Source organism: Oncorhynchus nerka, linkage group LG12, assembly GCF_034236695.1.
Source record: "Oncorhynchus nerka isolate Pitt River linkage group LG12, Oner_Uvic_2.0, whole genome shotgun sequence".
Taxonomy (NCBI): Eukaryota; Metazoa; Chordata; class Actinopteri; order Salmoniformes; family Salmonidae; genus Oncorhynchus; species Oncorhynchus nerka.
Window position 1 is genome coordinate 50,840,705 of NC_088407.1, and position 67,025 is coordinate 50,907,729.

Below are 67,025 nucleotides of genomic sequence, written 5' to 3' on the forward strand. Positions count from 1 at the left end.
TTTCCACACAAAGCGCTTTCACCGTCTGCTCCAAAAATGCTTTTCCAAATTCAATTAGAGTACTACAGTCTTACGACCTCACTTCTCCACCCAGCGCGGACACATTACACACCGAGAGGTTGTTGTCTGTAGCGATGGAGAAATGCCAAACATGGTCTTGCCGCCTACTACTGATGCCGCTACTGCTACACACACGGCAGTGTAACAGCTGTCCTCACCTGTTGGATCTGAACACCGTATCCTGTGAACTCGTCATCCCAGGTTGTGTTCCTGTACATGTCGTCCACTCTGTCAATCAACTCAATCTAGAAGAAACACAACAGACCGTAATTAGTACTGTAGAATGATACTGTTCACAATGACAATAAGGGCCATTTGCCAGATCATGCCCGTTCTTGGACAGTGGCTCTTTGAGGCACTACATATTTCCAATGGACCCCAAGGCCCTACTTCCAGGCCCTTCATGAAGGCCTAAAAGGATGGAGTAGGTATTGGCATTATGAGAGCAGATAGCTCCTCCCTTTGATAGGCTAGGTACAATTCTGACCACAATACTGCTCAGATCTACAGTGCATTCAGAATGTATTCATACCCCAAGACTTGTCCCACATTTTGTTGTGTTACAATCTGAATTTAGTTGATTTTTTTCCCTTGTTGCCCAGCTATACACAATACCCCATAGTGACAAAGTGAAAACATGTTTTTAGACATTTTTGCAAGTCCATGCAACTTATTATGTGACTTGTTAAGCACATTTTTACTTCGGAAAGGGGTTGAATACTTTTTGACTCAAGACATTTCAGCTTTTAATTTTTAATAAAAAAGAATAAAAATCATAATTCCCCTTTGACATTACGGGGTGTGTGTAGGTGAGTGACACCAAATCTCAGTTTAATCCATTTAAAATTCAGGCTGTAACAACAATGTGGAAAAAGTGAAGGGGTCTGAACAGGGTTGTGGGCGCTCATAACATTTTGTCAGGCAGTGATTGTCAAGCAAATAACTGCCGGTCTCGCGGTAATTTACCGTTAATTAACAAAGACAAGCCACTGATGCAGACCTTTGAAACATCGACATTTTAAAAAGTCTAATAAATCCATGCAATATAGCCTACACCATCACAATAAATCCATGCAATATAGCCTACACCATCACAATAAATCCATGCAATATAGCCTACACCATCACAATAAATCCATGCAATATAGCCTACACCATCACAATAAATCCATTACTTATATTAGACAGGCTGAAAGAAACATGATATGAAATGTTTATTTCAGAAAAACAGAATAGCATACTCTGAGTTGTCCATATGTTAGGCCCTGATCTGGCTATGCCATATGGCTGTGGGCTACACTAGTTTGATTTTAGCAGACAAGATTTGCTTAGAATTCCATGCCATTATTTTATAGTATGAAGAATACAATTGAACATAGCTGAATGAAATAGGATATTTTCTCCAAATGATTTGAGGGAGTGCGCACATGTGTTGATCGGTAAACAAAGAAACAGGTCTTCCTATACGCTTCATTTAGAGTTATTTATGCAACTTTAGTTGTGATAAACGTTGGGCTATATGTTTTGATTTTTAATACATGCTAAGGCTGCATGATGTGACTAATGACGATTTGAAAAATGTTGCATAAAATGCATCATCTCTGCTTTGTTTTTGTCGCAGGCGGCTCACGGTAGTCTCTCATTCACAAGCACTTGATGATGCCTCTTTGCGGCCAGTGAATGGAGGACGCTTTTCCCCGTGGTTCATTTTTCATGCCAGCCAGGTAGGCTATACTCATGTTATAAAGAGAAGCAATGGAAAGTTGCAAAATAAATATAGTAGGCCTCACCTATAGGTCACCCAACAGCCCGAGGCGTGAATACTGTCTGAATGCACTTTACCAAACAATATAGTGCTAATAGGGTTGCTAAATTCTGGTCATTTCCCCAGAAATCACAGTTTATTCCCTCATAATTCCCAGAATCTTCCAACCAGGATTTCTGGAAAACCAGGGAACTTAAGGTTGAAAAATTCCAGTAACTTTCCCTAAGTGCCATTAGGTTAAGGGTCCTCTCACCAGGTAGTTGAGTGTGATGCTCTCCTCTCCACGGCCCATGTGTTTGAAGAAGCGGTAGTCGGCCACCAGGGCTAGAGGACAGGTGTTCTTCTTGTGGTTGTGGGCTGCTCTCTTCGCTCTGTGGAGGGAATCTATGGAGAGAGAGACGAGAAAGAAAGAAAGAGAGAGAGAGAGAGAGAAAGAAGAGAGAAATAAAACTACTGTAGGATGTCACAGATGGGAGAATGAATGAGGCCACTTCCTCAGTTTCCAACTATTAGATGCCCTTGTTCTCACATTTGATTACGTATGAACTCATTAGAAGCAGTTGTTTTCCTATGACTACAGTGAAAATGAAGGATATAGGTCTAGCTGACAAAGCCTTTAATATAAAATACTTTCCAGTGCCTCCAGATTTCCAACTTTGTGTGAAGTAAAATGAATCAACATCACTTAGTCTATGTTGGAAACTGGCTGTGGCTTGCATGATCCATCATGACATTAATCTATAGGGCTGAGCGATATGGCCAAAATATGATACCATGGTATTTTTCATGGTATCATGGTCATTTATTACAATGGGTGTTTCTCCATTCTGATTTATACTGTTCAATTCAACCTAAAATAACTTCCTGCATTCATTTGAGATAATGTTCACATTATCCACGATATGGGCAACAACAAAAAACGAGGCCTTATTTTTTTACCAAATTGCAATTTAGATCAAAACACTTGGGTGAACTTTTGGAATCATGGAAATGGAATGTTTATTCTAATTCTATAGTTGGAATAGAAATAATAGTGGGCACTTTGAATAGTGTTGTTTGACATGACAACGAATGAGAATGCCATGGACAGTTATTGTGACGGGGTAGGAAGCAAAGTGATGTTCAATGTTTCCCTGTAATCTTTGGCTACATGAAATCTTTATTCATGTAGCCAACATATTCATGCTTCGCCTATTCCTCTTTGATTTAGAAGATGCTGTTGCACAAACAACATGCTGATTTAAGCATCCACCCGTACTGGTATCAGTATTAGCTAGCTACGTTTGCTCTGACTCAGTACTTTTAATTAGATAGTTAGCTAGCCACCTAACTTATGAGGATTCTGTGTTATGCACTATAGCCCGTTACCATATATGTGATTTAATATTATCTGCTGTTAGGCTTGTGTGGATGCATGTATGTGTTACGCAACATAGCTGACTTGAAACATTGTTTACAGTTTCAGGGCCATGGGCCTTTCTCATGATGGAAAAATATAGAATAATATGAAGACAGGAACTGTGCAATGAGTTGGGGGGGGGCACATTCAGAACGTAGTGTTGCGAGAACAAACGGTCTTTTGTTAGATAACAGGAGCCAGGTGCGAGATAACGGTATCGAGCGCATAGATATTCTTCACAGCAACAGTTACATCTATCAACTGAAGCGCTTAGGGGGCTGGGACCAGCCTCTGCGCCAACAATCAACGATAGGCTGGGTGAGTTTAAACCACGCCCAGTCTCTACTCTGACAGGCCTGCTCGGAAGCAGGAACTATTTCTGTCAGGGTAGATTTATAATATCTTTGTCAAGAACAAGTCAGTTCTGTTTGCCCTGCGAGGTGGGACAGAGAGCCCGTATATACGAAAATTGCATTTACCACTTATTGCTTAGCTAATAAAAAATACTTAGTATACAATCTGTGACTCATATTTATCCTGATACCAGATTCGAATTGACACAAATCGAACAAACTAGCGATTAGCAGTAGTGGCTAACAACGAATTAGTTTAACTTGGTAAGAAAATACAAACTAGCTGTTTGCAGATGTAAGAAACAAACTAATATTGTAATTATAGAACGCTTGTGGATTGATATTAAGATCAAAGTGGAAACAACATCGTTGTCATCAACATTGTTGCATGTGCTGCATTGACCATGCAGACTGAACGGAAGTGTCTCGTGGTGTTACATGTGCTGCATTGACCATGCAGACTGAACGGAAGTGTCTCGTGGTGTTACATGTGCTGCATTGACCATGCAGACTGAACGGAAGTGTCTCGTGGTGTTGCATGTGCTGCATTGACCATGCAGACTGAACGGAAGTGTCTCGTGGTGTTGCATGTGCTGCATTGACCATGCAGACTGAACGGAAGTGTCTCGTGGTGTTGCATGTGCTGCATTGACCATGCAGACTGAACGGAAGTGTCTCGTGGTGTTACATGTGCTGCATTGACCATGCAGACTGAACGGAAGTGTCTCGTGGTGTTGCATGTGCTGCATTGACCATGCAGACTGAACGGAAGTGTCTCGTGGTGTTGCATGTGCTGCATTGACCATGCAGACTGAACGGAAGTGTCTCGTGGTGTTGCATGTGCTGCATTGACCATGCAGACTGAACGGAAGTGTCTCGTGGTGTTGCATGTGCTGCATTGACCATGCAGACTGAACGGAAGTGTCTCGTGGTGTTGCATGTGCTGCATTGACCATGCAGACTGAACGGAAGTGTCTCGTGGTGTTGCATGTGCTGCATTGACCATGCAGACTGAACGGAAGTGTCTCGTGGTGTTGCATGTGCTGCATTGACCATGCAGACTGAACGGAAGTGTCTCGTGGTGTTGCATGTGCTGCATTGACCATGCAGACTGAACGGAAGTGTCTCGTGGTGTTGCATGTGCTGCATTGACCATGCAGACTGAACGGAAGTGTCTCGTGGTGTTGCATGTGCTGCATTGACCATGCAGACTGAACGGAAGTGTCTCGTGGTGTTGCATGTGCTGCATTGACCATGCAGACTGAACGGAAGTGTCTCGTGGTGTTGCATGTGCTGCATTGACCATGCAGACTGAACGGAAGTGTCTCGTGGTGTTGCATGTGCTGCATTGACCATGCAGACTGAACGGAAGTGTCTCGTGGTGTTGCATGTGCTGCATTGACCATGCAGACTGAACGGAAGTGTCTCGTGGTGTTACATGTGCTGCATTGACCATGCAGACTGAACGGAAGTGTCTCGTGGTGTTACATGTGCTGCATTGACCATGCAGACTGAACGGAAGTGTCTCGTGGTGTTACATGTGCTGCATTGACCATGCAGACTGAACGGAAGTGTCTCGTGGTGTTGCATGTGCTGCATTGACCATGCAGACTGAACGGAAGTGTCTCGTGGTGTTGCATGTGCTGCATTGACCATGCAGACTGAACGGAAGTGTCTCGTGGTGTTGCATGTGCTGCATTGACCATGCAGACTGAACGGAAGTGTCTCGTGGTGTTGCATGTGCTGCATTGACCATGCAGACTGAACGGAAGTGTCTCGTGGTGTTGCATGTGCTGCATTGACCATGCAGACTGAACGGAAGTGTCTCGTGGTGTTGCATGTGCTGCATTGACCATGCAGACTGAACGGAAGTGTCTCGTGGTGTTACATGTGCTGCATTGACCATGCAGACTGAACGGAAGTGTCTCGTGGTGTTACATGTGCTGCATTGACCATGCAGACTGAACGGAAGTGTCTCGTGGTGTTACATGTGCTGCATTGACCATGCAGACTGAACGGAAGTGTCTCGTGGTGTTACATGTGCTGCATTGACCATGCAGACTGAACGGAAGTGTCTCGTGGTGTTACATGTGCTGCATTGACCATGCAGACTGAACGGAAGTGTCTCGTGGTGTTACATGTGCTGCATTGACCATGCAGACTGAACGGAAGTGTCTCGTGGTGTTACATGTGCTGCATTGACCATGCAGACTGAAGGGAAGTGTCTCGTGGTGTTACATGTGCTGCATTGACCATGCAGACTGAACGGAAGTGTCTCGTGGTGTTACATGTGCTGCATTGACCATGCAGACTGAACGGAAGTGTCTCGTGGTGTTACATGTGCTGCATTGACCATGCAGACTGAACGGAAGTGTCTCGTGGTGTTACATGTGCTGCATTGACCATGCAGACTGAACGGAAGTGTCTCGTGGTGTTACATGTGCTGCATTGACCATGCAGACTGAACGGAAGTGTCTCGTGGTGTTACATGTGCTGCATTGACCATGCAGACTGAACGGAAGTGTCTCGTGGTGTTACATGTGCTGCATTGACCATGCAGACTGATCGGAAGTGTCTCGTGGTGTTACATGTGCTGCATTGACCATTCAGACTGAACGGAAGTGTCTCGTGGTGTTACATGTGCTGCATTGACCATGCAGACTGAACGGAAGTGTCTCGTGGTGTTACATGTGCTGCATTGACCATGCAGACTGAACGGAAGTGTCTCGTGGTCAAGCAACAACAAATGTGCTCCTGTGACAGGAGGTGGGACGAGGTCTGTGTGGAAAACGGCAAGGAGAGAGAGAGAGAGCGGAGATGGGTGACTCAAGTAGCGGAGTAAACTATAAAAATGGATGTTACACACGGCGTATCACATTTAACAAACCAAACATTAAAATACCATTATGGAAGGTAAAGTCAAATCCAAAACCAGTCTGTGCAAAAAATAGCGGTATTTTGCCCAGCCCTACATTACTCCCAAATCAAAATAGCAAAGCACTTCTTTTGGAATATCATTTTAATAAACCTCCATTTCAATTTGCCTTTAGTTCACCGATTATTCTAGATTAGATTTGGCCCAGCTTAGAAGCCACATAGTATGCATCAATTCAGACTAACAATGTTATTCCTCTTTCCCTTATGACTAAATTCATTTTGTACCACCCAGTCAGCCCCCCACACACACACACACCAAGTCATGTGCTCTCCTCCTCTCTACAATATTAATAATTTGGTGGTTATGTGTTTTTTTTGCATATCCCAACTTCCCTTGAGACACACTCGGAGAGTGGGGTCACGGCCAGGGTCAACCATCAGCGTGCGAATTCGAACAAGCAATCTATCAGCTACTGGCCCAACGCTCTAACCACGAGGCTACCTGCCGCCCATAAGATTCTACTGTAGCGAACCACAGTGTGTGGGTGTACTCACTAGGTCTTTTTCTCCCTTTAGCCACAGCACCGAGAGACCGGCGACACACTGTAGTCCAGCCCACCCGCATTACGTACAAGAGCTCTCATTAATTTGAATGCTTCTTCTGTGGAGATCATTCACCTCCATTCATTTTCCACACAGTGTTTTGAATAGAGGACATTGTCTTGAGGTCCTTAAGATTTTCCCCGGGTCATTGTCATTCTAATGAGCTTCACATTTTACAGGCAGCACACAAAGGAATCCGAGCTTTAAATAATACCCTGTTGCCAGTCCATGTATGGAACACAGGTTTTACACATGAAAGGCTTTTATTCATTGTGAGGCTGTGCTGGGACAAGATAAAATGGCTGCCCCCCTACCTACCACCTTGTTCTACTCTCCTCCTCCAGGATTCACCCTCCTCCCTACCTCCTCACACTATAATGTTGTATAAGGTAGCCTCATATGTTTCTGACTGCTTGTGTAAGTGTACACACTTAAACAAGCAACCCGTATATACGCATGGAACATAAACAAATGGGGCATATACTGTCAAACACACACATATGCGTGCACATACACACTCTCTCTCTCTCACCCTCCTGTGCCTCTCCACCTCTAGCGGCCTCTGGCAGTAAGTCCTGGGCCCCAGCGTGGATGTATCCACACACCTTGGGCGAGGCCATGCGGCTGAGGTTCCTGATGTCCTCTGACCGGTACACCAATAGACGACCATCGGGGGACGACTCGGTGAACCTCCACAGGGGCTGAGGAGAGGGAGGAGGTGGGAGGGGAACGGGGTAAATAGATGGAGAGGATAGGGATGGAGAGAAGGAGGAAGAGGAATGAGAGGGAGGAGAGAGGAAGAAGTTGGTGGAAGAAGTAGGATTGGTTCGATAAAGTCTTCTACCATCACTAGGGCAAAAGCTGGTTTAAATAGCTGGTAGTTTTTACTCTCACACACAGTTTTGGCATCACTTTACCAACTGTTTTTAGACACTTTTTCTGGCCTACTTTAAAGCAGTGCTCCTATTTCGGGAGGGCATTTACCTCTACATTGTACTCCGTCTCATCTGTCAGAATGTGGGCCGAGAACTCGTCCCCGTCTATGTGTGCCTGCACACGGGAGTGCTCCTCTCCTACAAACACACACACACACACACACACACACACACACACACACACAAACAAAAGACAAGAGTTTAAGGGATTCTACTCACACACACCCATATGGTTATTCCATATGAAACCAACCAAATACCCTAATGACTTACCTACAAGATGTCCGGTAAAGTAGTTCTGCAGCTGAACATCATAGCTGTGCTCCTTCCCTTGCTGATCTACAAACACAGCTTTGAAGTCCTCAGTGAACAAGTCTGTGTTAGTTGTCAAGTAAAGCTTGAAATGTCTGCGGAAGAGAAATGTCAGAGTTTGGTGTTAAGAAACATGAGGAATGTACATATGTTGGTTTACTGGGGGATGTACATATGTTGGTTTATTGGGGAACGCATGTCTTTTGGTTTATTGAAGATACACATTTTTACTTTCTCAATGGTCGGTCCGTTTCAATTGCACAAAAGCACTGAAAACAGAATGAAGATAAATGCACTTAGTCATTAGGCAATGGGAAAAGCTATTCCAGTAACAATTTAACACACATATGACCCAGCAGGGAGGACTCGCACCCTAAATGTCATACAATATTTCCTAACATCCCAACTTGTTTGCTTGCGCCCGAATGTTACGTGAGTAGGTGAGAGCGCCCCATTGAGTAGCATGGAATCTTTGCTGTTTTGTCCCTTACATTTGAGTCATTTAGCAGGAGCTCTTATCCAGAGCTTTCAATGTGGAAGTCCCATATGGGAGACCTTGTTCCACCTTACCTCTTGAGGGCGCTGAAGCTGATCAGGCGCTCCAGGTGGGACTGAGTGTGGGCGTCCCTCTTCCTGACCGAGTGATGCTGGAGGCCAGACACGGGTAGCACCTCAAAGTCAGACAGTAACGAACTCAGAGCCTCTGAGAGAAAAGACAGGGTCACAGGGGAGTGAGAGGGACAAACAGGCATAATTGGACTCCCTCGTGTAACACCAATATATAGAAACTGGCAACACAACATCAATGGAATGGCATCAGACACCTGGAAACCTTATGTTTGATGTATTTAATACCATTCCACCCATTCTGCTCCAGCCACTACCACGAGCCTGTCCTCCCCAATTAAGGTGCCACCAACCCTGGTCCTGGAGAGCTTTAAATGTGCAGGCTTTGGTTCTAACCCAGCACTAACACACCTGATTCGTGTATCCATCATAGTCTTCTTAATTCGACTATGAAAAGAACTAGACAGTAACCAGGTTTCCTTACAACTTCTTTTATGCAGGTTAAGTACATCAGATTTTTTTTTAAACGTAATGACAGGCCTGATGGAAACAGAACATTTGTTGGTAAACTTTCCAAATGTCGACAACAACAAAAAATTCCACTAGACAAGGTAGAATCTTTTTATGTCTGTAAAACTAAATTATGCGAGAAGTGGCGGAGGAAACTATTTTATGAGCAAACATTGATATAATGACCATCATATCGAAGTAAACTTGGATACACGCAATGACACACGTGGTCCTCCCACTACGACTCATGGGGAAAGCATGCAGTTCATTAGGCTACGGATTAAATCAATTATGATGAACGTCACGGGGTGGTGAAAGTGCAAGGTGATGAGCTTGATGCTGCCAAAAAAATATTGAGGGTCTTAAAAATAATATCGCTCTTTTGTCCATAATAATCTCACCATGTAGGCTATACCCGCACTGTATATGCAAGCTGTTGGCTAGAGAGCACATGCCAATACTGGAGTGGGCACATTCGCTATACAACACATTTTTTGTGACAAAACCATCAGTAGAGCTGAAAATGCAATGGAAACCCATTTAACTTCCATTTTTTATTCAGCTAGCAGGATTTTAAGTGAAAAAACCTGCTATGCCCTGCGACGAACCATCAAACAGGCAAAGCGTCAATAGAGGGCTAAGATTGAATCATACTACACCGGCTCCGACGCTCGTCTTATGTGGCAGGGCTTGCAAACTATTACAGACTACAAAGGGAAGCACAGCCGCGAGCTGCCCAGTGACACGAGCCTACCAGGCGAGTTAAGTCACTTCTATGCTCGCTTCGAGGCAAGCAACACTGAGGCATGCATGAGAGCATTAGCTGTTCCGGGCGACTGTGGGAACCCCCTCTCCATAGCCGACGTGAGTAAGACCTTTAAAAACAGGTCAAGATACACAAGGCTGCGGGGCCAGACGGATTACAAGGACGTGTGCTCCGGGCATGTGCTGAACAACTGGCAGGTGTCTTCACTGACATTTTCAACATGTCCCTGATTTAGTCTGTAATACCAACATGTTTCAAGCAGACCACCATAGTCCCTGTGCCGAAGAACACAAAGGCAACCTGCCCAAATGACTACAGATCCGTAGCACTCACGTCCATAGCCATGAAGTACTTTGAAAAGCTGGTAATGGCTCACATTAACACCGTTATCCCAGAAACCCTAGACCCACTACCAATATTGGCCTGACCAACCAGTGCTTCCGCACATTGGCTAACCTGGCTATCTGCATTGTGTCCCACCACACGCCAACCCCTCTTTTTACACTTCTGCTACTCTCTGTTCTAGAGGTCGACCGATTATGATTTTTCAACGCCGAAACCGATTATTGGAGGACCAAAAAAAGCCGCTACCGATTAATTGGACGATTTTTAAAATGTATTTGTAATAATGACAATTACAACAATACTGAATTAACACTTATTTTAACTTAATATAATAAATCAATAAAATCAATTTAGTCGCAAATAAATAATGAAACATGTTCAATTTGGTTTAAATAATACAAAAACACAGTGTTGGAGAACAAAGTAAAACTGCAATATGTGCCATGTAAGAAAGCTAACGTTTCAGTTCCTTGCTGAGAACATGAGAACATATGAAAGCTGGTGGTTCCTTTTAACATGAGTCTTCAATATTCCCAGGTAAGAAGTTTTAGGTTGTAGTTATTATAGGAATTATAGGACTATTTCCCTCTATACCATTTGTATTTCATTAACCTTTGACTATTGGATGTTCTTATAGGCACTGTAGTATTGCAAGTGTAACAGTGTAACCTCGCTCCTCCCTGGGCTTGAACCAGGAACACAACGACAACAGCCATCCTCGAAGCAGCGTTATCCATGCAGAGCAAGGGGAACAACCACTCAAGTCTCAGAGCAAGTGACGTTTGAAACGCTATTAGCTCGCACCCCGCTAACTAGCTAGCCATTTCACATTGGTTACACCAGCCTCATCTCGGGAGTTGATAGGCTTGAAGTCATAAACAGCGCAATGCTTGACGCACAATGAAGAGCTGCTGGCAAAACGCACGAAAGTGCTGTTTGAATGAATGCTTACGAGCCTGCTGCTGCCTACCACCGCTCAGTCAGATACTTGTATATTCAGTCAGATTATATGCAACGCAGGACACGCTAGATAATATCTAGTAATATCATCAACCATGTGTAGTTAACTAGTGATTATGATTGATTGTTTTTTATAAGATTAGTTTATTGCTAGCTAGCAATTTACCTTGGCTTACTGCATTCGCGTAACAGGCACTCTCCTTGTGGAGTGCAACGAGAGGCAGGTGGTTATAGCGTTGGACTAGTTAACTGTAAGGTTGCAAGATTGGAACCCCTGAGCTGACAAGGTGAAAATCTGTCGTTCTGCCCCTGAACGAGGCAGTTAACCCACCGTTCTTAGGCCGTCATTGAAAATAAGAACTGACTTGCCTAGTTAAATAAAGGTAAAATAAAAGGTGTACATTTTTTATATTTTTTATAATAATAATAATCTGCCAAATCGGTGTTCAAAAATACCGATTTACGATTGTTATGAAATCAGCCCTAATTAAATTGGCCATTCCGATTAATCGGCCGACCTCTACTCTGTTCATCATATATGCATAGTCACTACCTACTACCTCAATAAGCCTGACTAACAGGTATCTGTATATAGCCTTGCTACCCTTTTTTCAAATGTCTTTTTACTGTTGTTTTATTTCTTTACTTACCTACACACACACACACCTTTTTTTTCTCCGCACCATTGGTTAGAGCCTGTAAGTAAGCATTTCACTGTAAGGTCTACCTACACCTGTTGTATTTGGCACAAGTGACAAAATAAACTTGGATTTGATTTGCATACCGCCCAAACAGATCCACAGATGATGAAATCTCTATTGCACTCCACACTGCCCTTTCTCACCTGGACAAAGGGAACACTTATGTGAGAATGCTATTCATTTACTACAGCTCAGCGTTCAACACCATAGGACCCTCAAAGCTCATCAATAAGCTGAGGATCCTGGGACTAAACACCTCCCTCTGCAACTGGATACTGGACTTCCTGACAGGCCGCCCCCAGGTGGCAAGGGTAGGTAGCAACACATCTGCCACGCTGATCCTCAACACTGGAGCGCCCCAGGGGTGCATGCTCAGTCCCCTCCTGTACTCCCTGTTCACCCACGACTGCATGGCCAGGCACACACAACAGTTGTAGGCCTGATCACCAACAACGACAAGACAGCCTATAGGGATGAGGTCAGAGACCTGGCCGGGTGGTGCCAGAATAACAACCTATCCCTCAACGTAACCAAGACTAAGGAGATGATTGTGGACTACAGGAAAAGAAGGACCGAGCACGCCCCCATTCTTATCGACGGGGCTGTAGTGGAGCAGGTTGAGAGGTTCAAGTTCCTTGGGTGTCAACATCAACAACAAACTAGAATGGTCCAAACACAACAAGATAGTTGTGAAGAGGGCACGACAAAGCCTATTCCCCCTCAGGAAACTAAAAAGATTTGGCATGGGTCCTGAGATCCTCAAAAGGTTATACAGCTGCAACATCGAGAGCATCACTGCCTGGTACGGCAGAGGGTAGTGCGTACGGCCCAGTACATCACTGCCTGCCATCCAGGACCTCCACACCAGACGGTGTCAAAGGAAGGCCCTAAAAATTGTCAAAGACCCCAGCCACAGACTGTTCTCTCTACTATCGCATGGCAAGTGGTACCGGAGTGCCAAGTCTAGGACAAAAAGGCTTCTCAACAGTTTTTACCTCCAAGCCATAAGACCAAACGGCTACCCGGACTATTTGCATTGTGTGCCCCCCAACCCCTCTTTTTACACTGCTGCCACTCCTTGTTTATCATATATGCATAGTCACTTTGGGCCGACCAACCAGTGCTCCCGCACATTGGCTAACCAGGCTATCTGCATTGTGTCTCGCCACCCACCAACCCCTCATTAACGCTACTGCTACTCTGTTCATCATATATGCATCGTCACTTTAACCATATCTACATGTACATACAACCTCAATCAGCCTGACTAACCGGTGTCTGTATGTAGCCTCGCTACTGTATATAGCCTGTCTTTTTACTGTTGTTTTATTTCTTTACTTACCTATTGTTCACCTAATACCTTTTTTGCACTACTGGTTAGAGCCTGTAAGTAAGCATTTTTCAGCGCAATTGACAAACTTTTGATTTGATGGAAATATCTCCGGTGGAAAAAGGCACATATTGTTTTATGCGGATTTTAGAATATTCGCATGAAAATCTGTTGCCAATTGGATGGAAACCTAGCTTATCAGGGAGAATCTAAAATGCCCCAGAAAACATGTTCTCTCTGCCCCATTGCAAAATGTGTAGAATTGCAGGAAACTAGCTATGAAACTGTGAAATGTTCTCTCTGCGCCATGGTAAAATGTGTTGAATTGCAGAAAATGTGCTTTAAAAACAGAAACATTTTGTCTGCGGCCAAGAGGTCCTCTTTTTTGGGCCACTGGCCTACACACAAAACCCCATAATGTCAAAGTGGAATTATGTTTTTCGGAATTGTTACAAATTAACTAAATGAAAAGCTGAAATGTCTTGAGTCAATAAGTATTAAACACCTTTGTTATGGCAAACCTAAATAAGTTCAGGAATAATGGCTGTGATAAAACATAACTGAGGATGGATCAACAACATTGTAGTTACTCCACAATAGTAACCTAATTGACAGAGTGAAAAGAAGGAAGCCTGTACAGAAAAATATTACAAAACTTGTCCTGTTTGCAACAAGGCACTAAAGTAAGCACTGCAAAAAACGTGGCAATTCAATTAACTTTTTGTCCTGAATACAAAGTGTTATATTGGGGGCAAATCCAATACATTACTGAATACCACTCTCTGTATTTAAGCATAATGGGTATGCTTGTAATCGTTAAGGACTGGGGAGTTTTTCAGGTTAAATAAATCAAACGTAACGGAGCTATGAACAGGCAAAATCCTAGAGGAAAACCTGGTTCCGCCTTCTTTCTACCAGACACTGGGTGATTATTTCTTCCTTTCAGCAACCCAATAACCTAAAAGACAAGGCCAAATCTAGTTGCTTACCAAGAAGACTGTGAATGTTCAGAGTGGGGACAGAGGGCTGCCTCGCTTCTAGTCCTTAACGAAATATCTGCTAACCATGTGTATGTGACCAAATTGGATTTATTTCTTACTGCAGCCAAGAGTCGCGCGTGGCGCCAGGGTGTCGTGTATTGGAAAAGTGATTCTTGCTTATATTCTTTATGGTGCAACAAACTAACATACAACAAAAAACAGTACTAAAGGCCCGATTTGCATACATTTGACTGACACCTTACCAGCAGCAACATGTCTGCTAGCTAAGTTAGGCGCTAGCGAACGGTACTCACCTAACTCCGGGTCATTTTCCCGTGTTTCTTCCTCAATGGCCCTTGGTTTAATCGCACAATTGACCCAACAAGGAGCCCAAAAGGCAACAAGGACCAAATACTTCATCGTGCGGTTAAAATAGCTTACTCCACCACTGGTGTCATTATCGCAAGTTGTTGATGAATAATGTCAACACTGGACAGCTTGATCAAAATGATTCCTTGACCGCGACTTTATTCGCAAGACTTATAGAGCGCAAAGGTTAAAATGTCTAAAAATGCATTGTAGATTAGACTGAATTTCAATTTCAGTTAGCTACGCCATTCGCTTTGATTTCCAAATGCTACTTCCGATACCGGAAGTTCATTGTTTGGAAAAAGAAAAAAAGGAACATCCGCTCAATGACGGTGTTCAGAGATACTTTTGAGGAGATGGGAAACTCCAGTGGATTCGCATTAAGGCCCACTGTGTACGTTTCCCGTAAATTGGCAATGGGCCGGGCCGCGTGGTGCATTCTGGGTACACCCGGCAAGGTGACGTCTCCTTCAAGGAGTAATTGGGCGCTAGCACAAAACCCCAACATGAGCACGAATTACGTGAACAAGAAGCTTAACATTACAAATATTTTCCAGGATTTGAGATAATTAACTTGTCCTATGTAATATCTTATAGCTTTGAAATAGTGACATTATGTTCTTTCAAGGAAAATAGGCAGGTTTCTCGACTCATAGCCATACCCTGACTCAGTGGAGGCTGCTGAGTGGAGGACGCTCATAATAATGGCATCAAACACATGGAAACCTTATGTTTGATGTATTTGATACCATTCCACCTATTGCGCTCCAGCCACTACCACGAGCCCGTTCTCCTCCAATTAAAGTGCCACCAACCTCATTTGCCTGACTTTGAAATAATTATAACATGTCCTCAGGGGTGTGTGCTTAGTCCCCTCTTGGTACTCCCTGTTCACCCACGACTGCATGGCCAAATACAACTCTAACACCATCATTAAGTTTGCTGACGACACAACAGTGGTAGGCCTGATCACCGACAATTACGAGACAGCCTATAGGGAGGAGGTCAGAGACCTGGCAGTGTGGTGCCAGGACAACAATCTCTCACTCAATTTGCAAGACAAAGGAGCTGATCGTGGACTACAGGAAAAGGCGGGCCGAACAGGCCCCCATTAACATTGACGGGGCTGTAGTGGAGCGGGTTGAGAGTTTCAAGTTCCTTGGTGTCCACATCACCAATGAACTCTCATGGTCCAAACACGTCAAGTCAGTCGTGAAGAGGGCACGACAACACCTTTTCCCCCTCAGGAGACTGAAAAGATTTGGCATGGGTCTCCAGATACTCAAACATTCTACAGTTGCACCATCAAGAGCATCCTGACCAGTTGCATGCCCGCCTGGTATGGCAACTGTTCAGCATCTGACCATAAGGCGCTACAGACGGTAGTGCGTATAAACCAGTACATCACTGGGGCCAAGCTTCCTGCCATCCTGGACCTATATACGAGGTCTAGGACCAAAAGACTTCTACCCCTAAGCCATAAAACTGCTGAGCAATTAATCAAATGACCATCAGACATATAGCCTCGTTATTGTTATTTTATTGTGTTACTTTTTATTATTTCTTCAGTTTATTTGGAAAATATTTTCTTAACTCTTTCTTGAACTGCACTGTTGGTTAAGGGCTTGTAAGTAAGCATTTCACGGTAAGGTCTACTCCATATGTTGTATTCGGCGTATGTGACAAATACAGTTTGATTTGAATTGTAGTGTCGCATAGCTTTGAAATCGTGTTTTCGACTCTTTGTCCCATTCACGTGCTAGTCGGAACAATTAAGGTTTCCTAGTTCCCACTAGCATCTGAAAGCGACAAGTCTTTCCCTGACTTTTAGAAGGGATAACGTGACAATTAGTTTAGAAACAGCTTGAAGCAGCATGACAACATGAACGCAATTGGTTGACATTCTGCTGGGCGGAGCATTATACGTTTCACCATTAATTTCCCTCAGGGATTCTTATGACGCTTTCACGACAACTGGGATCTCGGAAAAAACTAGGTCAAATCATGACGTCGGTGATCTTCAGGTCGGAACACCGGAACTTTAGAAAGTTGCCCCAGTTTCCGACTTGGCATTCCGAGTTGAATGGCCGTTCAAAACCATTTTCCCAGTATGAGGTCGTCTTTACGAGTTCCCAGTTGTCTTGAACGCACTGAAGTCGGATGTCAGAGATTTCCGAGTTGTTCTGAACACGTCGTTGTCTCCTCCTTTTCTAATATATCTGCGGCATTTCGCTCCAGATGCGTCAGAGCAAAGGGCAGATAAAAATATCCTCTTTTGACAAATAAAAATGTCTTCACAAAATGATGCTGAGGGAACATTTATGACAGGGAATGTGTATCATACTCATGATGCACCCGCAGCAGGTCTATGGTCTGGGCTAGTTATTATCAAAAGGTTGGGTCACATTGACTTAGTGTATTAGGGCTCCAATCATCACTCTTCTGAAAATTAATCTATCATGTATTTTGTCTGTATTTTATGATCCCCATTAGCGGTTGCAAAAGCAGCAGCTACTCTTCCTGGGGTCCACATGAAACATGAAATAATACAGAACATTAATAGACAAGGACAGCTCAAGGACAGAACTACATACATTTAACTGCACACAGCCTACATATCAATACATACACACAATATCTAGGTAGGTCAAAACAAGTTTGCTGTTCGTTTTTGCAACATGAGATGGAAAGTCCATGCAATAATGGCTCTATATACTACTCTACACTTTGAATTTGTTTTGGAGACTTTGAAAAGACCCCTGGTGGCATGACTGGTGGGTTAAGTGTGTGTGTCAGAGCGGTGTGTAAGTTGACTATGCAAACAACTCGGAATTAACATAGTTTCTTATACAAAGTAGTGATGCAGTAAGTCGCTCCTCAACTCTTAGCCAGAGACTGGCATGCATAGTATTTCTATTAGCCCTCTGATCACAATGAAGAGCAAGACATGCTGCTCTGTTCTGGACCAGCTCCAGCTTAACTAGGTCTTTCTTTGCAGCAAGATAACGAGGGCCTGCAGGACTTAATTTTGTGGCATTAAAATAAAGCAGAGCATCTCATGGCATTTGCCCCCCCCCCCCCCCCCCACACACACACACAATAGCATAGCTGTTGCAGATATGAACACTGGTCCAAAATGAGGTTAGATGACCTTACCAATTAACGTCAGTTGATCTTCTATAAAAATGTGTGAAATCAGGTTCAAAAACAGCACAGATGAAAGGATCAAACGGGATTCCTGCACAGTTAAAAACACGATTGGTTTAGAAAATGTAATTTTTATTAATGTTACATAGCTGATACATAGGGCATTAAACATTTCCACGAGGCTTTTGGGGACTACAATCGATGATTAGCAAAAAACCACAATAGTGGTCCAAATCTCTAATGACAATCTTTGGACTAACCAAACGCCCTCTTTAACATGTGCACACACCTGCATTGAAAAGTACTAAATTGGACTTGGTGTGTATACAGCATTGGTTTCCGTTCCAGTGCACTATTAAATTACATGCATGTAGGAGTATTTTTATTCCTTCCCATTATCAGATTGTTTTTATTTTGAGTTTGAGTTTTTAGAATGCCCCACTTCTGTATGGTCTTCAACCAGACATGATTTATACCGTAACCAGAGGGAGTGAGGAAAGAACTTGTCAGAACCAATGGAAAATCACCTGGCTGCGAAAGACTGGGTGTCCCTGCAGTATCGAACAATTGGACTTGTCCATGTCGGACGTCAGCAGCTGTAACCGTACCAGATAACCGCGTGGAGAAAGACTACGGAGGATGAGGGAACTATTCATCCTATCCTGCTTAGCAAACACCCCTGTTCAAAGAATACTTAACTGCCCTGGTGTTTGATGGGACTAACATTTTCTGTAGCGCAGCAAAAACCCTAGAACTTCTTGTTTTTTTTCCTCTATTTTAGACTAAAACGTTGATACAAAGAGGTGAAGCTATTCATAATGATCTAACATCAGAAACTAAACTGCACATATGGAAGGCCAGGATGAACACAAACCAAGGAATGGAGGTTTTTTTCCCCCTCTCCAGTCAATCTTTTTTGTTTTTTGTCCAAAAACTGCAATGTGAAAAGACAAATGACTTTGGAATTTCCATACGCAGTTTTTTCAGTAATGGGTTTCATCGCTAGAATCAGTTTGAAGTGGAGCAATAAAGGAATGGAGACGTGTAAAAAGGTTATTTTTTTGGAGAGATGTGACTCAGTTTCAGTTCTCGGTCTCTCCGGCCTCGCCGGCTTCTCCGCCTTCCCCTTCCTCGGGAGCGTTGTCGGATGTCCATAACTGGGAGAAAGAGACAAATGTGTTTTTAACGTCAATGTTTGCCAAAAGACAAAAACTTGTTCGTAGACAACTCGTTACCCATGCAGACAGTCTTCCAAATGAACTCTTATAAGTGAACATAATCATACCATCTCGACAATAAAAAATAAAAAAACATTAAAGTTTCATTTAACAGACCGTAAATATTGACTAGAATAAGGAACATGGCAGAGCAGATAGGGAAGGGGAACTCACTGTCAGGTTGTCTCTGAGCAGCTGCATGATGAGAGTGCTGTCTTTGTAGGACTCCTCGTTCAGTTTGTCCAGCTCTGCGATGGCGTCGTCAAATGCCTCGAGACACAAAAAAATATATACATTTATTACACGGCAAGCTTCAAAGTAGATTAACTGTGCAAAATCCAAGCTACTATAGATAGGAATAAACCCCCGGCAAAGTCCAGCACAGATATTAAGCCATCTACTTGGTATTGCTCATTGAAATACATTTTTCCAGAAGAGACATAACAGTCAACCCATTCACACACTTACCTACGAGTTAGCAATTCAAAAACACACCACTTTATCATTCATTCTGACAGAACAAGCAGATAACACATGGAACTTCTCTACATTTCAAACTAAGTCTCCAGATCTAAAGAAAACGGTACAAGAACAGAGGGGTGAGGCTGGACTGACCTGTTTGGCCAGTGAGCAGGCCTTCTCTGGGGAGTTGAGGATCTCGTAGAAGAAGACTGAGAAGTTGAGGGCCAGGCCCAGGCGGATGGGATGCGTGGGGTCCATCTCCTTCTTGCTGATGTCAAACGCCTGCTGATAAGCCTCCTGAGAGTTCTCTATGGTCGCTGGGGAGCACACAGATCAAAGTGGACGTTATTGGAGGAAAATGGTAGTGAGACACCCTACTGGACTCTTATTTCGACTAACACCAAGTTCGAGACTGACTGAAGCCTGATTCACTCAAATTCACTCTGTAGCGATTATGATATAGGCTAGTGGGTGTTAGGTTAAAAGACTACAAGTGTACTATTGGACAATTCTGTGTGACATGTTCTCAGCAATAAGCAACTGAACATAGCAGTCGAGTGGCACATTGATTTCCTTTTGTCCAAACCTCACTTGAAATGCACATGCTTATAACTGGGCATAGAGTTCTCTTTAGCGTGCGTCACACAATGGGTGCCAGCGGGAGTCTCAGAGGCCCCTACAGTAGGCTAGAACCCTCCCCTCTTCCTCGTCTCCTCCTATGAGACGGCTCCCTGCGGTCGTGCGAGTGTGTGCGACGCCTCACTTGACACCATTTCCAGCTCCGTTACAAAATGTGCCGTTCTATTTCGGCTGCTGCACGAGGGGCTCGGAGTTTAAAGCAGAGCCTCGTAAAGCCTCATTTTAACCTCCTCGCAGACTGTAGAACAACGGCACGCGCCAGAGTCCTAAAGGAAGTCTTGCAATAGTGCAGATCAAAGGAGTCTTTATTAGGACGTGACTCGGAGGGGAGATTCATATTGGGGCTGTTACGCAAGCAGAGGGAGGCGAATTCTATAGGGTTGCGAGGAACAATGTCTATACTTCACAGAACATTTACTTCATGCCCCACACAGTCATTTAAGCCTACTTAGATGTCATTCTGGGATTTAGAGAGAGAGAGAGAGAAAGGGGGATTTCAAAAGAAAAAAGTTGATATATTTTACATATCTGGCTCGAGTAGCACTTGGGCTAGAGAGATTATTACATTTTAGTCATTTAGCAGACGCTCCTATCTAGAGCGACTTACAGGAGCAATTAGGGTTAAGTGCCTTGCTCAAGGGCACTGGCAGATTTTTCACCTAGTCGTCTAGGGGATTCAAAATCAGCAACCTTTCAGTTACTGGCCCAAAGCTCGCTAGGCTACCTGCCACCCCATTCAGAGTAATTCACACATCTAAAATGTAGGTGTATTGCTTGCAAATACCAACATGGCAAAAAACTCATGCAGTAATCAGTTCGAGGGGCCATTTCAAGCTCACCTGTCTTGTCATCCCCGGAGGCGACTTCGGCAAGGTATCTATAGTAGTCCCCCTTCATCTTAAGATAGAAGACTTTGCTTTCGGCGTTTGTGGAGTTCTCAATTAAATATTTATTCAGAAGTTCCTGTGCAAAGGAAACAGGAATTAATTGTTTGTTCACACACACACAAACTTCCATCTATTTGACAGTCAATGTTCCTTTATTATTGAAATCCTGTTAACATACTCTGACTGGCTAAAGAAAGAAGGTTGATTCTGATTGGCTGAGGCCACATACACCCAAACATGACCATGTGAGTCTAGTTCCCAACCAAACCCTCCCATACCAGCGGTAGGCAAAGAAGCCTCAATCTTCCCGTTACAACTGTGATGTATCCAACAAAAACTGGGTGAGCAGCATTAGCGACAGTGCTGGACCAAGGAGGTGTAACAACAATGAACACACATTTCAAAATTCATATAGCAATTATCTGAAAAAAATGTGATTGAGCCTGTGACCCAATGTGATTGACCAGTTCAGTAGCCTCATGTGATGACATCATGCGAGTGATGTCCATGCAGGATTTGCACACACACGAGGGAGGCATACACTCGTAGGGCTGTGACAGTCAAGGAATTTTGGATGACGGTAATTGGCCAGCCAAATGACCGTGGTCACCGCTAAGTTTTTCTTTCTTCCCTCCGCACATTTTCTCCTCTCAGCTCCTGACTGAATCTGCTGCAATAGAATAACTGGAATGTGCGTCAACATTCAAGTCAATGATAGCATAATGGGCGACTGGCTGCCATTGCGAAGAGCAAAGCAGGAAGTAAAAGCAGGAAGTGTACCCATCGATGTGCTGTGATTTGTTTATTTAACTCAGACGTTAGAGAAAAAAAAAATGCATTCCATCGCATGAGCCACATCGGTTATCACTTCAATGAACATTTTACAGTACCATGAAAATGATCACAATACCAGGCAGCCATTGCTAGTGTACCCATGAGTATAGCACGAACGCCCAGACGTCCAATCTTCATTATGCTGCTCATTCTTAACCAACCCCCCCCCCCCCCCCCCAAATGTTTTTATTTTATTTTCATGACAGTCTTCATCCATAACTGACGACTACACGGTTATACAGTAACTTGTGCCAGCCCTAGTCCACCACGAGTCCAGTGGAGTAGACAGCAAGAGCCTAGCTGTGCATATGGGCAGGCAGCAGTGGTTTCAGCATAAGCAGGGTGGGAGCCAGCGTTTTGCACTGCGTCAAGTCATTCCAACTTGTCCATAATGAGGCCAGGCCTCCTGCGGGTTCCTGACCGGCTTTTGCCCCAGATTCTTCTGGGCTCCTTTCGTTCCAGCGCTCTGTCTTAGTGGAACAGATACAGCCATCGAATCAACGTGTCTCAGAAGCAAAAACCTGCGACTGAATGCACCGGCTAAAACTGGGAAAGAGCAGCACTGCTTGTATGCTACAGCTTACATAGCACTCCAAGGCACCCAACAGCATCTATATTTAAACCCACAGCAGCAGCAGAAACTCCAGCATCACTGCAGACCAGTTCATCTGCAACACACTAACTATACTGAAGAGGGTATAGGGAATACAGTAGGAGCTATGGCCTAGATTTCATCTGGGGTTCAATCCAAGGCAAGATTCCTTCTGTAAGAGAAATGTATCAGCTCCTGACACGGAGGTCTGGAATGCTCGATCGTCAGTTAGTTAGCGTGAAGGAGCCTAACCAGCCAGGGCCAACTCATCAGGATCAGTCTCCAAAAGTGCCTGACTGCTGCCTGATTACAGCAAATCTGTGTCAGTGAGACCAAGGGTTTAAGTCACATTAACTTGTTTTAAATATCAGATTAACGAGTTCACCGCAGAGGCTGACAGACCTAAAATGGCATCTACTGACACTGACAAGGCAGTGAGTCGAAGTGGGTGTGTCTCAGGGCTCATCCAGCCCTGCCCCCACTCTTACCCGAGCCACTCCCACCCAGTCTACTTACAGACGAGATTAGTCTAGATACACGGCACGCTCAAATGTCTCAAGTTCCAAGCATTCCTTCCCATACATCACCCTGCCTGCAGACGAGTGGCCTGGTTGTTCACATTGTCTTCAGTTCACACAGCGCTCCTAGTTTCACACAGACCAAGGCACCAAACGGAAGGAAACAAGGAGGAATTACATGAACCTGTCCAATAGGAAACATTTAGCTACGGTGTGCCCTAATAAATGACCCAGGCAATAGCACTGTGCTTAATAAAACGGGCTCCTATATCTCATCTGCGGCTATGATATAGGCCTAACAAGAGCTGATGGTGAAATTCTCCAGTGTTCGACTAATTGTAGTACTGTAGTACTGTGCTCTTCTATTGGAGATGAGCATCATCGTGAACATACGGATGAGCATATTTTTGTGCTAGTCCATCGAAAAACTACTGTGCGAATCTGGCCGGTTTTCAATGATCACAAAAATGTGGGCCGTCGCCATGACAACCTAGGTTTGACTTTGAAAAATGTGTCTCGCCAAGCTTAGATTCACATGTGAAGACGAGACCAGCCTGGATTGTTGTGTAGTGGGCCACGTTCTGTTCTGTCAAACCGATGCCTGAAAGTGGAGCACTGAAAACAGCCTGCACCATCCTCAGCACCATCCTCCAATTTCACGGCAGCGCCGATGGCCACGGCCTAATCAACTATAAGTGAACCGATTCTGACCACAATCAACTGTAGTTTCTAACAGATTGAGTGGTGATTATTGGGGGTAACTATCCAGCTTCCATGATCTATTCCCATACACAGTGCAGACATGCAGGGTGGGTAAGGGCAGTGTCTGCATGGCCGTGGGCAGCAGAAGGGTTCCACCCAGTCCAGTATGACATCACCTCAGTGGAAAATCAGTGCCATGTTATCCAGGCCTACTTCAGCCCAGTCAAGCCAAGGCCTGTCAGCTGAGAGGAGATAGGTGGTTACGTGCACCAATAGCCAGCCGCCAAGCAGAAGGGACGAGTTCAGGCAAGCAGCGAGATAAACATTCTTATAGGCTGGCTCCACCACGCCCTCCGTCAACACTGGCAGGCATCTGAGTCAGAGCCACACACACTAGAGAGCGGCGAGTGCACAGACGTGGAGAAGCTGTAAGGTGTGGTCAGAAGATGTGCCCATCTGTACGGTTTACATAACCATGACTCACTGGCATAAAGGAAAGGAGAGAGGGGGGGTTAAACCAACCTGAGGCACACCTACACCCCAGCCTACAGTTAGCTGCTTATCAGTTATGCCTACATACATAGGGATTGCCATTGTTTGCTTGCTCGTATAGATAACCACTATGCATATATGCCACAAAAAAAAATGTTCAATCTCTGTTGGCGACCATTAATAATCGGTCAGAGTAAATAACAGCAACCCAATTAGAATGGCAGGGGCAATGACATGCTTTGAATATCTCCCTGGCTAGATGTTCACAATTGATCAGTGGACACTGCAACCTTTATTTTTTTTAAATCAGTAGAGATGTGGGACAGTCATAAAGCCTTAAATGGTATTCCTATATGTAAGGTTCAGTGCTAGATTGGGCTCCAGCGTGCTTACAAAACGCTGCCCACAACATCCCCCCCAAGCCAATCCCCTCATCTCAGACCTCCGTGTGTCTAAAGGCCAGCAGCTCAGTGAAATTCTCTCAACCTCACAGTTAAGCCTGCACCAGATCCTCCCTTAATCCACTATCAAGACCAGATAGGAATAAATGGGCAGCCATATTCACTAGTACAGGCTTGGATTTAAGTGAAAACAATTGCCCCTGAAAAAAACAAACAGGGAAAAAAAAAAAGAAAAAGAAAAAAGAAAAAAAAGAGTCTGTAGTAGAAAGTGACAGTCAAGTAATATTATTGGAAGGGAACCAAAAAATATATTTTCCTGCACCTAGCAAGCTAGGTTAGTGAGTTTGAGAGACATAGCCTATTGAACAAACTGGGCTATGAAAGTCATGTTACACAATTCTGAATGAACTCTTCCACTTGGCTAGCTTCATTACAACTCATGTGCCAGATGAAACTATGCGAATGGTCCGTGCTAGCTGGGATCCTTGGGACGTCACTACTCAATTGCAGTTGATATATATTTTTTTAAATGGTTACGGTAAAGGTTATGGTTAGGGTAGTGTTTAGGGTAGGGATGTCCCAAGGAACAAGATAGCACGGGCCCTATGTGAATATCAAAACAGGAGGAGCCCACACACGCCCACACACTCCCAGTTTTAGGCCTATAACAGCACGGCCCTTGATCAGCCACCACTGGTAGTCCGCCAGTGCCTACACCACCCATTCTGACACACCTTACCATGCAGACACACTGGTTTGTGACCTTTGTCAGTCAGCACCATCACGTCATTAAACCCCATTGTTCAGTGTGACATTCCCAACAGGAAGAAACCGGAGAGAGGATGAAAATATAATACTACCTTCTCATCTCAGGGCCAGATCACCATTTTAGACTGTAGGAACTCGTGGACAATCGTGGGACATGACATTTGACCCACATTGGATTGAAACAATCTAATGTTAGTCTCTGTTTAGAGCAAGAGAAATAAGAGGTGTGATATGCTTAACAGATCAAATAAATTAATGGTTGGGTTCAGGGAAACACTCACTGCTGAGCGTGAGACCAGAGTAAAGGTCAATTCCATTTCAAATGAGTCAATTCAGGATTTTTTTTTTTAAGTATATAAAGTACCAGTCAAAAGTTGACACCTACTCATTCAAGAGTTTATTTTTACAATGTTCTACATTGTATAATAATAGTGAAGACATCAAAACTATGAAATAACGCATATGGAATCCTGTAGTAAGCAACAACAAAAAATTCAACATATCAAAATATATTTTATATTTGAGATTCTTCAAAGTAGCCACCCTTTGCACACTCTAGCATTCTCTCAACCAGCTTCACCTGGAATGCTTTTCCAACAGTCTTGAAGGAGTTCCTACATATTCTTAGCAATTGTTGGCTGCCTTTCTTTCACTCTGTGGTCCAACTCATCCCAAACCATCTCAATTGGGTTGAGGTCGGGTGATTGCGGAGGCTAGGTCATCTGATGCAGCACTCCATCAATCTCCTTGGTCAAATAGCCCTTACACAGCCTGGAGGTGTGTTGTGTGTCATTGTCCTGTTAGAAAACAAATGATAGTGGGACTAAGTGCAAACCAGATGGGATGGCATATCGCTGCCTGCAGAATGCTGTGGTAGTCCACATGCTGGTTAAGTGTGCCTTGAATTCTAAATAAATCACTGACAGTGTCACAAGCAAAGCACCCCCACACCTCCTCCATGCTTCACGGGGGGACCACACATGCGGAGATCATCCGTTCACCTACTCTGCATCTCAAAGACAGGGAGGTTGGAACCAAAAATCTCACATTTGGACTCATCAGACCAAAGGACAGATTCCCACCAGTCTAATGTCCATTGCTCATGTTTCTTGGCCCAAGCATGTCTCTTCTTATTGGTGTCCTTTAGTAGTGGTTTCTTTGCAGCAATTCGACCATTAAGGCATTCATGCAGTCTCCTCAGTTGATGTTGAGATGTATCTATTACTTGAACTCTGCGAAGCATTTATTTGGGCTGCAATCTGAGGTGCAGTTAACTTTAATGTACTTATCCTCTGCAGCAGAGGTAACTGAATCTTCATTTCCTGTGGAGGTCCTCATGAGAGCCAGTTTCATCATAGCGCTTGGTTTTTGCAACTGCACTTGAAAAACGTTCAAAGTTCTTGAAATGTTCTACATTGACTGACCTTCATGTCTTAAAGTAATGATGGACTGTCAATTCTCTTTGCTTATTTGAGCTGTTCATGCCATAATATGGACTTGGTCTTTTACCAAATAGGGGTATCTTCTGTATACCACCAATACCTTGTCACAACACAACTGATTGGCTCAAACGCATTAAGGAGGAAAGAAATCCCACAAATAAACTTAACATGGCATACCTGTTAATTGAAATGCATTCCAGGTGACTACCTCAAGAAGCTGGTTGAGAGAATGCCAAGAATGCAAAGCTGTGCAAAACGTCAAAGAATCGCAAATATAAAATATATTTTTATTTGTTAACACTTTTTTGGTTACCTACATGATTATGATTCCATGTGTGGTATTTCATGGTTGATGTGTTAAAAATGTAGAAAATCATAAAACAATAAAGAAAAACCATTGAATGAGTATGTCTCCAACTTTTGACTGGTACTGTATGTGCTATTCAACCTGAATTGCGACAGAATTTAACCAGTCCTGGTAGACTGATAACATAGTGGAAAGATCTGCATAGCTATGCTTTTGTTAAGCAAACAATGTCTTAAATCAAGCATACTTAATGTAGTGTTGACTGCTCAGAGAAGGCATTGCTCATAATTTAAAGAGTCCCTTTTCTTCAGCACATTTATCTAGACAGCATAGAGTTGAGATTCCTGTGGCAGTACGGCTGGGTGAATTACTGATGTCTCGTGCTTGCACTGATACTCAAATATGCCTCAAGAGGACAAGGGCAGTCTTGGAAGACCACTAACCAAACACTTCAAAGACCTAGAAAGATGACTAATCAACTATTTCAAATGATATCTTTGTATTTCATGTAATTATTTTACATCCATATACATTGTCAATATAATGATGCAACACAGTGACTGATTGTCTGACTAGTGACCACACTTTCCCAGCTCCAAGCTGTGAGAGGGTGAGATGGGTGTATTCAGTATTCTAGGCCAGTGGTTCCAACCGTTTTTGTTTACTGTAACACCAACTGAATTTCACTCTACCCTGCCTACATATTACCAGATACGTGAACACACACTTTATATACCAAACATTTCCAGCAGAATTCATCTGTACTGGTACTACATACCAGTACGTCATTGCAGATATCTCTCAGCTCTCCCTCCACTTTCTCCCGGTATTCGTTGACCATTGCGAGCTTCTTGTCGCTTCCCTCGGTCTTCTGTCCGATGCTGGAGATGACCCTCCATGCCGACCGCCGTGCTCCGACAACGTTCTTGTATGCGACAGATAGCAGGTTCCTCTCCTCGTTTGACAGCTCGCCCCCCTGCTCCGTTACCTCCTTCATGGAGGCAGCCATGTCATCGTAGCGCTCGGCTTGCTCTGCCAACTTGGCCTTCTGAATAAGATCCGTTTTATCCATTGTTTTTTTATTATTATTTAGTGTGTAACCTTATCTCGACTCGCCAGGGAAGGTTTAAAAACAATAGGAGTCCAGGAATGCAACAGGGAATAAATTGAATTGGGAGGTACAAGATGGAGAGTAGGGGGTGCTCCGGAGTATTCCACCAAAAACCTGCAAGTGTAAAACAGGAGGTTTATGTCACTGTTAGTCAATTTATTATGGAAGAGGTTGTGATCCAATGTAGTGAATGCACTTTTACTAGCACCAGCGTATTATAAACTGAAGCCGATATAAATAACCATTTCAGAGCAATCAAACTTGGAATTAACGTACACGCGCTAGCTACCGTTACATTCGGCTGTGTGCGCGCGTGGACATGGTGTCTGTCAAATTCGATGGGTCGCTGCCGTCAGCTAGCTAGTGACACAGTACCAGTAGCTAGCTGACGTTCGTTAACCCAGAAAGACTCAAAGTTAGCTTTATGCTAACCATCTAAATTTAACTAATTAGCAATCATAGTTAGTTAGGCTGGCAATTAAACTAACGTTAGTGGTCACAGTTGCTGACTGTAACGACGTTAGCTAGCATTCAGACAGTACTACCAGACAGTGCTACCACAGACAACGCTAGAGACAAAGTTACCTAGCTACATCCCCACAAGGTTAACATTTATGCAAAACAAAAATGATGCATCCATCTTGCTTCGACCAGACAAACTAACATAAACCCGCCAGATGAGCATCTAGCTAACGTTAGCCTACAATAGTCAAAGATAACTAGTAACGTTAGCGTAGGGCCACTCCTTTCATCTTGAATGGATTGCAACAACACAACGTTACCATGCTTGGTTACAAAATAAACATCGTTTACAAATCGCAAACTAAAAAAAGATTGAAATGGGATTTCTGAATTTTCTAACCTTCTAAGGTCCCGATTTCTTCCTCCGAATTGATCCGCTTTTGAGATTGGTATGAGGCAGAGCGGAAAACCAGCAGAGATGCAATTCAACCAAACTTGCTAGGGCGGCTCTAGCTGAGAATGATTTTCCAATCAGAAATATACATTTTCACCTGTCAACGATGGTTTCCAGAGATACTAGCCAGTAGCTATTTTGCGAGGGGAAAGGGGGCGGGAGTTCAGGGACATGTTCGACTAGCCCGTAGGCTGCGGCTAGGGCCACGGGGTTTCCTCCAATTAGAGCAAGGGAGAAGACGTCACCATTGCCATGGTTATCCTTAGTTCCTGCCCACTTCCATATGCACGAGGCGGGCGTGGCACGCGAGATATTGCTAATTCCCACCCTTTATCCCTCTGAAACTTTGATTTTGTGGGTGATGTCGGCCATACAACTTTGACCAAATTACCCCATATTAGTGCTCACTAAAGCAATGATGGCTTTAATAAAATGTTCACGGCACAGAACACATGATGCCAGTAATAGGGTACACAGACCAATTTATTACATTCTTTGTGACATAGGCCTGGCTATGTCAAATACCGAATTGCCTTTTCCCTTATTTAATTACACTCATGGGGAAATGTACCTGAATCTTGATGGTGATATTATGCCTTGGATGATCAACTGTCTGGGTCATCTGCATCCCCTTGTGTTCATGTTGTTTCCCCTGTGGCCATGAGTTGTAGCCCCTAGATGAAAAGGGGACTTCTGTGTCATAACTTGCTATGATTGTTGTGATTGCCTAATAATATGTGGCTTGGTTTCTAAAAAATAGCATCACAGTGGTAGAAGTGGTCTGGCGGTAGGCACGCGGGACTCAGTGCCATTCCTCTCATCTCTGGGGTCACAGACATGGGAAATCCACCTGTCTAATCGAATATGCTATTGAGAAATATTTCATTGACACCAGCCGAACAGGGTTGTAATCTGGAAAATCCTTTTTCTAATTCAGACCTCATCCTGTAAATTTTATTGATCATATGCTTTTTCAATGAGGCCAGTGTCCAGCGTCCTTCTTCTTCCCGATCAACTGATATTCTCTTCAAAACTGATTCCCCTCCCCCACTCAGAAATATAACCAGCATATCTTTTTATTATTAGTGTTATTTTTAAACAGTTTCCCATTGCACCCTCACCATTAGCAACTTTCAGCAGCCATTTTGTTTGTCTCTGTTGAGTCTGTCTGCCCTGTGGTTTTATTGTCCGATAATTGGCAGCATGCATTAGCTGAAATGAAAGGCTTGCAGTCTCCCAGAAGGGCCCTGAATGGTCTCACACAGTGTCATGGGAACAATCTACAGTGGAAAACACAGCACATCAATGCCATGTCCATTCATCATAAAAAAACTGTGATTTTGTAGACTTTGAAGTAGGCTACACTGCTGTGATTTTGGTTGACTGAGACAAGGCTACGCATATCCCACGGGATGTTATAGGTAGGCCTAGATGATGAACGTGTTTTGTGGGTTAATTATTTCTTCATGCTCAGCTCAGTCCTGACACTTTCGCTGTGATAGATAGTGCAGTCCCTATGATTTCATGGGGTTGGTTTGGGTGTTCTTGATTGTTTGAGGGAAAAGGGCCTGTAGGCCATTAGGGTGATTCTTTACAGTGGCTTCACAAATGGATAAGTTACAAGTCTGGAATGTCCCCTCACACGCCCTGTAAGTCTAGAACCCCATGACTGAACAGAGAAGGGAGGCACTCTTTTTGCCCTGAATCTTGACTCATTTCCCTATAGATGTATCTTTGCTTTCAAGGCAGTATCTGTCTGCTAAATGTAGGCTTATTCACAACCTATATGATTTTGCAGAGATATGACAGATTTGAAGATGATGTCATAGACAGTGAAATGATTACAATTACATTTGGGCCTTTTGCCTTTCTGGCCTCTTTGGACAAATGGTTATCAAACACCTTTGCATTCTGTTTTTGAGGAGGCTACCCACAGGGCATTAAGTGAATGAAGAGGAAGCAGAGAAGAAGCAGCAAGGTTTTCTAAAAACTGGATTTAAGCTATGCCTATTGCCTCAAGCACAAAACACAGCTTGCTTTTTGTGAGGCTCCATGTGTGCTTAGTGATGAACGGCCATCTGAACGGCCATCTTCAATTTCCCCTTCTTGCATACATTCCCCTTATCTACCCTCAGCACTAGTGTGACCGCCACCCCGTCTCACCTCCAGTATGAAAAGTAGATTCCAAAGGCTGCTCAGTAACTGAACAGGCAGGCATAGGGTTACGTAAGTCAGAGAAGCCCTTGGGTGTTGTTCGTCTCTACTGAAACCTGCCTGCCTGGCAACAGTCCTACTGACTCTCACTGCCTGTACAGATAGACAGGATGGATATGAGTCCAATAGACGACAAGGCTTGATTTAAAGCCGAAAGTGCTGCTGAGTCATAAATGTCCAAGGTAACCTTCCATTATTTAAGCCACCAGCAGCAGTCAGCCTAATTGGGATCTTAGTCATGGCAATCAGTCTCCGATGACCTGTCCAAATTGACAAAGAGAGAGAGATGGAGGGAGGCAGAGAGAGCGAGAGAGAGAAAAAGAGAAGATGCATGGAATATTAAGAGCATCTTTTCAGTCAATCACGATCTTTGCTCCTGTTGGAATTAGCTTTCCATGAATGCCTTTTTATTGGTGTTTCAACAACAACAGAAACAAAGACTGAAAGATTTGTGAGAATAATGAATAAGGGAAATAATGGAGATGATATTGCTCTCAGACTGCGTCCATCATGCTTTATTTTGACTCTTTTCCTCTTCACGGTTGACTGCCGCCTAGTCCTGCTATTTATTGCTCATAATGACTGGGCAGACTGTCTCACGCTGTCTGGAGGCTGGCTGGCTTCTCTCCTCTTGCCTCCTGGCTCTGTGTGAAGCCTGATGTCAGTTGGGAGTGTCTGTCATGTGAAAAGGCAAAAAAGAAGATCAAAATAAAGTGGGAAAAACATGAACCCAAACGCCTCTACATTGTATTTGTCATTTTAAAGAAACTACTAAACAGGCGATATACTGTAGCATGGTGTGAGAGTCGCGGAGAAACCGAGGCCAAAGCAAAGGCTGAGTACTGATTATAGGTTATATTCAGTAGCTGCATGATGGATTCATGTGTGGGAGTAGGATTACAGAAGTGGCTTTAGTGGCCTGTGAGGCATAACAAGAGATCATGTTTTAATGCTAGGACCATTGTGAAAAGACTGTGACTTGATTTCACAACAAATGAGGGCAAAGGTGCAGTCCTTAGACAGGGTTTCCCAAACTCGGGCCTGGCCCCCCGGTGCACATTTCACTACACAGCTGATTCAAATAACCAACTCATCATCCAGCTTTGATTATCTGAATCAGCTGTGTAGTGCTAGGGCAAAAACCAAAACATGCACCAAGGGCGGGCCCAAGGACCGAGTTTGGGAAGCGCTGCTTTAGTGCGTTGTTTACATAGCACATAAGCCAAAGTCTCTTGCACTATTCATGCCCTGAGTTCCAATTAACAACCTGAAAATCCTGGTGGAGATTTACTGAAGATAGATAAGATAAAAACCAGCCCAACCCAATGTACTTACGGTTTTCAGTGTAGTTTTCCTGTGGGTGGGGTTAGGTGTAGGGCAGGCCTACTGTAGTTTAGTTTCAGTGTATGATGACTGATAGAGATTGGCCTATAAAGTAGTGGGAGGCCTCGTATCTTGACCATATCTTGAATCTGTGGATACTTACGTAATGTTGGCAGTAGGCCCAGTGTGTAAATGGGCTATGTGTGAGCTAGGGTCACTGTAATAAGGGGTGGAATTGGGACAATTACATTGAGAAGAACTCAACACTGTCACAATAATTAAAAATATATATACAAGTGAAAATGTTTCCTTTGAGATTTTCATGTTAGGAACTCTATCCCCATGCATTCCATTCCCAATTCCACCTCAGACTATAATTCAAGAAATTATATTGTAATTTACATAAAATAATGTATAAATGTACTGTAATGTTGATAGTGAACAGAGCATTATTTTGTGGACTGTTGATTCAAATGTTTTTTCCAAGATGGCATAGCAGTCGGATGTCTGTTTTGTTTGTCTTGTCCTGTCCTATGTATATATTGTTTTTCTTCATATATATTTCATATATTTTTTTCTTTATTTTTAATCTCAATTTCCATCTACGGACTGAACATACTCTCCTGCAACCCGCCTCACCCAATGTGGTACGGATCTGCAATTTATTATACTTTAGAACCAGAACCCCCTTCAGAAGCTAGCCAGCTAACTAGCTACTAGCTAGTAGTCAGTTAGCCACTGCTAGCGGTCATCACCGTTAACTCGGACATCTGCCAGCCTCAGCCTGTTCAATTCCTGCCAGTCGGCACAGTGCGATATCAACCCAGAGCATATCAGATGGCTTATTCTCTACCACATCTCCGGATTCCTACCGCATGCTCTGAACCTTTACTCCGGATCATCGCAGCTAGCTAGCTGCTATCCGAGTGGTTACTCCTGGCTAACGTCTCAGTCCAGAAGCAAGCACCAATTAGCCTGGAGCTTGCCTGGAGCTAGGCCCATCTCCCGGCTAGCCGAAGAGATCAATCAGACAATTCCTGGGCTTTAATACCTCTTTTGCCAATTGGCCTGGAATCTTTGCTGCCGACACGGAGCCCCGCCGATCCATCACAACTGGTCTGCCAACATAACCATCCGAGGGGTTTCAACAGGCTCTTCCGTTGCAACGTCCCCCTGAGGACCATCTGCTAGCCTGCTAGCCCCGGCCTGCTAGCTGTCTGAATCGTCGCGCCTCGAGCTCGCCAAGCTACTCACTGGACCCTATGATCACTCGGCTACACATGCCTCTCCCTAATGTCAATATGCCTTGTCTACTGCTGTTTTGGTTAGTGATTTTTGTCTTATTTCACTGTAGAGCCTCCAGCCCAATATACTCAATATGCCTTAGCTAGCCCTTTTGTTCCACCCCCCACACATGCGGTGACCTCACCTGGCTTAAATGGTGCCTCTAGAGACAAAACCTCTGTCATCCTCATTCAATGCCTAGGCTTACCTCCACTGTACTCACATCCTACCATACCAGTCTGTACATTATGCCTTAATTCTATTCTTCCGTGCCCAGAAATCTGCTCCTTTTAATTGTACCTTTATTTAACTAGGCAAATCAGTTAAAGAACAAATTCTTATTTTCAATAACGGCCTAGGAACAGTGGGTTAACTGCCTGTTCAGGGGTAGAACGACAGATTTGTACCTTGTCAGCTTGGGGATTTGAACTTGCAACCTTCCGGTTACTAGTCCAACGCTCTAACCACTAGGCTACCCTGCCGCCCCTTTTACTCTCTGTTCCGAACGCACCAGACGACCAGTTCCTTTAGCCTTTAGCCGTACTCTTATCCTACTTCTCCTCTGTTCCTCTGGTGATGTAGAGATTAACCCAGGCCCTGCAGCCCCCAGCATCACTCCCATACCCCGGCGCTCTCATTTGTTGACTTCTTTAACCGTAAAAGCCTTTGTTTCATGCATGTTAACATTAGAAGCCTCCTCCCTAAGTTGGTTTTATTCACTGCTTTAGCACACTCCGCCAACCCGGATGTCCTAGCCGTGTCTGGCTTAGGAAGGCCACCAAAACTCCTGAAATTTCCATCCGTAACTATAACATTTTCCGACAAGATAGAACTGCCAAAGGGGGTGGAGTTGCAATATACTGCAGAGATAGCCTCTCACACAAATTATCAAGGAACCTATCAGGTACAACCCTAAATCCGTAACCATGGGCACCCTCTTAGATATCATCCTGACCAACTTGCACTCAAAATACACCTCTGCTGTCTTCAACCAGGATCTCAGCGATCACTGCCTCATTGCCTGCATGTGTAATGGGTCCGCTGTCAAATGACCACCCCTCATCACTGTCAAACGCTCCCTAAAACACTTCAGCGAGCAGGCCTTTCTAATCGACCACTCCATCTTAAATAAGCATGTCCCATTCAAAAAATGTAGAACTAAGAACAGATATATCCCTTGGTTCACCCCAGACTTGACTGCCCTTGACCAGCATAAAAACATCCTGTGGCATTCGGCATTAGCATCGAATAGCTCCCGCGATATGCAACTTTTCAGGGAAGTTAGGAACCAATATACTTAGTCAGTTAGGAAAGTAAAGACTAGCTTTTTCAAACAGAAATTTGCTTCCTGTAGCACCAATTTCAAAAGGTTTTGGTACACTGTAAAGTCCATGGAGAATAAGAGCACCTCCTCCCAGCTGCCCACTGCACTTGTGGATAGGAAACACTGTCACCCCTATAAATCTATGATAATCTATCATTTCAAAAAGCATTTTTCTACGGCTGGCCACACCTGGCTACCCCTACCCCTGCCAACATCTCAGCACTCCAGCAACTTGCCCCCCCCCCCCCCCGCTTCCCAAATCCAGACAGCTTATGTTCTGAAAGAGCTGCAAAATCGGGATCCCTACAAATCAGCTGGGCTAGACAATATGGATCCTCTCTTTCTAAAATGATCAGCCGATATTGTTGCAACCACTATTACCAGCCTATTCAACCTATCTTTCAAAACGTCTGAGATTCCCAAAGATTGGAAAGCTGCCAAGGTCATCCCCATCTTCAAAGGGGGAGACACTCTAGATCCATACTGTTATAGACCTATATCCATCCTGACCTGCCTTTCTAAAATTTTGAAAGCCAAGTTAACAAACAGATCACCAACCATTTTGAATCGCACCGTACCTTCTACTATACCACTATGCAATCTTGTTTCCGAGCTGATCATTGGTGCACCTTAGCCACACTCAAGGTCCTGAAAGATATCATTACCGCCATCGATAAGAGACATTACTGTGCAGCCGTCTTCATCGACCTGGCCAAGGCTTTCGACTCTGTCAATCACCGCATTCTTATCGACACCCTCAATAGCCTTGACTTCTCAAATGACTGCCTGACCTGGTTCACCAACTACTTCTCAGATAGAGTTCAGTGTGTCAAATCGGAGGGCCTGTTGTCCGGACCCGTGGCAGTCTCTATGGAGGTAACACAGGGTTCAATTCTCGGGCTGACTCTTTTCTCTGTATATATCAGTGATGTCGCTCTTGCTGCTGGTGATTCTCTGATCCAAATCTACACAGACGACACCATTCTGTATACATCTGGCCCTTCCTTTGACACTGTGCTAACAAACCTCAAAACGAGCTTCAACGCCATACAGCACTCCTTCGTGGCCTCCAACTGCAACTTCTTAAGGCTGAGATCCCGCTAACGGGATCGATATGACAACAGCCAGTGAAAGTGCAGGGCGCCAAATTCAAACAACAGAAATGTCATCATTAAAATTCCTCAAACATTTTACACCATTTTAAAGATACACTTCTTGTTAATCCTACCACAGTGTCCGATTTCAAATAGGCTTTACACTGAAAAACACAGCCATTTTTCCAGCCAAAGAGAGGAGTCACAAAAAGCAGAAATAGAGCTAAATTAATCATTAACCTTTGATGATCTTCATCAGATGACACTCATAGGACTTCATGTTACACAATACATCAGGGGTGTCAAAGTCAAATGGACGGAGGGCCAAATAAAAAAATCAGCTACAAGACGAGGGCCGGACTGTTCGAATGTTCATTGAAAAATTTTTAAATGACGCATATAGTCTAGTGAACCTAATTGAACCTACTGAAAACCTAACAAATATATTACAATATGATCAGATAAATAAAGCAATATTTTCTTATGGCTCTGTCAGTAATCTTTAATTTTCAACAGACACAAAAGACAAATTTCCTTTATATAAATATCCCCATAACATGAACATTAAATGAAAGAAACCGGTATTCAAGGCACCATCAGTAGACTATATTTTCTATTTTAGCAAAAGTGGGCTAAATTTACTTCAAAGAAAAAAACAATAATAGCAATTTTCTATCATCCACTCAACTGAAATATTTTTAAAATATAATTGGATTGAAATACAAAAAATAAAGTGCAAAAATCTATTAATCAAAAACAACACTTTGTTTAAGGAGAAGTAACATGCAGTGAAAACAAATATTAAATTTTAACTTTTAAACTTGAACTGAGTAAAAACTCTAAATATGTGATTGCACAGTAATGTTCACTTGTTTGAGGTTGAGGTGATACTTGGTGGTGTCCCATCTTTTCCACAAGTTCATCAATGTTCGGGGTAAGGCTCTGAGCTGAAGAAATCCTCAGAATTGAGTGGAGGTGTTCAGCAGTAAGTCGACTTCTGTGTGATGTTTTGTTCAGGTTCATCAAAGAAAACAGTTGTTCACACAGGTATGTGCTGCCAAACATAGACAACGTTTGAGCAGCCTGGATGCGCAGCTGGGGCATTGTGCCGGGAGGAAACGGGCGAACTCCGCAGCACCCACTGCCGCATATTTTGCCCTCAGTGCATCATTGCATTGGAGGTCAATCAACTCCATTTGGAGGTTTGGTGGTGAGCTTTCCACGTCAACAGCAAATGGGTTACCGAGCAGTTCCAACCTGCTTTTTTGTGCTTCAAAGTCAGCAAATCGGCGTCGAAAGTCAGCGGCAAGCATACCTATTTTATCAGCCAACTGTGTGCTCGGGAACGCACTGGTAGAGAGCTTCTCTTTCATGGTCTGGCAGCTGGGAAAGTGGCTCAAATTTTCTTTCCGCATCTGCGTCTCCCACAGAGTCAGTTTGGTTTTAAATGCCTTCACTGTACTGTACATATCAGAGATGACACGATCCCGACCCTGCAGCTGCAAGTTTATTGCATTCAGATGACTCGTAATGTCACACAGAAAAGCCATTTCACACAGAAACATTTCGTCTCGGAGTTGTGTTGTGTCTTTCCCTTTGCTGTCCAAGAACAGACAAATCTCCTCACGAAGCTCGAAACATCTTTGAAGCACCTTTCCCTGGCTTAGCCATCGCACCTCTGTGTGATAAGGCAAATCACCATGCTCCGTTTCTAACTCCGTCAGAAATGCCTTGAACTGGCGGTGATTCAAACCTTTGGCTCTGATAAAGTTAACTGTGCGCGTGATGATGCTCATTACATGCTCCATTTTCAAGGCTTTACCGCACAACGCTTCCTGGTGTATGATACAATGATAAGCTGTCAGCTCACCTGTCGCGTTTTCCTCTTGCATCTTTTCCCGTATCTTCGCCACCAGTCCGCTCCTGTGTCCACACATCGCAGGTGCTCCGTCGGTTGTCAAACCCACGAGTTTTTCCCAAGGCAGCTCCATCTCATTTACACATCTTGACACCTCTTCATACAAATCATGCCCGTAGTTGTGCCATGCATAGGACGTAAAGCCAAAAACTCCTCTGTCACGCTTAGGTTGGAGTCCACTCCGCGGATGAAAATTGACAACTGGGCAATGTCAGAAATGTCGGTGCTCTCATCCACAGCCAAGGAATATGCAATAAAATCTTTTCCCTTTTTCACAAGCTGCTCTTTTAGATTGATGGACAACTGGTCTACTCTCTCGGCAATGGTGTTTCTGCTCAGACTCACATTTAAAAAGAGTTGCCTTTTTTCTGGGCAAACTTCGTCACAAACTTTAATCATGCAGTTTTTGATGAAATCCCCTCCGTAAATGGCCGGGCTGATTTAGCGATCTCTTCTGCCAAAATAAAACTGGCCTTGACAGCAGCCTGGCCTTGTGATTTGGCTTTTTTGAACAGAGCCTGTCGAGATTTGAGGCCTCGTTTTAATTCCTCTGCCTTTTGTAGCCTTTGTTCCATGTCCATATTCTTGTTTTTGTCCGCGTGTTTCGTTTCATAATGTCGTCTCAGATTATACTCTTTCAGTACCGCCACACTTTCTCCACACAGAAGACACACAGGTTTTCCAGCTACCTTCGTGAACATATACTCCGACTCCCACCTTGTTTGAAACCCCCGGTTCTCAGTATCCACCTTCCGTTTTGCCATTTTTGATGGGTATCTGAAAGTTAATTTTACTGTGATGCTGACGACTGCTGTGCCAATAAATATTGAAATGAAGCAGCCTACTGCTCGGTGCGTCACCTTTGCATTGTGGGAAATGTAGTATTGGTGCGTGTAAAAGATCTGCGGGCTGCCGGCTTGCTGCGGGCCGGTTCTAATAATAAATCAAGATCATCCCAGGGGCCGTAAAAAACCTTCTTGCGGGCCGGATGTGGCCCGCGGGCCTTGACTCTGACATATGTGCAATACATGTATGTTTTGTTCGATAAAGTTCATATTTATATCAAAATATCTCAGTATACATTGGCGCGTTATGTTCAGTAGTTCCAAAAACAGCCGGTGATTTTGCAGATAGCCACATCAATTTACAGAAGTACTCATCATAAATGTTGATGAAAATACAAGTGTTATACATGGAACTTTAGATAAACCTCTCCTTAATGCAACTGCTGTGTCAGATTTCAAAAAAGCTTTACCGAAAAAGCAAACAATGCAATAATCTGAGTACAGCGCTCAGAGACCAAAACAAGCCAAACAGATATCCGCCATGTTGTGTAGTCAACAGAAGTCAGAAATAGCATTAAAACTATTCACTTACCTTTGATGATCTTCATCAGAATGCACTCCCAGGAATCCCAGTTCCACAATAAATGTTTGATTTGTTTGATGAAGTTCATCATTTATGTCCAAATACCTCCTATTGTTAGCGTGTTTGGTAAACAAATCTAAACTCACAGCGCGCGTGCAAGTCCAGCGGAAAGTACGGACGAAAAGTCCAAAAAGTTCTATTACAGGTCGTAGAAACATGTCAAACGAAGTATAGAATCAATCTTTAGGATGTTTTTAACATAAATATTCAATAATGTTCCAACCGGAGAATTCCTTTGTCTGTAGAAATGCAATGGAACAGAGCTAGCTCTCACATAAGCGTGCGAGACTGAGCTCATGGCTCTCTGCCAGAGCCCTGACTCATTCCCCTCTCATTTGCCCCCACCTCACAGTAGAAGCATCAAACAAGGTTCTAAAGACTGTTGACATCTAGTGGAAGCCTTAGGAAGTGCAATATGACCAATATCCCACTGTGTATTCGCTAGGCCAAGAGTTGAAAAACTACAAACCTCAAATGTCCCACTTCCTGGTTGGATTTTTTTCTCAGGTTTTTGCCTGCCATATGAGTTCTGTTATACTCACAGACATCATTCAAACAGTTTTAGAAACTTCAGAGTGTTTTATATCCAAATATACTAATATGCATATCTTAGCTTCTGGGAGCAGGCAGTTTACTCTGGGCACCTTATTCATCCAAGCCACTCAATACTGCCCCCATCCATAAGAAGTTAAATGCAAGTAAAACTAAGTGCATGCTCTTCAACCGATTGCTGCCCACACCCTCCCGCCTGACTAGCATCACTACTCTGGACGGTTCTGACCTAGAATACGTGTACAACTACAAATACCTAGGTGTCTGGTTAGACTGTAAACTCTCCTTCCAGACTCACATTAAGCATCTCCATTCCAAAATTAAATCTAGAATCGGCTTCCTATTGTGCAACAAGGCCTCCTTCACTCAAGCTGCCAAACGTACCCTCGTAAAACTGACTATCCTACCGATCCTTGACTTCGGCGATGTCATTTACAAAATAGCCCCCAACCCTCTACTCAGAAAACTGGATGTGGTCTATCACAGTGCCGTCCGTTTTGTTACCAAAGCCCCATATACTACGCACCACTGCGACCTGTATGCTCTCGTTGGCTGGCCTTCGCTACATATCCGTCGACAAACCCACTGGCTCCAGGTCATCTATAAGTCTTTGCTCGGTAAAGCCCCACCTTATCTCAGCTCACTGGTCACCATAGCAACACCCACTGGTAGCACGCGCTCCATCAGGTATATTGTACTGGTCATCCCCAAAGCTAACACTTCCTTTGGCCGCCTTTCCTTCCAGTTCTCTGCTGCCAATGACTGGAACGAATTTAAGCATCATCTGTAAATATCACACCCAACTACCTCAAACCCATATTATTATTTATCCTCTTGCTATTTTGCACCCCAGTATCTTTACTTGCACATCATCATCTGCACATCTATCACTCCAGTATTAATGCTAAATTGTAATTATTTTGCCTCTATTGCCTATTTCTTGCCTACCTCCCTACTCTTCTACATTTGCACACACTGTACATTGATTTTTCTATTTTTCTTTTCTATTGTACGTTTGTTCATGTGTAACTCTGTGTTGTTGTTTTTGTCACCCTGCTTTGCTTTATCTTGGCCAGGTGGCAGTTGTAAATGAGAACTTGCTCTCAGCTGGCCTAACTGGTTACATAAAGGTGAAAAGAAAAAAAGAAAAAAAGAAATGCTTAACGTCTGGGTGTTACATTCAGATGAAATGCTGGGTAAAGATGTGGCAGGATAAGTGAGGATAGGAGAAAGGGCAATAGGGTTGTATTAACATGCAAAATACAGCAGAGTAAACAAGTTGATTCATGTTGTGATGAATGAGCAGAAACCAGCCAAAAATCTAAGTACAAGAAGTACAAAACTCTTGTGAAGAAAATGCATGGAGATGGTGTCGGAAAGAGGCTTGTGGCCTTAAAAGGTATTGGCAACAAGGAGGTGTTAGTGTGGTGGAAGGAGAAAGTCGTGCAACCAGGGTTACTTATTGTCTTGTAGGGCTCAAAGAACAAAAGAACCAAAATCTTGCAGGAACTTTGTACAGAAAGATTGTGTTGATGCTTCAAAAAGCAAAGCTTAAGTTGACTGCTGCTTTCAATCTTAATGGCAAATAACCCTGCAAAACCATGCAGTACTAAAAGCCCAGAAAAGTGACCTCACCTGAGCTTTAAACTGGCCTATGGACGAGCCGCCGCCACACTACCCTAATCTAATTCTGATCCACCATACCTGGAAGATACCAAAGGTAGGCAAGTAAGTTACATATTTTAAACATGAGTATTTCCAACGCAAAGCATGAATTCTAAATTCTATTTTCCATTTGAAATATACATAGGCAGCTGCCTGTGCTAATTATACTGAACAAAATTATAAACGCAACATGTAAAGTGTTGGTTCCATGTTTCATGAGCTGAAATAAAAGATCCCCAAAATTGTCCTTATGCACAAAAAGCTTATTTCTTTCAAATTTAGTGCACAAATGTGTTTACATCCCTGTTAGTGAGCGTTTCTCCTTTGCCAAGATAATCCATCCACCTGACAGAAGAAGCTGATTAAACAGCATGCTCGTTACATAGGTGCACCTTGTGCCGGGGACAATAAAAGGCAACTCTAAAATGTGCAGTTTTGTCACACAACACAATGCCACAGATGTGTCAAGTTTTGAGGGAGCATGCAATTGGCATAACGACTGCAGAAAATGTCCACGAGAGCTGTTGCCAGATAATTTAATGTTAATTTATCTAACATAAGCCGCCTCCAACGTAATTTTAGAGAATTTGGCAGTACATCCAATTGGCCTCACAACCACAGACTACATGTAACTACGTCAGCCCAGGACCTCCACATTTGGCTTCTTCACCTGGGAGATCGCCTGAGACCAGCCACCCGGACAGCTGATGAAACTGTGGGTTTGCACAACCAAAGAATTTCTGCACAAACTGCCAGGGAAGCTCATCTACATGCTTGTCGTCCTCACCAGGCTCTTGACCTGACTGCAGTTCAGCGTCGTAACTGACTTCAGTGGGCAAATACTTACCTTCAATGTCCACTGGCACACTGGAGACGTGAGCTCTTCAGTAAGTCCCAGTTTGAAGTGTACCAGACAGTGTGTATGGCGTCATGTGGGCGAGCGGTTTGCTGATGTCAACGTTGTGAACAGAGTGCCCAATGGTGGTGGTGGGGTTATGGTATTGGCAGGCATAAACTACGGACAACAAACACAATTGCATTTTATCAATGGCAATTTGAATGCCCAGAGACACCATGATGAGATCCTGAGACCCATTGTCATGCCATTCATCCGCCGCCATCACCTCATGTTTCAGCATGATAATGCACGGCCCCATGTTGCAAGAATTTGTAAACAATTCCTGGAATCTGAAAAATTCCCAGTTCTTCCATGGCCTGCATACTAACCAGACATGTCACCCATTGAGCATGTTTGGGATCCTCTGGATCAACATGTACGACAGCGTTCACGCTTAAGGTATCTGTGACAAACAGATGTATATCTATATTCCCAATCATGTGAAATATATAGATTAGGACCTCATTTATTTATTTCAATTGACTGATATTCTTATATGATCTGTAACTCAGTAAAATCTTTGAAATTGTTGTATGTTGCATTTATATTTTTGTTCAGTGTATTTTAAACATGAATATTTCCACAACAAAGCATACATTTTAAATTATATTTTCCATTTTAAGTATACATTTAGCTTAATTATTAAATACAGAAATGCTGACCATAATAGTTTAATCACTAGCAATACTTTTTGAGAGTAGCACCTGTGCAGTCAAAAGGGCGTTCGATCAAGCGCGCACACTCCTGGAACGCACCCAAAGCCTACCTGCAGCTCGCAACTCCAACACTCTACTCTGTCCTGTCCTGGAGAGAGAAACTCAGACAAAGACAAGATGCAAGTTAACGGTAACGTTGTACAATGTAAACAAAAGTATTTGAAACAGTAATGCATATTTGGACTTGACCAGGCTCCGTGTATTTCATTTAGGCTACTGATTTTAAACTTTTAACCAACAAACAACTGCTGCATGGCGCTATTAGGCCTTCACCGCGGCCTTCCAATCAGAGAAAGAAAATGATAGCCCAAATATATTTAAGCCTGACTGTCTCGCATTTCCCAATGCGATTATGACGCTTGATATATTGATTGATTCATTGATTGCTGCAGATAAGATTTGTATATCTTCCTCTTATTAATTACACTCAAGAGTCAGTTACACTGGTCATGGGTTAATTGAGAATTGTTCATTTTAGACAGTAATGCCTCTTGTCCACCCCTGTGCTGCCAGTTTATAAATAGTGCCCTTAAATAGGCTGGAGAATCCCATGGCGGGAGTCCTACTTTGGAGTCCTCATCTTAGATTTCAGCCAACATTATGGCAACTACGAGCTGGAATTCTTTAAAGTTCAGCTTGTGCTAGCCAGCAGATCCGACCCGCTTGATTACAGCTGCACTAGGGTCAGGCTCTCGAAAACACTTCTTCTCTGTATGTACAGTGCCTTCGGAAAGTATTCAGACCCTTTGTCTTATTCTAAAATGGATTAAATTTTTAAAAATCCATCGCAATCTACACATAATACCCAATAATGACAAAGTGAAACCGTTTTTTTAGATTTTTTTGCAAATTTATTAAACTTAAAAAACAGAAATACCTTTTTTACATAAGTATTCAGACCCTTCCTATGAGACATGAAATTGAGCTCAGGTGCATCCTGTTTCCATTGATCATCCTTGAGATGTTTCTACAACTTCATTGGAGTCTACCTGTGGTAAATGTAATTGATTGGACATTATTTGGAAAGTTACACACCTGTCTATATATGGTGCCACAGCTGACAGTGCATGTCAGAGCAAAAACCAAACCATGAGGTAGAAGGAATTGTTCGTAGAGCTCTGAGACAGGATTGTTTTGAGGCACAGATCTGAGGAACGACAGAACAACAACCCTAAGCACACAGCCAAGATAACGCAGGAGTGGCTTCTGGACAAGTCTCTGGATGTCCTTGAGTGGCCCAGCTAAAGCCCGGACTTGAACCCGATCGAGCATCTCTGGAGAGACCTGAAAATAGCTGTGCAGCAACGCTCCCCATCCAACCTGACAGAGGATCTGAAAAGAGAAGAATGGGAGAAACTCCCCAAATACAGGTGTGCCAAGCTTGTAGTGTCATACCCAAGAAGAGTCAAGGCTGTAATCACTGTTAAAAATGCTTCAACAAAGTACTGAGTAAAGGGTCTGGATACTTATGTAAATGTGATATTTCAGTTATTTTTTTAAACAAAATAGCAAACATTTCTAAAAACCTGTTTTTTTTATTTAATTTTTTTATTTAACCAGGTAGGCGAGTTGAGAACAAGTTCTCATTTGCAACTGCGACCTGGCCAAGATAAAGCATAGTAGTATGAACAGACAACAACACAGAGTTACACATGGAGTAAACAATAAACAAGTCAATAACATAGTAGAAAAAAAAAATCTATATACATTGTGTGCAAAAGGCATGAGGAGGTAGGCAATAAATAGGCCATAGGAGTGAATAATTACAATTGAGCAGATTAACACTGGAGTGATAAATGATCAGATGAACATGTGCAGGTAGAGATACTGGCGTGCAAAAGAGCAGAAAAGTAAATAAAATAAAAACAGTATGGGGATGAGGTAGATAGATTGGGTGGGCTATATACCGATGGACTATGTACAGCTGCAGCGATCAGTTAGCTGCTCAGATAGCAGATGTTTAAAGTTGGTGAGGGAGATAAAAGTCTCAAATTCAACGATTTTTGCAATTCGGTCCAGTCGCAGGCAGCAGAGAACTGGAAGGAAAGGTGGCCAAATGAGGTTTGGCCTTTAGGGATTATCAGTGAGATACACCTGCTGGAGCGCGTGCTACGGGTGTGTGTTGCCATCGTGACCAGTGAACTGAGATAAGGCGGAGCTTTACCTAGCATAGACTTGTAGATGACCTGGAGCCAGTGGGCCTGGCGATGAACATGTAGCGAGGGCCAGCCGACTAGAGCATACAGGTCGCAGTGGTAGGTGGTATAAGGTGCTTTAGTAACAAAACTGATGGCACTGTGATAAACTGCATCCAGTTTGCTGAGTAGAGTATTGGAAGCTATTTTGTAGATGACATCGCCAAAGTCGAGGATCGGTAGGATAGTCAGTTTTACTAGGGTAAGTTTGGCGGCGTGAGTGAAGGAGGCTTTGTCGCGAAATAGAAAGCCGACTCTAGATTTGATTTTGGATTGGAGATGTTTGATTTGAGTCTGGAAGGAGAGTTTGCAGTCTGGCCAGACACCTAGGTACTTATAGATGTCCACATATTCTAGGTCGGAACCATTCAGGGTGGTGATGCTAGTCGGGCGTGCGGGTGCAGGCAGCGAACGGTTGAAAAGCATGCATTTGGTTTTACTAGCGTTTAAGAGCAGGTGGAGGCCACGGAAGGGGTGTTGTATGGCATTGAAGCTCGTTTGGAGGTTAGATAGCACAGTGTCCAAGGAAGGGCCAGAAGTATACAGAATGGTGTCATCTGCGTAGAGGTGGATCAGGGCAACATCATTGATATATACAGAGAAAAGAGTCGGCCCGAGAATTGAACCCTGTGGTACCCCCATAGAGACTACCAGAGGACCGGACAACATGCCCTCCGATTTGACACACTGACACACTGTTCTTTGTCATTATCGGGTATTGTGCGTAGCTTGATGAGGGGGAAAAATGATGTAATCCATTTTAGAATAACGCTGTAACGTAACAAAATGTGGATAAAGTCAAGGGGTCTGATTACTTTCCGAATGCACAGTAGGGTTTTCAGCCATTACGTTTACCCACATTTGGCTCTGTGTAAACTACAAATCTGACACTGTGTTTTAACGTTTAGAAACGTCATTCATTGCTTTCGAAACATATGCTGACAGGTCCCTTATCTTTAATGTCAGAGAGAAAGAAGCTTTCAAATAAAAAAAGATACACTTACTGTTGCAGTGTGTTGACGAACTACACTTCCTCTCCAGTTATCTTACACACAGGGGTTCAGAGCATGCTAGATAACTATGCTAAACAAAAATATTAACAAAATATAAACGCAACATAAAACAATTTCAAAGGTTTTACTGAGTTACAGTTTGTATAAGGAAATCAGTCAATTGAAATAAATAAATTCGGACCTAATCTACGGATTTCAAATGACTGGGCAGGGGTGAAGCTATGGGTGGGCCTGGAAGGGCATAGACTTGGCAGTCAAGTCCACATGCTGGGTAGCCAGGCCCAGCCAATCAGAATGAGTTTTTCTCCAGACAAAAATACCCCTCAGCACCCCTCTTCAGACAATCTCGCAGGTAAAGAAGCCGGATGTGGAGGTCCTGGGCTGGTGTTGTTGCACGTGGTCTGCGGTTGTGAGGCCGGATGGACGTACTGCCGAATTCTTTCAAATTACATTTGATGGCGGTTTATGGTAGAGAAATTAACATTAAATTCTCTGGCAACAGCTCTGGTGGACATTTATTGTCCCCAGCACAAGGTGTACCCGTGTAATAATCATGCTGTTTAATCAGCTTCTTGATATGCCACACCTGTCTGTCGGATGGATTATCTTGGCAAAGGAGTAATGCTTATGGGATGTAAACAAATTTGTGCACAAAATTTGAGAAATAAGCTTTTTGTGTGGATTTATTATTTTAGCACATGAAACACGTGACCAACACGTTACATGCTGCGTTCAGTATAATTAGCACAGGTGGCTGCCTATGTCTTCCGTAAACAAGCGCTGTAACATGAAGATATGGCTGTGTGGGAACACTAACCTTAATGTTCAGATCAAGAGTAGGGGCCTTTAATATTAAAGTCCCCAGTACAGAAGACTCCTTCGTCCATTGACTCTTACTTGTAATGTAATGGGTGCTATTCAGGGGAAGGCAAACTGATTCAGTCACAGGCCGATTTTTGTCTGAGCGCAACATAATTATAATTATTTGTACACTGCAAATTGTCCACAACTAAGCCCAAAAATATAATATTTTCTAATACTATAATTTCATACCTTAATTACATTAAGACACGATCACATGTATATTTTTTATTTATAGGAATAATTACAGGTGAACTGATTTCCTAAATTAAACACATTTTTGGCTGAACTCCTGGTGATTTTAGTCTGTTAGCAACGCGGGTATATTTACATACAGTAGCGTTGCTTCAATTGTATTGGGTTGCACAAAAAGTCTGTGGGAAACCATAAGTTAAATACAATTCCAATTCTACTTACTCTGCCATTGGGCAGGACGGTAGGTCATTGTAACGGGGAGAATTCGACACAAAATTTCCCGCAGATCGTATTATTAAACACTTTCTAAACATGGGTCTGTTGTTATCCCACTTCCCCTCTGCTTACCTCAGGTCAAAATGAAAGTCCCGCGGGTGTCATATGTGGACAAAAAATGAATAACTTGTTGGGCACTTTTATTTTTACATGAGGTAAGCAGAGAGGAAGTGGTGACCCACCTGCAGCAGAGTGTGCAACTCCCATATATATATATATATATATATATTTTTTTTTCACCTTTATTTAACTAGGCAAGTCAGTTAAAATCAAATTCTTATTTGCAATGACAGCCTAGGAACAGTGGGTTAACTGCCTTGTTCAGGGGCAGAATGACAGATTTGTACCTTGTCAGCTCCGTGATTTGAACTTGCAACCTTGCGGTTACTAGCCCAACCCTCGAACCACTAGGCTACCCTATATCAACCTCCGAGCACCAGCCCTCCCCATCCTAAAGACGAGACTTGTCATCATCGTCTACGATGGACAGCCAAGATGGTATGCACAATACAAACCATTACTTTTGCAAACACACCACTTATAACTACCGATTCACGGTACTGAAGCTTTACTCTAAATGAGAAGCCAGCTTATCCACTATGCTCCATTATCCCTTCTCTGATGATAGGCTCTTTGTGTGCGTGTTGATGGAACGAGCAAGAAGGAGGTGGTCTACGAGGTGCTTACGGGGGAATAGCAGAGCAAGCATAGCAATTAGGCCTGTGTGCTCCAGTTCACCAACCAACTACTGTAATTAAAGTCAATTTAAACGCCCTGAGCCCGGGCCCTCTGAGTGGCTGGCACCAGGGTTTGTATGTGTGGCACCTACTGAGACTGACTGGTAGAGAGGACATTGTTATTAGTCGTATTACAATCCCCTCCACTGCTGGTGTCTGGGAACTCATTAGGAACAAAACTGAATAGAGAGAGAGAGAGAGAGAGACTGAATGGATAAGTAGGATTGTTTCTTGGTATTGTAGACCTGCTACCACCACTCTCTTTTCACTCCTCCCTCCTTTGATTCACACACCCGGGATGATGAGTTGAGCTCATTTGTCGCCGCTTTATTATCCACCAGGGGAAAAGAGGTGCATTATGTATGAAGCATGTGAAGTAAGGGCATATGAGTGGTATTGTGTGGGACTGTATGAGCTGCAGTGGCTGCTGCATTCAGTTTGGTTTGCTGAGAGTATACGGTGTAGCAACACTCTGTCTGGCCTTCTCTGATATTCTGTGACTGGCTTGTTGAATAATGCAGATGCAGTGCTCACTAAGTGCAAAATTCCCGAGAGATTGTCGTTGAACTAGCCTTTCACTGGTGGTGTGTGTGTGTGTGTGTGTGTGTGTGTGTGTGTGTGTGTGTGTGTGTGTGTGTGTGTGTGTGTGTGTGTGTGTGTGTGTGTGTGTGTGTGTGTGTGTGTGTGTGTGTGTGTGTGTGTGCCACTGGGTTTAGATGCATGTATAACTGTGACGGTAGCTACAGTATGTGTCAGTGCCTGCGATATTGTAGCGTGTGCGTGCGTGCGTGCGTGCTTGTGTTATGTATTATATAATGGCGACCTTCACCAAGGTGAGTTGAACGTTCACTTCCCAGCTTGCTTTAATATCAACGCAGTGCAGGATACTCTCTTCAACAAATTAATCACATGAAGGTGCTCCTCAAAACCAAACACTTTCTTTGCAGTGAAGAGGCTGGTTATTGCACTGAGTGATTCGGAGATGGAGAGGGAGATCATTTAGTCACAGCGCAGTGGTTTGAGACCTTGTATGAATACAAATGCATCTTCGGTCATACTGTAGCTTGGCGCAATGGAAATATATAGTCATGCTTAGTGTAACACTACCCAGAGGCAAAAGACAAGCTTTCAGATAGCTTTTACGTATGTGTCCGACAAGAGGCGTGTAATGTGTCACTGAGACCAGCCAACCAGCTCAAACTGAGTATACTAATGTAATGCTTTCATTTGAGGTGTAACAAAGGTGACATTTTGGCTTCTGGTGCTAGCTAACACCATTAGCATCGGTGATGCTAATCGGCTAGCTTAGCCAGATATTGAAACATACATGTGGAGAAGATAATTTTGGGTTAATGGTAGGTACAGTGGTGGAAAAAGTACCCAATTGTCATACTTGAGTAACAGTAAAGATTCCTTCATAGAAGGTTACTCAAGTAAAAGTGATAGTCACCTAGTAAAATGGTTTTAAATAAACTTAAGTAACAAAGTAAATGTAATTGCTAAAATATACTCAAGTATCAAAAGTAGAAGCAAAAGTATAAATAATTTCAAATTCCTTATATTAAGCAAATCAGAGGGCACCATTTTCTTGTTTTAAAAATGTACGGATAGCCAGGGGCACACTCCAACACTCACACATTATTTACAAAAGATGCATTTGTGTTTAGTGAGTCCGCCAGACCATAGGCAGTAGGGAAGACCATGTATTCTCTTGATAAGTGCGTGAATTTAACAGTTTTCCTGTCCTGCTAAGCATTCAAAATGTAAACAGTACTTTGGGTTGTCAGGGAAAATGTATGGAGTAAAAAGTACAATATTTTCTTCAGGAATGTAGGGAAGTAAAAGGTCTCAAAAATATAACTAGTAAAGTAAAGTACAGATACCCCAAAAAACTACCTAAGTAGTACTTTAACATATTTTTACTGAAGTACTCTATACCACTGGGTATGTAGGCAGCTGGCTAGCACTTATGGGCAATTAGTGGCAATTATTCCTGCAATTATTTTACTCAGCTTGTCAATCAAATGCCTTTGTTGATGTTAACCGGATGTGAGCTGTTATTTCAGGCTACTCTTTCTACCAGATTCCCTGGCGGTTGATTGACGTGTCCTTAATTGCCATCTCCTCCCAGCTGACAGGTCAAGACAAAGCTGATCAGAATCCAGGGCCGTGGGCCAACTATAGCACAGTCAACCTTAGCCCGAGCGCCAGTCTGTTTCTGCTCTCTTGCCAACTCATTCTGGAATTGGCATGGCGATGTCAACCTAATGAGCTGCTTGACTCTTACGGACGGTACGAACGTGTAGTCCATACATTTGGGTTGCCTTACTCTTCAGTTCTGTCACACGTAAGAGATTAAACATATTTAGCATTCAGTTTAGTATTTCTCCCTTCCTCTCCCAGAGTCTATTTACTCTGCCAGTCGGAGTGAATCACACCTTACGCCTGATGGCTCCTGTGAATTGGGTTGTTAAACTGTGAAAGGGTCCCAACTAACAGAGGAAAAATGGCCTCTAAAGCATAAGGAGGGAGGGTCCTCAGAGCGACAGTTTAAACGCTCTTACAACACCCTAACAGTCCTTTGTGCCTCAGCGGTAACTTCCTGTTCTGTTATCATCGCATTGGTGGTCCTTTAGTGCTCTACTCTTACAGGGCATAGGGGTTGCTGCTACTGCAACTCTCGCTCTCTCCTCTATTTCTTTCTCTCTTCTATTTCTCTCTCACTCTGGTTAGCTGACTCCGATTACTTCCCCATACTCCATCCAACCCCCTATCCTGCCCAAGCACCCAATCACATTCAGACATGTTCACACTGATGCCCATGTGCACACACTAACAGGCACGTTGCACTCTGTGAACATTTTTCCATCACCATCTCTATGCAGAAATGTGCTATCATTCACATCTCTGCTAACAGACTTAGTCATCGATACATCGCTCACGCACACATAAAGCAGATGCTTATAACTCATCCCCCAACAACACACACACACACACACACGTTCGCATACACGCACGGGGGTGAGAGAGAGCTCAAAGCGGGAAATCAGTTATCAACATATTCATGTCGTTTACCTGTCCTTATCAGATTTTCCATTCTGTGGAGCTCCCGTGCACAGTTGAACCCTCTTGGATTTTTAACATTTTATTTCACCTTTATTTAACCAGGTAGACTAGTTGAGAACAAGTTTACAACTGCGACCTGGCCAAGATAAAGCATAGCAGTGTGAACAGACAACAACACAGAGTTACACATGGAGTAAACAATAAACAAGTCAATAACACAGTAGAAAAAAAAGAAGGAAAAAAAATGTCTATATACATTGTGTGCAAAAGGCATGAGGAGGTAGGCAAATAACTACAATTTTGCAGATTAACACTGGAGTGATAAATGATCAGATGGTCATGTGCAGGTAGAGATACTGGTGTGCAAAAGAGCAGAAAAGTAAATAAATAAAAACAGTATGGGTATGAGGTAGGTAAATTGGGTGGGCTATTTACCGATGGACTATGTACAGCTGCAGCGATCGGTTAGCTGCTCAGATAGCAGATGTTTAAAGTTGAACTTCAATGATTTTTGCAATTCGGTCCAGTCACAGGCAGCAGAGAACTGGAAGGAAAGGTGGCCAAATGGGGTGTTGGCTTTAGGGATGATCAGTGAGATACACCTGCTGGAGAGGGTGCTACGGGTGGGTGTTGCCATTGTGACCAGTGAACTGAGATAAGGCGGAGCTTTACCTAGCATGGATTTGTAGATGACCTGGAGCCAGTGGGTCTGGCGATGAATATGTAGCGAGGGCCAGCCGACTAGAGCATACAGGTCGCAGTGGTGGGTGGTATAAGGTGCTTTAGTAACAAAACGGATGGCACTGTTATAAACTGCATCCAGTTTGCTGAGTAGAGTATTGGAAGCTATTTTGTAGATGACATCGCCGAAGTCGAGGATCGGTAGGATAGTCAGTTTTACTAGGGTACGTTTGGCGGTGTGAGTGAAGGAGGCTTTGTTGCGAAATAGGAAGCCGATTCTAGATTTGATTTTGGATTGGAGATGTTTGATATGAGTCTGGAAGGAGAGTTTACAGCAACATCATTGATATGATTGATACTTCTGCTCGCAGAAGTGAGATTGAAGGTGAGTTATGTCATGTCTCCCTGTATAGTATCAAATACGGTGCTTTTTCCCATCAGTCTCCATTCACACCACAGTCACCTTTGCTACTTGTGTGGTGAGGGATAGTTGTGGAGCCGAGATATGCCTGATCCTTTCGTGGTGTAATTTACAGTTTGTATTCATACAGTATCTGGAACTTGCACACATATACAGTACATGGAAGTTGTATAGTTGGGCCAAATAAACTCAGTAAAAAAAGAAATGTCCCCTTTTCAGGACCCTGTCTTTCAAAGATAATTCGTAAAAATCCAAATAACTTCACAGATCTTCATTGTAAAGGGTGTAAACATAGTTTCCCATGCTTGTTCAGTGAACCATAAACGATTAATGAACATGCACCAGTGGAACGGTCGTTAAGACAATAACCGCTTACAGATGGTAGGCAATTAAGGTCACAGTTAAGAAAACCTAGGACACTAGAGGCCTTTCTACTGACTCTGAAAAACACCAAAATAAAGATGCCCAGGGTCCCTGCTCATCTGCGTGAACGTGCCTTAGGCATGTTGCAAGGAGGCATGAGGACTGCAGATGTGGCCAGGGTAATAAATTGCAACGTCCGTACTCTGAGACGCTTAAGACAGCCCTACAGGGAGACAGGACGGACAGCTGATCGTCCTCGCAGTGCATCACACCTGCGGGACAGGTACAGGATGGCAACAACTGTCCGAGTTACACCAGGAACGCACAATCCCTCCATCAGTGTTCAGACTGTCCGCAATAGGCCGAGAGAGGCTGGACTGAGGGCTTGTAGGCCTGTTGTAAGGCAGGTCCTCACCAGACATCACTGGCAACAACACCACCTATGGGCTCAAACCCACTGTTGCTGGACCAGACAGGACTGGCAAAAAGTGCTCTTCACTGACGAGTCACGGTTTTGTCTCACCAGGGGTGATGGTCGGATACACGTTTATCGTCAAATGAATGAGCGTTACACAGAGGCCTGTACTCTAAAACGGGATCAATATGGAGGTGGAGGGTCCGTCATGGTCTGGAGCGGTGTGTCACAGCATCATCAGACTGAGCTTGTTGTCATTGCTGGCAATCTCAACACTGTGTATTACAGGGAAGACATCCTCCTCCCTCATGTGGTACCCTTTCTGCAGGCTCATCCTGACATGACCCTCCAGCATGAGCTAGAGCTGCCGCTTTCAAGGAGTGGGACTTATAAGAAATCTTATAAGAAATCCCGCTATACCCTCCGATGAACCATCAAACAGGCAAATCATCAATACAGAACTAAGATCGAATCGTACTACACTGGCTCCGACGCTCGTTGGATATAGCAGGGTTTGTAAACTATTACAGACTACAAAGGGAAGCACAGCCAAGAGCTGCCCAGTGACACGAGCCTACCAAACGAGCTAAATAACTTCTATGCTCGCTTCGAGGCAAGTAACACTGAAACATGCATGAGAGCACCAGCTGTTCAGGACGATTGTGTGATCACTCTCTCCGTAGCCGATGTGAGTAAGAACTTTAAACAGGTCAACATTCACAAGGCCGCTGGTACAGACGGATTACCAGGTCGTGTACTCCGATAATGCGCTGACCAACTGGCAAGTGTCTTCACTGACATTTTCAACCTCTCCCTGTCTGTAATACCAACATGTTTCAAACAGACCACCATAGTCCCTGTGCTCAAGAACACTAAAGTAACCTGCCTAATGACTACCGACCCGTAGCACTCACGTCTTTAGCCATGAAATGCTTTGAAAGGCTGGTCATGGCTCACATCAACACCATTTTCCCAGAAACCCTGCACCCACTCAATTTGCATACCGGACCAACAGATCAAGGTAATGGAGTGCCAAGTCTAGGTCAAGTCTAGGCCAAGTCTAGGTCCAAGAGGCTTCTAAACAGCTTCTACCCGCAAGCCATAAGACTCCTGAACAGCTAATCAAATGGCTACCCAGATTATTTGCATTGCCCCCCCCCCACACTGCTGCTACTCTTTGTTATTATCTATGCATAGCCACTTTAATAACTCTACCTACATATACATAATTACCTCAATTACCTCGACACCGATGCCCACCACACATTGACACATTGACTCTGTACCGGTAACCCATGTATACAGCCCCGCTATTGTTATTTACTGCTGCTCTTTAATTATTTGTTGTTCTTATCTCTTACTTTTTTTTAGGGATCTTCTTAAAACTGCATTGTTGGTTAAGGGCTTGTAAAGTAAGCACTTCACTGTAAGGTCTACACCTGTTGTATACGGCGCATGTGACAAATAACATTTGATTTGATTTATCAACAGATAGTATGACTGGAAAATTCGGAGTATTCAGCGACAAGTCCAGATCTGAATCACATCTAAAACCTATGGCGAGATCTGAAAACAGCAGTTGGTGGAGGACACCCCTCAAACATTTATTTCCCCCCCAAAAAGTATATATTTAAGTTGTAAAAAAAAAAATTGGGTTCTGCAATGTTGAAATTCCAGTAAGATGTGGTGAACAAAAGTTCATTTAAATGTCAACTTATTTGAGAAGAAACAGGAAATGATTTAAGAAAAGTGCAAGGGTGACAATATATTTGGCCACAACTGTATGTAATGAATTTACAGTACATATGTCATACAATATACTACGTACTGTACTGTGCAACTGCTTGTGCAGTATTCTGTGTTAGCTGATGCTAGTGGCAAACCCCATTTCCCTCTCTTGGGATCAATAGACCATATTTATTAATTCATTCCATCCAGTTCATGGCTGGTGATCAGCTAGCCTAGTCGTGTTGTGCATGACCAGCCAGAGCATATGACCAGGACAGGCTAACAGAGATCCCCAGGCTACATAGAATCTCATCTCTAATCCGTCACAGGCCTGTTGTTGTAAACTATGTTCATTGTATGGTCAGGCTGGCTTAACTCCAAGCGATTGGACTACATAGTGGTCAATAGGGGAGCTGGGGAGGTGCAGGTGCCAAATCAGCCAAGCCATCGCAAATCAATGAGGCTTGCGGGTTAGTCGTCCTGTGTTGATTGAGAGTGGCATACAGTGCGTCAGAGGTTGGGACTGAGCTAAGAGAATATGACTGCCAATGCTGCAGGGACAGTGTTTGTGATAAATAATGTCTGCAGGGTTTCATATACATTCAATATGGGCATACAAAAGATGCAAAAACGATAGCAGATATATGTACACACACGTGAGAATCAGACCCAGTACTCCAACCAACTAAGCCACCTAAATCACATAGCTTAATCAGCACAATGTTTGTGCAGAGGTGAATTTGGCATAGCTAATGCACGAGGGTAATAAAGAGAAGGCTTGCTGTATGAGAGTGGCTGCTTAGAAGAGCAGGTCTGAGAATGTAACACTGGGGAAACCAAGCCTGGGAATAAACCGTGTGATAACTCTGTGTTCTATAGAGCGTGGAGGAGGAGAGCTCTGTTACGCAACAAGTAGGCGCCCATTCCTCCCACCCAGGGAGAGGGTGCTGGGTTTGCTTGCATCACCACTGTGTGTAGGATGGAGTGGCTCTCTTGCTCACCCTCCATCTATCGATGCTTTCTTTCCTCTTCCTCCCTCTTCCGCCTCAGCTTGTAAACACTTTCAAACAGGCCACTTGTATCGGGGAAAGGTTAGAGTTATGCAAGAGTGCACACGCCCCCCCCCCCTGTCATTCTTTAGCACTGTGTCAGCTATGGCACTGGAACAACCATACACACCCAAATACTGTGGCAGCAGCTGTCAAAGTGATCACACAGTCAGTCAGATCAACTCCTGCTTCAACCTGTAAAGCATAACATTTAAGACAGGAATGTAACTTAACACAGGTAATAGAAGCATCGACTAGGTAATCAAATCAAAATGTATTCGTCACATGCTTCGTATACAACGGGTGTGGACTAACTGTGAAATGCTTACTTACGGGCCCTTCCCAACAATGCTGAGCGAAAGAAAGTTGAGAAATAATAGAAAAGTAATAATAACCTGTAATAATAAATACACAATGAGTAATGATAACTTTACTATATACACTTGCTTGTTGTCCTGGCACCACATTGCCAGGTCTCTGACATCCTCCTTGTAGGCTGTCTCATTGTTGTCGGTGATCAGGCTTAACACCGTAGTCAGAAAACTTAAGGATGGTGTTGGAGTCATGCGCGGACACGCTGTTGTCGGTGAACAGGGAGTACAGGAGGGTACTAAGCACGCACCCCTGAGGGGCCCTTGTGTTGAGTGTCAGTATGGCAGATGTGTTGTTCCCAACCCTCACTACCTGGCGGGATCCAGTTGCAGAGGGAGGTGTTTAGTCCCAGGGACTTAGTTTAGTGATGAGCTTGGAGGGCACTATGTTGTTGAACACTGAGCTGTAGTCAATGAACAGCATTCTTACATAGGCGTTCTTCTTGTCCCGGTTGGAGAGGGCAGTGTGGAGTGCACTAGCGATTGCATCATCTGTGGATCTGTTGGGACGGGATGCGAATGGGAGTGGGTCCAGGGTGTCTGGGATGATGGTGTTGATGTGAGCCAACCTTTCAAAGCGTTTCGTGGTTACAGATGTAAGTGCTACAGGGCGATAGTCATTTAGACAGGTTACTTTGGTATTCTTTTGCACAGGGACTATGGTGATCTGCTTAAAACATGTAGGTATTACAGACTGAGTTAGGGAGAGGTTGAAAATGTCAGTGAAGACACTTTCCAGCAGGTCAGTAGTACGCATCCTGGAAATGTGTATTTGTATTTATTAAGGATCCTCATTTGCTGCTGCCAAGGCAACTGGGGTCCAGTAACATTAAGACAGTTATATACCATTTAAAATATTACATGGCATGACATTTCATAACACTTTACCAAATACATTTAGTGTGTCCCCTCAGGCCACTACTCCATCATCACATATTTACAATACAACATCCATGTGTACGTGTGTAGAGTGCGTGTCTTCTTATCCGCCACCATTGTTGCAACCACTATTACTTGCCTGTTCAACCTCTCTTTCGAGAGATCCCGAAAGATTGGAAAGCTGCCGCGGTCATCCCCCTCTTCAAAGGTGGAGACCCTCTAGACGCAAACTGTTACAGGCCAATATCTATCCTAGCCTGCCTTTCTAAAGTATTCGAAAGCAAAGTTAACAAAAAGATCACCGACCATTTCGAATCCCACCGTACCTTCTCCGCTATGTAATCTGGTTTCCGAGCTGGTCATGGGTGCACCTCAGCCACACTCAAGGTTCTAAACAATATCATAACCTCCATCAATAAAAGACATTACTGTGCAGCCATATTCATCGACCTGGCCAAGGCTTTCGACTCTGTCAATCATCGCATTCTTATCGGCAGACTCAACAGCCTTGGTTTCTCAAATGACTGCCTCGTCAGTTCAGTGTGTCAAATCGGAGGGCCTGTTGTCCAGACCTCTGTCAGTCTCTATGGGGGTGCCACAGGGTTCAATTCTCGGGCCGACTCTTTTCTCTGTATACATCAATGATTTCGCTCTTGCTGCTGGTGATTTTCTGATCCAAATCTACGCAGACGACACCATTCTGTATACATCTGGCCATTCTTTGGACACTGTGTTAACAAACCTCCAGGCGAGCTTCAGTACAACACTCCTTCCGTGGCCTCCAACTACTCTTACATGCAAGTAAAACTAAATGCATGCTCTTCAACCGATCGCTGCCCGCATCCGCCTGCCTGTCTAGCATCACTACTCTGGACGGTTCTGACTTAGAATATGTGGACAACTACAAATACCTAGGTGTCTGGTTAGACTGTAAACTCTCCTTCCAGACTCACATTAAGCATCTCCAATACAAAATTAAATCTAGAATCGGTTTCTTATTTCGCAACAAAGCATCCTTCACTCATGCTGCCAAACATACCCTCGTAAAACTGACTATTCTAACAATCCTTGACTTCGGCGATGTAATTTACAAAATAGCCCCCAACACTCTACTCAGCAAATTAGATGTAGTCAATCCCAGTGCCAATAGATTTGTCTTAATGTGTTTGTGTGCCTGTGCCTGTGTGTGACTCTTCACATTCCCCTCTGTTCCATAAGGTGTATTTTTATGTTTTTTAAAATCCGATTCTGCTGCTTGCATCGTTACCTGATGTGGAATATTGTTCCATATAGCCACGGCTCTATGTAGTACTGTGTGTCTCCCATAATCTGTTCTTGACTTGGAGATTTGAAGGGACCTTTGTTGGCATGTCTTGTGGGGTATGCATGGGTGTCCGAGCTGTGTGCTAGTAGTTTAAACAGACATCTTGGTGCATTCAGCGTGTCAACTCTTCTTACAAATACAAGTAATGATGAAGTCAATCTCTCCTCCACTTTCAGCCATGAGAGATTTACATGCATATTATTAATGTTAACTCGCCGTGCTGCCCTGTTCTGAGCCAATTGTAATTTTCAGAGGTCCCTCTTTGTGGCACCTGACCATGCGACTGAACAGTAGTCCAGGTGCGACAAAACTAGAGCCTGTAGGACCTGCCTTGTTGATAGTGTTGTTAAAAAGGCAGAGCAGCGCTTTATTATGGACAGACTTATCCCTATCTTAGCTACTGTTGTATCAACATGTTTTACCATGACAGTTTACAGTCCAGGGTTACTCCAAGCAACTTAGTCAAATCATCTTGCTCTATATCCACATGATTCATTACAAGATTTGGATGACTATGATCGATAGTATCAAAAGCCAAACTGAAGTCTAACAAAACAGCTCTGACAATATTTTTTATTATGAACGTCTTATAGCCAATCATCAGTCATTTGTGTAAGTGCTGTGCTTGTTGAATGTCCATCCTTATAAGCATGCTGAAATCAGTCTGTTTAACCTGTTTAAAGGTCTTACTCACATCGGCTACGGAGTGCATGATCACACAGTCGTCTGGAACAGCTGGTGCTCTCATGCATTGTTCAGTGTTGCTTGCCTCTAAACCAGCATAGGTGATGTAAGCTTCGGGTGACAAATTGTTTAGGATTGGTTTGTGAGGGGAACAGATTTCTCCAAAGGGGAACAACATAAAAGCACGTTGCGCATAGGGGAAATGAAGTCAATGCATTAATGTCACGGCTGTATAATCTGTTATTCACTGGAGCACTCCAGATTGGTTTGACAGAAGCATAGATTCAATACAATTGGCTCCGTTCCCATGGTTGAAGTGAGTGATGTCAATAAATGTATAGTGTAGGCTACAGCTTTGAGTACAGGGGTACTCAAATATAATTTGAGAAATTCCTAGGTGGCAAAGGTCCGGATGGATAGTCATTTATTGGCGCAGTAACAAACCTCCACCTTGCAACTTCAAACTGCTCACACCCTTCTTGTTGGAAGAGACAAAGAAAATAGCAGTTTTAAAGCTAATTTCCTGCAATTCAACAAATTATGCAATTGAGTGACGGGAAAATGTACAGTTGAAGTCGAAAGTTTACATACACTTAGGTTGGAGTCATTAAAACTTGTTCGTCAACCACTCCACAAGTTTCTTGTTAACAAACTATAGTTTTGGCAAGTCGGTTAGGACATCTACTTTGTGCATGACACAAGTCATTTTTCCAACAATTGTTTACAGATAGATTATTTCACTTATGTGTATCACAATTCCAGTGGGTCAGAAGTTTATATACACTAAATTGATTGTGCCTTTAAACAGCTTGGGAAATTCCAGAAAATGATGTCATGGCTTTAGAAGCTTCTGATAGGCTAATTGACATTTGAGTCAATTGGATGTGTATCTGTGGATGTATTTCAAGGCATACCTTCAAACTCAGTGCCTCTCTGCTTGATATCATTGGAAAATCAAAAGAAATCAGCCAAGACCTAACATTTTTTGGTCTGGTTCATCCTTGGGAGCAATTTCCAAATGCCTGAAGGTACCACACTCATCCGTACAAACAATAGTACGCAAGTATAAACACCATGGGACCATGCAGCCGTCACACCACTCCTAGAGATGAACGTACTTTGGTGAGAAAAGTGCAAATCAGTCCCAGAACAACAGCAAAGGACCTTGTGAAGATGCCGGAGGAAACAGGTACAAAAGTCTCCACAGTAAAACGAGTCCAACATTGACATAACCTGAAAGGCCGCTCAGCAAGGAAGAAGCCACTGCTCCAAAACCGCCATAAAAAAGCCAGACTAGGGTTTGCAACTGCACACGGGGACAAAGATCGTACTTTCTGGAGAAATGTCCTCTGGTCTGATGAAACAAAAATAGAACTGTTTGGCCATAACGACCATCGTTATGTTTGGAGGTAAAAGGAGGAGGCTTGCAAGCCGAAGAACAAAATCCCAACCGTGAAGCACGGGGGTGGCAGCATCATGTTGTGGGAGTGCTTTGCTGCAGGAGGGACTGGTGCACTTCACAAAATACTAGGATTAATTTTTACTAGGATTAAATGTCAGGAATTGTGAAAAACTGAGTTTAAATGTATTTGGCTAAGGTGTATGTAAACTTCCGACTTCAACTGTAGCTGTTTTTAAGCTAATTTCCTTCAATTGTACCTACTTGACATGTCTTGTGTGTTCATACCAGGAGTCGATCCGGCCTGCGGTCTGCCTTTTGACTATGGTTGATCTATCCATTAGACCCACAGTGATGAGAGAGCAGAGATCCCTTCCTATTGAGTAGGATTAAGTTGCATACAGACACTGATCTAAGGTCAGTTGTGGTTTGCTTCTTGAGTTATCCTTACCTGAAGTCACCCTTGACATGTCTTGGCTTATGCAGGGTGGTGCCTGGTGCCTCATTGGCTGCCTGGCTGAGCCCCGCCCTCTAGCTGAGTCACCGCAGCAATAAGGCATGAAGGGAGCCACACCTAGCCATTAAGAGAGCATTACCAGTCACAACCAAGACGGATGAGAATGCCTTTGAACAAACTCACCAAAGGTATACCAAACCACAGGGTGGCTTAAACTTTCCATTTCTGCTTACTCCAGTATCAGTCTACTGCTGTGAGACATCTCACACACGGCAATGGACGCCATGGTCATGGTGGCAGAGATACAGTGAATTTAAATGGGTATGGGTGGACCTCAACATTATAAGTTAAGTTCTGCGGGAGCCTGGTTAGGTCATACAAACACAAATAGATCGCAGACAGACAGTAGGCAGACCACATAGCAAAAGGACACCACACCCCGTCACTCATATCAGTAACCCCACTCCACACACACACCCTGCAGACCCACATAGCAGTGGACGCTGGAATGTACGGTAATCCCCCATGAGATGTTGTCACATTCCTGAAAAGCATTGGCTCCCAGCTTCGGTTGAGTTAGGGGAGGGTTTGGCCGGGGTAGGCCGTCATTGTAAAATAAGAATTTGTTCTTAACTGACTTGCCTAGTTAAATAAATAAATAAATAAAACATTTTAAAAAACGGTAGTCTGACATAACCGGATGCCCTCATGCTTTCATGGCAGCTGCACATACACTGTGGTATGCAGGCCTGCTTATACACAATATACACTTTCTAAGACCTTTGATTAAGAAATTAGTTGTTCGACGAGCAGGTGTCCATATACTTTTGGTCGTGTGTGTATTTATTTATTCCAATCAATGTTTATACACTGACCAAAAATATGAAGGCAACATGTAAAGTGTTGGTCCCAGGTTTCATGAGCTGAAATAAAAGATCCCAGAAATGTTTCTTACTCACAAAAAGCTTATTTTGCTCAAATGTCGTGCACAAATTTGTTTACATCCCTGTCAGTGAGCATTTCTCCTTTGACAATGTAATCCATTCATCTGACATGTGTGGCATATCAAGAAGCTCTACGGGATCGGTGTCCCTAAACCGGGACAGTTGTTGCTCAATATGCGATCTTTTACCAGATCTAATGTGTTATATTCTCCTACATTCATTTCACATTTCCTTTCAAATGGTATTAAGAATATGCATATCCTTACTTCAGGTACTGAGCTACAGGCAGTTAGATTTGGGTATGCTATTTTAGGCCCCCCAAAAAGGGGGTGATCCTTAATTAAACAGCGTAATCATTACACAGGTGCAACTTGTGCTGGGGACAAAAGGTCACTAAAATGTGCAGTTTTGTCACACAACACAATGCCACAGATGTCTCAAGTTTTGAGGGATTGTGCAATTGGCATGCTGACTGCAGGAATGTCCACCAGAGCTGTTGCCAGAGAAGTCCATTTTCATTTCTCTACCATAAGCTGCCTCCAACGTTTGACAGTACATCCAACCGGTTGCATTCAAGACAAGGTTGTTTATAGTAATCTGTTTGTCAGTGTCAAGCAGAGTAGGCTACTAATTTGACATATTAAAAAAAGATTTAGCTTATGTCTCCAGTCATTTAAGGTGTAGTAGAATTACATGAAACGTCTTTACGAAACACTACATTTGTCACACCCCTTACCCCACTTCGCCATAACATTTAGCAGAACTGCCACAATGACATGCAGATCGTTATGCATGCACGCTCACCGTCCAGTTTATTAGGTACACCACCCCGTTCGCGAAAAAATGGATTGCTCCAACAAAACTGAGTCACGTGGCCGTGGCTTGCAACAGAAAGCCGGCAGACAGGCATTGAGGTATTCAGTTACTGTTCGAACGTTTGACTGGGCAAAACGAGTGACCTAAGCGACTTGGAGCAGGGTATGATCGTGGGGGCCTGGCGCGCAGGATCCAGTGTCTCAAAAACTGCCGCCCTCCTGGGCTTTTCACGCACAATAGTGTGTAGGTTTTTACAGAGAATGGTGCAACAAACAAAACCATCCAGTCAGCGAAAACTGAAAACCGCTCGGTGGATGTGACAAATCAAATCTGAGTTGATGCAAGTTAACAGGCGTGCCACAAACGAACAAATAACGGCACAGTACAACAAGGATCCGCAGAACAGCATCTCGGAACGCACAACCCTGTCGATCTTTATCATGGATGGGTTATTGCAGCAGACGACCACACCGGGTTCAAATCCTATCAGCTAAAAACAAGAAGAAACAGCTCCAGTGGGAATGCGATCACCAACACTGGACAACTGAGGAGTGGAAAAAGAATGCCTGGAACACGACAGCGAGTTCAGTTTGCTTGAGTGGCCTGCGCAGTGCCCAGACTTTCAACCCAAAAGAGCATCTTTAGGATGAGATTGAACAGCTTGAATGTACCGGCGTCCAATCTGCAGCAGTGCTTCAACATTGACCAACATCCCTGTGCAACGTTTCTGACACCTTGTAGAATGCCCCTAATAATTCAGGCTGTTCTGGAGGCAAAGGAGGGTCCGACCCGGTGCTAGATGGGTGTAACTATTACTATTCTTTCCTCCCATTCCTCCAGCCAAATCACAGGTAGGCCTTTGCAAATATGAGCAAATCAGCCATTCTATGCCGTATTCAATTATAGAGTGTGAAGTTAAATTCAATGTGTTGCACTGAGTAGAAGTGGATATCAGTGTGTTTTTTTGCATAGCACATACGCATGACGTTTAGAGAATGGGAACGAGTTTCTGGGGACGGGGTGAACAGGACGCTAGGCCACTGAATGTAATGGGTCAGTGTTGATTTCTACTGCTGCTGATTAGCGGGGTAGCATTAGCATGTTGGTGCTAATGTCTGTGTCGATGATTTATATACTAAAAGAAAATTGGAGAGTTTTTTTTGTTGAGAAGGATACATTGGAGCATACATTGCTAAGGACAAAAGTACTATTTGTATGGCTTACATTGCAGCTGTTCGCTTTCAGGACCCTCTCGTATCCCTCTGTGTCGCAGAAAAAGCCCCTTGTGGGATGAACAAGGCAATCATGAGGTTCCATCCCGCGGCCCATCCCCCAGCCCGCCTCACCAACTGACTATCAGCACTGTCTTTTTCTGGGTTATGCAGTATGCCTGGGGGCACAGATCAGCACACAGATGCACTTATCCAGTGCCTTGCCTGCTAGCCTAAGAAATGGCGGAGATGTAGCTACTGCGGCACACTCTGCTCAGTTGTTCTGAGACTAATGATATCTCCCTATGACCATGGATAGCTGAAAGGCCTGGATATATCTCAACATAATCACTTAGATCTATCAAATCGTGTTTATGTTATATTAGTGGTCGTGAAGGAAAGGAGATGAGGAGAGGAAGTTTGAACAGACAACCCCATTATATTTCTATGTAGTGGACTGCAATGGGGCTGTTATGTCCTGGTGGTCAAAGCCTTTAACCACTATTTTAAGGCATCTCCGCTCCATCTTATTTACCCTCGCACACTGCAGCATCCTCTCTGGGAAATAGGTGCATGGAGTTATCTCAAACTGCACCAGCCCCTGATGTAAACAATGTCATGCTGCTTGCTTATAAAGTACCGCATAGCCCTGATCAGCTCATACCGAGGATCGAACTCATGACCTTTGCCTCGCTAACACACGTGATCACCCTCCTGAAGCGTTCCTAACTATTGCGCTATTGAAAAAGGGCTTCACTTCAGGATGGGGATCTGCTACACGGACACCTCCTCAACACTTCTCTGTTAAACCCACAAGTCTGTGTTCAGTCAACCTACCCACTGACCTTTGTCTGACATAGCCAATAGGAAGAGCTGGGATCATTAGGTAAGGGGGAGCTATTTGAATGTAGCGTCACTTCAAATGGAGTGTTTTTCATCTATTCCATTGTGGTCCTGATAGACTTTCTCTCTCTCTCTCTCTCTCTCTCTCTCTCTCTCTCCCTCTCTTTCTCTCTGTTCTCTCGGTTCCTCTCTCTCTCTGTTCTCTCGGTTCCTCTCTCTCTGTTCTCTCTGTTCTCCCAGGTTCCTCTTTCTCTCTCGTCTCTCTCTTTCTCTGTTTCTCTCCCCCTTCTTTCTTTTTCCTTCCCTCATTCACTTCACACCTCTCTCTGTTATCTCCATCTCCCCCTTTCTCTATCTCACCCCTCTGTGCCTGTGATGGACAAGAAACAGTGTTTTTGTTACCATAGCAATGCAACACTAACCAGTCTACACCGTGTTTTGTCATGTAACTGAAGACTGTTTTTTTTCTAATCGTACGGGGTTCAAAGGGGGTGAAATGTAAAAGACCCACTCATGCTTTATCCAAAATGAACATTTATATGCATATGTTTTATATGCATCCTTAATAACTTAGAAACGGCTTATACGCAGTTAAGCAGATTTCATGACATTAGGGACCGGAGTTTTTCCTGGCCATGTAGTCAGGAAAAACTCCAGGTCCAATTAACACAATAAAGACCCAATTCTGTGAAAGTATACATTAGATGTTGAATATCTGACTTAATTCATATAAAGATAACGTCAAACCATTACATCATCATGCAAAGTACATCCCACAAGGAAATAGGATCTTCCTGGAGACAATACGGCATGAGGAAGTGGTAAGCTGCAGTGACCTGAATTGAAACTGGGGTCGGGAATGGAATGAAACTGTTTATAGCATGGGCCGGTTTCCCAGACAGAATAAGCATTCAAAATGGAGAGATTCAGTGGTTTTGTCACACATAGATTTGACTTACCAATAAACCATCAAATCAGCAAGCACAGGGTATAGTAATGTGTCCAATACTATGACACACTCGTACTGTTAGACCATGGTCTTTGCATATCTCTGTTGATCTTGGAACATGGAATGTGACTGTGGAATATACACTGAGTACACAAAACATTAAGGACACCTGCACTTTCCATGACACAGACTGACCAGGTGAATCCAGGTGAAAGGTATGACCCTTTGTTGATGTCACTTGTTAAATCCACTTCAATCAGTGCAGATGAAAGGGAGGATACAGGTTATAGAAGGACTCTTTTAAGCCTTGAGACAATTGAGACATGGATTGTGTACGTGTATTCAGAGGGTGAATGAGCAAGACAAAAGATTTAAGTTGAACGGGGGGTATGGTAGGAACCAAACGCTGTTGGGTTTTTCACGCTCAACAGTTTTTCATTTGTATTAAGAATGGTCCACCACCCA

The 67,025-nt window shown here is 43.5% G+C and overlaps 2 protein-coding genes and 1 pseudogene across 2 annotated transcripts in view; all 3 read right to left on the minus strand.

Moving 5' to 3' along the window:
- The window catches only part of adam17a (ADAM metallopeptidase domain 17a), a 25,375-nt gene extending 10,215 nt beyond the window's left edge, over positions 1 to 15,160 (minus strand). The window contains exons 1-7 of the mRNA XM_029675071.2: positions 14,778 to 15,160; positions 8,875 to 9,007; positions 8,266 to 8,399; positions 8,042 to 8,130; positions 7,590 to 7,758; positions 2,079 to 2,209; positions 219 to 305 (exon numbers count right to left, since the gene is read on the minus strand). Of these exons, the coding sequence (XP_029530931.1) occupies positions 219 to 305; positions 2,079 to 2,209; positions 7,590 to 7,758; positions 8,042 to 8,130; positions 8,266 to 8,399; positions 8,875 to 9,007; positions 14,778 to 14,883 (849 nt within the window). The 5' untranslated portion in view covers positions 14,884 to 15,160. The remainder of the gene's footprint in view (positions 1 to 218; positions 306 to 2,078; positions 2,210 to 7,589; positions 7,759 to 8,041; positions 8,131 to 8,265; positions 8,400 to 8,874; positions 9,008 to 14,777) is intronic.
- Positions 15,161 to 19,032: 3,872 nt separating this feature from the next.
- Positions 19,033 to 29,300, minus strand: LOC115138330 (14-3-3 protein beta/alpha-1-like). The gene is made up of 6 exons (XM_029675083.2): positions 29,214 to 29,300; positions 28,019 to 28,465; positions 21,137 to 21,260; positions 19,812 to 19,975; positions 19,371 to 19,466; positions 19,033 to 19,136 (listed from the first exon to the last, which is right to left on the minus strand). The coding sequence occupies exons 2-6, from the start codon at positions 28,310 to 28,312 to the stop codon at positions 19,062 to 19,064; spliced, it is 753 nt and encodes a 250-aa protein (XP_029530943.1). The 5' UTR covers positions 28,313 to 28,465; positions 29,214 to 29,300; the 3' UTR covers positions 19,033 to 19,061.
- A 7,997-nt stretch (positions 29,301 to 37,297) lies between these two features.
- On the minus strand, positions 37,298 to 39,442 carry LOC135574182 (general transcription factor II-I repeat domain-containing protein 2-like; annotated as a pseudogene).
- Between the last annotated feature and the right edge of the window lie 27,583 nt (positions 39,443 to 67,025).

Coding starts and splice junctions, on each gene's coding strand:
- LOC115138330 (XM_029675083.2), bottom strand. CDS start 28,312: ATGGATAAAACGGATCTTATTCAGAAGGCCAAGTTGGCAGAGCAAGCC. Junction 21,261..28,018: donor ATATCTGCAATGACGTACTG/GTATGTAGTACC, acceptor TCCTTTGCACAG/GAACTTCTGAATAAATATTT. Junction 19,467..19,811: donor CCTGCTCACTGGCCAAACAG/GTCAGTCCAGCC, acceptor TTGTGTCTCGAG/GCATTTGACGACGCCATCGC.